Source organism: Rhinichthys klamathensis, unplaced genomic scaffold (assembly GCF_029890125.1).
Source record: "Rhinichthys klamathensis goyatoka isolate OS25496 unplaced genomic scaffold, OSU_Roscu_1.1 h1tg000079l_1, whole genome shotgun sequence".
In the NCBI taxonomy this organism is placed as follows: Eukaryota; Metazoa; Chordata; class Actinopteri; order Cypriniformes; family Leuciscidae; genus Rhinichthys; species Rhinichthys klamathensis.
Genome location: NW_026606621.1, coordinates 1964617 through 2036705, shown reverse-complemented (window position 1 = coordinate 2036705; position 72089 = coordinate 1964617).

The window sequence follows — 72089 nt, the reverse complement described above, 5'->3', positions numbered from 1 at the left end:
TTGAATCTGATTCAGCTACCATTTAGTTAAATTGTTTAGCACTTAATGGAGGCTCATGTGTAAAAAGTTAAGGATTCAAGAAAAACATAGGGCTGTTTATTGATTAAACCTTTTAATTGAATTAATTGCATGGCATGTGGATGCATTTTTTGTATTCTGTCAGCAATATAATAGCTGGCTTACGTATTTGGTTATTGTGTTTGTTGATGCAACTGTAAACGTGTCAAAGTTTGAAGGTGTTCCTTTTCGCTTGAATCGCTCTGATGTTATTACAGTTCCTTATTACGGAAACTTTCCAAAACTTTCAGACACCAAAGCATGCAAAGTAAATGTGAAATGTAAAAGTAATCTACTGATGCATGGAAAGCATTGAGGTTTGTTCTCTTTCGCCTCTTTCATGAGCCTCCGTGTTAATCATATTTGATGTGTTTTATGTATGGGTGTTGATCAATGTTTATATGTGAATAAAAGCCTAAATTAAATCAGCTCGTCATGTAAAGCAATCTCTTCAGAAGACTTGGATTAAACCACTTGTTCAATATGGTTACTTTTACTATGTCTTCATGAGCTTTGTGTGAGCGTTTTGGTTATGTAGACTTTCAATAGATGTAAAACAATGAGTCAGGTTTAATAGGTCTACATGAGGGTGAGTAAATAATTACCAAATTTAAATTTGTGGGTAAAGTAATAATTTTAACAATGTATTGTTGAAAAGTGCTGTAATATGGCCCGGTTTCACAGACGTGGATAATGCCAGGATAGGCCTTAGTTCAATTAGGACATTTAAATAGCTTTTATAAATGTGCTTTAGAAAGAAAAAAAAATACATTACTGGTGTGCATCTTGAGACCAAACAATGGCACTGACATATAAGATATGTCAGTGCAAGTTGCTTTAAGTTAAAACAGATCAAACATACATTTTAGTCTGGGGCTATAGCCTTGTCTGTGAAACCGAGCATAAAAGAGTTAAAGAGCCCACCACACACACACACACACACACACACACACACACACAGTAACCTAAAATGGTAACATTTAAGTTAACTCATTTTATTCGTCAAACATATTATTTAACATCACTGAACCAACATACAGTATATCCGTTAATTTATGCCACGAAAACACATTTGATTGGCTAAATCAGGAGAAACTAGCTTTTTAAATGAACAATTTCAGATTACTTATTGATTACGTATGTTGACTCCATTCTTGTTGGCTTGTGAAAATCCATCTGGGGTGTTAAAATAAAACAAACAGTCTCTGTTTCAAAGTGGCTATTCATAGGCTTTGTACTTTGTCTCATTTCAAAAGGGTCCTTACAGGTAATTCATCTGTCCTCATCTATAGAAGTGTAAACTATGTCCAAACCTGCGACAGAATAATCTAAATGAAAGGGACATAAAATCAATAAGGGCAAAATTAAGTGGATCAGTTCAGGCAGTGTAGGCCCAATTTAGCAAAGCTGCGATATTCACTCTGAAAACACATTGAAACAATTAAAAGGAAGGAAGATGCTGATTAAACGTAAAGAATATTGACAAGGCCACTCCAAAGACCCATCTACTCAACAACCTCCAGTAAAAAGACAACTAGAAGATTATCTAAAAGTGTAGACAATTGTATGCCTCTTTTTTTAGCGAGGACAATGGCTCCCACATAAACTTCTGCAAAGTTGTTTGCCTGCTTGGAAACTGTTTGAGCGACAATTTACTTCAGGAATGATGCCTCAGCCTAGGCTGTGGGTGTTTGTGCGAGGAAGACAATAAGCTGACAATAAGCCAAACAGATTTTATAAATGTGGAAATTGAGAAGAGGCTTAACTTGATGACAGGAAGCTGGGAATGGAAACGCAAAACAACTGCATATTCAACTGTGTAAAGAGCCATTTATTGTATGAAATCCCTTATTTGAAGTTTAGCTTTATATATGTTTTGCTGACTGAAAAAAAAAAATCTTATTACCTGTGCACTCTGCTTTGTGATGATAGCATACAGACATTGTATTGTGAAAGGCTAATTTACTTAGTCTCATGAAATTGCGTGAAGTGGTCACATGACATGCAAGTAGACAAATCTTTTTTTTTTTTTTTAGGGATTATTTTGTTTTATTATTACAGGAAGGAAATAAGGTAAATTTGTTAGGTATTCTGCTGCTGTAGGCCATCTGCTTCAAGGTTCGACATGTTGTGCATTCAGAGATGCTCCTCTGCAGATCTCAGTTGTAACCAGTGGTTATTTGAGTTACTATTGCCTCTCTATCAGTTCTAACCAGTCTGGCCATGATTCACCTCTGACCAAAGCATTGACAATGCATTTTTGCCCATAGAACTGACACTCACTGGATATTTTCTCTTTATCGGGCCGGTTCTCTGTAAGCCTTAGAGTTGGTTGTGCGTGGAAATCCCAGTAGATCAGCAGTTTCTGAAATACTTAGCCCGTCAACAAACAACCAACAACCATGCCACGTTCAAAGTGACTGAAATCACCGGTAACACTATTTTTATTGGACAGAAACCGGTAATAACTACTTGAGCAAGTTTTTAAGCCCCGCATGACCCATATGTAAACAATATACTGATGTGGCATTTCACGTTTTCGCTCGTAACACATTATTTCTGTCAAATAAGTGAATATATTGTTATTAATAGCCATGTTGTGTTCTTGTAAATACTTATTGTGAGTGATAATACAGTTACTAGCCTCTATAAATGCATCATTGATGGCTTTAAGTAAAGTGAAACATAGGATACAATTTTCCTAAAGCAAATGTTAAAAAAATCACGAAGATGTGCTCATTATACATTAAGTTGTTTACTTGTAAATGTAACTAATGAACAATAATTCCTGTAATAAAATAATGAAAAAATAAAACAATTTTTTTGTCTTTCAGCGGAATTTCTTTTGTCTTTTTTAATGTTATACTAGCAAAACACTGCAACAATATTTTTTAAAGTATAATTCCAAACTCTTATAAGCAATACCATGCATATGGCTGAGGAGAAATAGATTTTAACAAATCAAAATGACTATTCAAACATTAATAACTAATTGGTGCAGCAAACAATAATGTAAATGTAACTATAACTGGTCTTATAATGCAGTCTATTATAGCCCCATTTATATTTTTATTTTTATTTACTTTTATTTTATTTATAAGCATGGACTTCATAGAAAGTGTTACCACTTTTCTTCCCCATTCTGATTCTCAGTTTGAACTTCAGCAGATCATCTTGATCATGTCTCCATGCCTAAATGCATTTAATTGCTGCATTGTGATTGGCTGATTAGATATTTGCGTTAACGGACAGGTGTGCCTAATAAATTGGGGAGTTATTTATGCACATTCAGATATTTTTAAGCATTTAACTGCATGGCACTTTACCAATTAACATACAAGCTGAGAATGCATCCATGCATGTTTGTATTGATCACACACAAAAAAGACCTTAAACATGGCTCTAAATTTTAATAGATATATTTATCTTCCCAAACAGTCGTTGTTTGCTTCATCTCCCGTGGGACATGCCACATGGAGGTCAGCGGAAATATGCAGAGGTCAGAAAAATGCAACCTCCATCCTCTTTCACAGAGCAAACACAGACAGAACAACTCCATACCACCAGCAAAATTATACTGACCTTTAGCCCTCCTGCTGTTATCCCTCTTCTCTCCATATCTGCTGCCATTTCCCGGGAAGGCTGAACGTCGTACAATTACTGTCACTCACAGCATAATATAGCAAGAGTTGCTGGCTTACTGTGCTCTGGATGTGGGATGATAGTGGAAGCTCTCTGCGACGCAGTGTGCATATCTTAATAACTATTGGGATTTTCATACACAGACCGGGTAGACAATTAGTTGTCTACCAAGCAAGCAAGACAGTTTCCCAAAAAAAGAAGTGTCAGAGTGGTTTGTAACAAGCTATCCGGTTTTATTATCTTGGTGAAACTTGCAGACTTGTGGTTTGTCAGTGTCCTTAAAAAAATAAAAGTGCTGTGACAGTACCGTGGGACAGTGATGGTATCAGACAGTAATACCAGGCACTTTGTTATTGTCAGGACTCAGATAGGGAAGACCCAGACAGAATGAGCAGGGGAGTGATATTTATTAACAGAAGACAAGTACAAGTTAAGGTGAAGCAGGAACAGTTCAAACAGAAACAATGACAGGACAGCTGGGGTGACTGCTGGAACCAACTCTAGAGGACAACGGGTCGAAAAACTGCTGGTGAAGACAGGGCAGGGAACAGTGAAGCAGAGATCTGATACTTGCTGCACACAGACTCTGAACCAGGCAGAAGGAACCAGCAGACGGGGGATCTCAGGGAGCAGGCAGGAACCAACACACAAGACAAGACAACAAGAGATAACAAAAAACAAGAGCAAAATAAAAACTGGCCAAACTAGAACACCAGACAACTAAATAAGAAACTAAATATAACTGGAGCTATAGCAAAGGAAACATTAAATTAATTACATTCTAGAAATGAAAAACTGGAACTGGCAAACAAAGAAATAAAACAAGACTGCAACCTTGAAGGGAAGCTAAAGAGAAAATAAATAGATTATTAGTTAACGAAAGCAAAAACAAGAGATAAACCAAAACTAAAGCTTGGGAGAACTCGAGCAAAATAAAGACTAGGACTAGACTAAAAATAAGGAACAAAGAAAAAACTGAAAAAAAAGAAAGAAATGAAAATATATATACAAAGCTAGAACTGACAGAGACACTAAATGTAGCACTGACTAAAGAGATGAGCGAACACTCACACACTCACACACTTTGGCCATGTAATTAAACCAGGGGCCCTATTTTAACGAACTAAGTGCATGGTTTAAAGCGCCCGACGCAAGTGCACTTAGGGCATGTCCGAATCCATGTTTGCTAGTTTAACGACGGGTAACGTGCATAACGTGCAATAAACCAGAGTCTCATCTCCCATTCCCTTTAAAAGCCAGTTCTCTAGCGAGGAAACGGATCTGCTCGTGTGCGAGGTTAAAGCGCAAGCAGATCATCTCCGGGACATCTATTGGACAGGACCCTGACAGTTACAGTACTGAATGATCATCATATTCACACACAATTGTGTTTATCTGGCACTCTAAGGTACTTAAAAGGTACTTGGTACTCATATGACTATAGCGTGTCCAAAAAAACATGGCAAAGGGTCATGAGTAATTTTGAATGAATGAATGAATGAATTAACGAACAAACAAATAAATACATAAATAAATAAAACACGCACGCACGCACGCACGCACGCACGCACGCACACACACACACACACACACACACACACACACACACACACACACAGCGCCTTACTTATCTAGGACTGTCATTCACAATTCATTCAAACCATGAGTCATGCATTTCTCTTCATAATTTCCTTTTAATGGATTCGTCTGAAGTTCTCCAGTCTTATTTTTCTGGGGGAGTTTTACCTCACAGCTGTATACCCATGGCGTATGATTTATGAATTGTGGACATAAGTAATGTGGTTATCACGAGGAATATGTGAAGGAAATTATAGCACATCTTACAAGCTTTCTGAGTCTGTAAAGAAATCAAAATATTTAAAGCACATTTAAAAAAAAAGCATCTAATTAACAAAGATTAATTCGAACTCAGGAAGGCAGGGCACAATTAGTAAAATCAGTATGTTTGAGCAATATCAACTTATTTATTGGCCATAAGGGGGAAATGAAGGAAAGGGGGGAAAATGAATATAAGATGTTGTATTATTATTTCATATTATATCATATTGATTATATGTTGCAAGCTATCTAGCCAAACCCTGACTTGCTGAGATGTATGATGGAAAATACAGCTGAAAGGGGTTGTGTTTAATTCCGCTTTTATTGATATAATATTTGTAGTTATTTTGACATTTAACCACATAATACTTGTAGCTACCTAAGCTGACTGTTATAGTTTATTGTATTGTTATCATTTTGTTGTGTATTTTTATTTTATTTTCTCCGACAGTCCAAGCATACATACAGGTCTATAGAATGGTGTGTAAAAAAAACAAAACAAAAAACCCTGCAATTAATAAATCAGCTGCATTGAGGATTCATCAGGGGCTTGGGCCGTTCCATTTAAACACATTGTAAGGGTTCCGCCAGTAGTGGGCGCTTGTGCAATGTAAGCAATGTTGAGTGAATGAAACCAAAATAAGGGCAAAATTGGACTTAAAGGGATAGTTCACCCAAAAATGAAAATTAGCCCATGATTTACTCATCCTCAAGTCATAGGTGTATATGACATTCTTCTTTCAGACGAATACAATCGGAGTTGTATTAAATAATGTCCGGGCTCTTCCAAGCTTTATAATGGCAGTCAATGGATGTATATTTTTTGAAGTCCATCAAAGTGCATCTAAAAAACGACATCCACTTCATTCTTGGTTTCTCCCAAGAGATCCGAGAACTGGGTTAAGTTAGACCGTGTAGCACCAATGTCAAACTTTTAACTCCTGGTGTACCATCTATTTTGCTCTAATCTAAGAATGCTGGAAGGAAGCCACTTTATTCTCTGTTTCTCTATCTATGTCTTTTCACTCACTCCCTTCCGTTCACCCTAATGTTGATGGACAACACAAACAGCTCTTTCCCCCTGCAGCAGCGACGTGGCTATTAGCATTCCATCCTGTGATGGTCATTAATTTCGCTTGCTTTGGCACAGACAAACTCCTCTCCTTCATCATGTGGAGGACAGTTCCCTGATATATCAGCCCAAATTGAGTGATAAAGGAAGAACTTTGCTATCAGCACACACTGATGTCATTCATCGTTATAAAATGAACATATGAGGTCAGACGTTCAAATCGAATTCTGCGAAAGTTAAAAAGAAAGCGACAGTAGACTACAAACAGTTGACTGGAAGCCATTTCACAGTTCATTTCTCATTCTGGTGTACTTTAACTTCTGCTTCTCAGATGATGGGTCGCAAGGTCTGTTCTGGTAGCAGACAGCAGGGACAAAAGTACGCTAAATGCAACTAATGAAATGCGATTAAATATATAATCATACAGTAGTTTGAATCACAAAATATATAGGCTCAATGTATTTAATCAATGGTATTTATTTAACATATACAGTGCCATGACATTTATTGGTAACACTTTACTTGAAGGGGTGTGCATAAGACTGACATTACACCTTCATAATCATGACATGACACATGTCATGAATAGGAAAGAAGGTTTCATGCATGTTTGTCATTCGCTCAATTATGACATTTTTAATGCAAATATGACATTGTTTGAGATGTCTTTGTTATGACATATTGACATAAACCAATACATCCTAACCTGTCAGTGTCTTTGTCATAACAACTTGACACTACTAAGACAACACAACCTGTCATAAATATGTCATAAACATGACATAGCAGATTAATTATCAAACTTAAGAAACCACTTAGCTTTATGGGTTAACATTACATTAAACTGTCAGGTGGTTGGTTTTGACATTGGCTGTCATGAGGCCATTATAACTGTTTAATGACCAATTCAATTTGTACCACTGTAGTTGAGGTCAAGAAAAATATTCATGACACAGTTATAATGGCCTCATGACAGCCAATGTCAAAACCAACTACATGACAGTTTAATGTAATGTTAACCCAAAAAGCTAAGTGGTTTCTTAAGTTTGATAATTAATCTGCTATGTCATGTTTATGACATATTTATGACAATTTATGTTGTCTTGGTAATGTCAAGTTGTCATTACCAAGACACTGACAGGTTATGATGTATTGTATGTCAAGTTGTCAAAACAAAGACATCTCAAACAATTACATATTTGCATTCAAAATGTCATAATTGAGCGAATGACACTTAATGACAGTTGTCATAAACATGGATAAAACCTCCTTCATATTCATGACATGTGTCATGTCATGATTATGAAGGTGTCATGTCATATGCACACCCCTTCAAGTAAAGTGTTACCCATTTATTTAATGCATTTACCTAATTCAACATTACCAATTTCAGGTGCCGTATTCAACCTATTTTGAAGGATTGCACCCCGTTTACCCAAGCCTAAACTCTAAAATGATAAAATTAATGAAAATTCTGCCATCATTTATTCATGACTTAATTCATTTTTAATTATTTTTTTGTTTGTTTTGCTATAAGACATTGGTAGCTAAATGATTTGATAAACACTATATAAAATAATCATAACCATAATCCATTCAATTTGTGTGGTATAGGACAATATGATAGTATATTTCAACTGTATTCACTCTTTCAACTCTTCACAATTATTGATATCTATCTGCCTGCTACATTTATATATATATATTCTTTTTTTTTTTTAAGTGGTTAGTTGTAGGGTTTTAAAATGCTCATATATTTATAATGTAATGTAATATATATATATATATATATATATATATATATATATATATATATATATATATATATATATATATATATACATTTTTGTGTTTCTAAATCTCTGCATATGCAAATATCTTTGTTTTCGATGCGGTCAAAATGTCTAAAGTATTGTACATTTCAGTATGTGTCCAAACGTACAAAAGTGTACGAGTAAAAGTTATGAAAAAATACCAACAAATACTAATGAGATTTGTCATTTGTTGTTGATTTCAAAGGTTGTGTTTAAAAAAAGTAGTTATTTTGGTGTAAATTGAAATTTGTGGAAGAGTCTAGAATTGAAGAAGATGGGCATAAGTAACACCTTTAAAAACATAAAAAAAACATTGCAAGGTAATGCCAATGTCTATGAAATAAACGTTCAATTGCAACAGTGACAAATATGGTTTAAGCCAAATACAATGTATTCTTTGCTGTTGATTATTGGGTGCAGAGAGGATTTAAACCACTGAAATACAAAAATACATTTAGAAACCAACAATTAAACTATTGTGATTTTTTCCTATTCATCTTACTGTATACCACATTAATAGGCTACTTTAGTTTAATCTTTGGCCTTGCAGGTCATGAAATATTAAAAAAATACTACGGATTGATTCTTGTTTACTATTGTGCATAAACAAATTTGGTTGTGTCACTACTTGATGTCAAAACATTAATTTCGAAGCAAAACTAGTTGAGAAGCACCCGTTTAACCGATCTATTCTGATCAAGTAATGCATTTCTATTTATATGTGCATTATAAGATCAACTGCATGTGGAGGTGGGTTGCATGTAGTAAAAGTAAAGGCTTCAGATGGAATCACAGAGCCCATGTTCCCCTTTCAGCAATAAAACTGATACAGCGTGAATAAACGGTGGGGGGAATCATGACTGGAGAGTTGGATACGTGGCTGCAGTTGTCAAAGAGCTGCAGTGAAAACACATTATGATGTCCCATGGGACCAAACCCTCCACTGCCTCGACTTTCATAATAGCGAGAAGCTTGTTATTGCCTCTCTGGAGCCAGCCAAATATTTTCTTTTTTTTTCTTTTTCCACCAGCGTGGCTCTGCCGTGAGCATTATATAGGCTTCAGCTCTATTAGATCTCTTTGGTATTGCTTTGTGATGTTGTTTAAGAGTCCCGTCTTTAGGAAACAGCGGCATGTTTTTTTTTTTGGTGGGGGGGTATTGTGGTTGGCAGGAAGATAATATGTCACAATCATTTGAAATGCTTCCCTTTGCCACATCTTGAGAAGATCAAAATGAAAGTACAGTAACTGAGCTGCAGTTTAAATGACAAAACGCATTCACTTACACATTATTGACAATCTGAATATTTTAGATAGTGTGTGAACACGTTTGTGAATATTTTTAATTAAAACGAAAACGAAAAAATGAAATAAAAGCAATACATGTGTCATACAGCACTATTGTCACGTGACAAGCATGACACGTCGCCATGACAATAATAAGGTGATACCTTCTAAAATATTGGTCGCCTTAACCCCTAAAGTGTCACCCCCCTTTTTTTGAATATACATGAAAATGCACGATTCGAACTTAAATGGTTGTAATTCAAGAATGCTTTGGAATATAGACGTAAGATTGGTTTTGTTTTAAAGAAGACATTTAGCAGATTTTTGTAGAAGATTTTTGTATAAATTGAGAAAGTGAAACAGAAAAAAAGTTATAGAAGTTTGAGTTTATGAAAATGTACAATGTAAAAAATTTAATTATTCATATTTTATATAAAATATATATTTTCAAAACCTGGGCAACTCTAAAACTGCAAAAAATCAAAGCCAAAAATCGGAACAAGTTGTGTTTTAAATTTTAGGTTGATATCTCAAAAAATGAGCTTTCAGTAAAATTTTGTTTGTGCGCAGTACCAAACGTTTTCACTAGATGACAACCAGACTCCATTACTGCCCATGTTTTTTTTTTCTAGCCATCATGTGCCTAGTATAACATCTTGCCAATGGACTACAGTTGAAAATTAGCCGGCTCAAGATCTCAAGATTTAATCTCAAGATTAGTTTAGGTTTAGTATAGGATATTACTGTTTTAAAAATGTAATGGATTTGGGCCCACCGGTGGGCCGGTGACACTTAAAGGGTGAAAAACTCACACTGGGAGCTCAGCTCGATTATTTTAAACTTGCGCATGAAATGGTTAAAGAAATGGTTAATACCCTCTCTGGACGGGATGTTCTTTTACATCCTATTGTGTATACATGTATCTAATATATTTATTATTATTTTACATTTCTTTACATTAATTTCTTTACACAAGAGAATGCCTGTACACTTTCTGAACTGGGTCATACTGAAAGCCGCTGAACCTTTTTCTGCCAATGTCCACAACACTGATCATTTCTCTCTCATCCTCTTGTACAATCTGTGCAGGATTATGTTCCCAAACATGGTGAGTCTTGTGGTCCAACTAGCATAAGATCCTCAGCTCCATTTGTCCATGATCTCCGCAACAAGCACAGTATGGATTCTCAGATAACAGATTGGAGGGGCTCACATGCACCAGAGCGGAGATGATAGACAGAGTTTAACTCACTTATGTTGATGGGATTTACAGTTCAATCAAAACAGTCCTTGTGTTTGTCTGCCACAATTCTGCAAAGACCTCTATCAAGGACGCCACATGCAAGGTTTGATACAGAAAGTTTGCATTGTAATTTGTATTAAAATGGGATACTGTATGCTTTAACTGTTGTTGCTATATGAATGATCATTTTTATTTTTGCCCACAAACCTCATCCGTCTGAAATCCTTATCTTAATCCTTACCTTAAATCCTTAGATGGACTTTTTATTATTTTATGTATACAGTTGATGCGAGCGAAAAGTGAGTGGCATTTATTTATTCATTTATTTGTATTCAACTTACTTTTAAAACTGGGTTATTGGCTGTAGGACTGTTATATAATAAACACAAATAAAATATATAGCTGGCAAGGACCTCTATTTATGACAGGGAACCTTATTACAATGTTACTTATTGCAATTTTGCATCAGGGCCATGTTAGGTAAAAACATGACGCTCTGATTTTTCAACATTTGAGAATCTATTTTGAATGAAATCTGTTTCCTGTCCTGCAGGGCAACATACTGAACTGGTTTTATATTAAACCAGCGTCTGCAGATTTGGCAAAAGGAAATAACATCTGCAATCTTGCTCAAGGCTTTCTGCAGTACTCATTTGTTTTCATCATTCTTCATCAAACTAATATTGCCACCAAACAATCCAAAGGGCTCGGAAAAGAACTGTTCACACAGTAGGAAATTAAAAAGTTTTTTATACATAAATATTGAGCTTCACACTGTTCTAAAACAGAGCTGAATGAGACAAATGTAGGACGATGAAAACATGCCTTTTTAAGCTTGGACGAACAAATAGGTTTTCAATATCTCTGCAATAATCTTTATTTTTATTTTTATAAAAGCAAAATGGGACATAATCAAACGACTGGTTTATATCTGAGTTAGGCCTGTGTCACATTACATGCATAAGAGACAATGCAGCTTTCACACTGGCAGCTTTTCTGTTGCATAAAGGATTTCTGGGTTAGTACATGAAGTATTGATCTAGACTAGGGTCCAATTATTACTATTAACTACGACCTTTGGCTCGATAAACTCCTAATTACAGATTATTAATAGTTAGTAAGGTAGTTAAGTTTAGGTATTGGGTGGATTAAGGGTTGTAGAATATGGTCGTGCAGAATAAGGCATTAATATGTGCTTTATAAGTACTGATAAACAGCAAAAATCCTAGTAATATGCAAGCTAATAAGCAACCAGATAATTGTGAGAATTAGACCCTAAACTAAAGTGTTACCAGAGTATTTATATAAAAATGGTCAAAATTATTATTGGGAGTCGACCATTCACCAATTTGATCATTGTATAATCTAAATCATGTGCCCCCCCCCCCCCCCCCCCCCCCCCAAAAAAAAAAGAAGCTATAAACTACTAAAAATGTCCAGATTCAGTGGGATTTACTGAATAGAAAGTGTTTTTATGCGTCACTGTTGAACTTGCAATAAGCCTGACAGGCCTTTTTTTCAAACAATGCATGAGTATTACTCGCAATTTTTTTTTTATTGCCTCATAAAATTCTGTATCACATAGATTTACAGAGCATTTACTTGATTTTCAGCCATGTTCAGCATTATAAATATGGAATGAAAAAAAGATCCGTGCTGAAAGGTCTCGCAATACCCATGCTACAGAGGACAGTGTAAATGCTGTAACCTGTTAATATGGAAGCTGAAATAAATGTGTGCCGCTGTGAAACATGCCTTAGGCTGATACCTTTTGCTCAAAGAGAAGTTATGGGAGCCGACTGTAACGGACTAGATCTTCACAGTAAAAGGGACCTGCAAAGTCGACCATGTCCAATTGTAGCTTTGATAGACTTTGTGACGGGAGAATTTCAATTGTGTAATTTCCTCAGAAGCAGTTTTTTTTTTTGTGCAACTTTCTGATTTTCCAGGGAGTGGGAACAAGCTGGTATGAAATGGGATTAGTATTAGAGACAATTTCTCTGACAAAGCCATTCACTTTCTTGTTCTGTTGGAGTTGGCGCTAGCTCAGGGATGAGGCTCATATAGACCGATGTGATAAAGAGCTCTCCATCTTGTCTCCTTTTGTCCTGCATTCCACAGGCAAATGCAAGGAGCTTTCTAAAGGTCATTTTATCCACTGAACACAACTCCATTTTGAGTAGTGAGAAGACACTACACAGCCTTCAGCTCCTTGGTTTTGTAGGGGGAAAAAAATCTCATGGTTTCACAGTGAAAGTTGTTGTGTCTTAAATGAATAATTGAAAGAGGTAATCATACTTACGTTTGGCACCTCCCAAAGGCTTGACTTATAGCCATATGTATGTATATGCCTAAAATACTAATTCATTAAGTAGCAGTCCAATATCACGCTAAGTTAGATGAATGAAAAGGTTAAGCAGTGTTTTACACATTCACACATTATATATTTTGAGGATTTGAGTGTTTAACACATTCTCATATGTATAATATCAAATGCACTCATATATTATGTCATTTAAATAAATAAAACCAGAATATATATATATATATATATATATATATATATATATATATATATATATATATATACTGTATATATATATATATATATATTCATGTGCACATAGCTATGGTTAGATTTATTTCATTCAACTCATGCTTGATTCGGGAAATTTTACAAATAGGTATATTTAGGCAAGGTAAGTTTATTTATATAGCACATTTCATACACAATGGTAATTCAAAGTGCTTTACAAAGAAAGGGAATTAAAATAATCATAAAATAATCACAACACATGCATAAGAAGTGTCTCTTTACTCACTTCTGAGTGTGAACCCTTATTGCTCTTCCATCTCTCAACCTCATCCACCCAGTCAGGCCTAACAAAATATAATATTCCTACCAAAAATAAAAACAAGGATAATTAACTTGGTATTTCTAAGTGACTTGATCCTGATGATCTTAGTGATCTGTTAGGTTTATTTTCAATGAGCATATCTGAAATGTATTGATATCCTTGGCCATTATGTGATTTATAAACAAGTAACAGTATTTTATAATCTATTCTAAATGCAACTGGAAGCCAGTAAAAAGACCTGAGGACTGGTGTGATATGTTCATATCCTGGCAGCAGCATTCTACTTTTGAGATGATTTAGTCATTGCTTTTACATGACTACTGAAACTAAGGTCCGACTCCAGAATCACACCAAGATTCCTGACTTGATTTTGTTTTTTGACCCCTAGCCTCAAGGCATGCGTTCACCTTGAGAATTTCATCTTTGTTTCCAAATGCATTGACTTCAGTTTTGTCTTTGTTTAACTGAAGAACGTGTTGACACATCAAATTGTTAATTTCATCAATGCATTTGGACAGGGAGTAAATGGGGCTGTAGTCATTAGGCAATAGTAGATATTGGTGTCATCTGCATAACTGTGGTATGATATTTGGTTCTTTCTCATTATTTGGCTCAGTGGGAGCATATGAAGATTGAATAGGAGTGGCGCAATAACTGAGCCTTGTGGGACTCCCCATGTCCATTCAGACTTATGGTCACTATACTCACATTATAACCTGAACCATTTGAGGACCATCATAAAGCCCGAACCAGTTTTCCAGCCTGTCAAGAAGTATGTTGTGATCGACAGTGTCAAATGCAGCACTGAGATCAAATAGAACCCAGCAATGATGATTTGCCTGTATCTGTGTTGAGGCGAATATCATTTTTAAGCTTTATGAGCCCTGTCTCTGTACTACGATGGGGTCAAAAACCAGATTGAAAATTGTCCCAATTAAGAATTTGTTCAGCTGATTGATAACAACTTTTCAATTATCCTGCCAATGAAGGGAAGATCCAGATTTCACTTTTTTAGGAGGGGCTTAACAATTGCAGTTTTAAAGGAGCATTTCACCCGTTGGAACATTCATCTTTATTGAAAGTGGGTCATATATGTAGTCGAAATATAATAAAATTTTCGAATTTGGTGCCTTCTTGACCGAGTAAAGACAGAAAGTAACTTTAGGGCGCATTTGTACTGAAAACCACAACTCCCACAATGCACAGCTCCGCAAGCCACTCCCACTAATCCAGAACAATGCTGAGGAGGTATCCGCCTATCAGATTCAGAGAAAGCACTCTACCGTCTACAAGGCTGGGTGCCGCCAGAGTTTGAAATTCATTTCACAGAAAAAAATATCTAGTTTGTTGCCTAAATCATTATTGAATTACTCCTCGTTTCTATTTATGTTGAATGTTCAGTCCGAACATTGTAATGCAATTTGGATTTGCAAAATAAGAATACAAATATGTAGGCATGACCATTATTTTGTTATCTATTATCATGTAAGGTAACAGTAGTAACATTAATTCCACTGATGGAATGATGGAATGTTGGTCGTCCAAATTTATCTAACATACACGTGGAATAAAACACTAATAAGGAAAACAACGTAAATGTGAACCATTTATTTCAATAATGGTATCAACAAAAATAATTATGATAACAATAAAAGTTCAACAATACAATAGTAACAACAATAGTTCCTCCTGAGCTTCCTCAACTTACTGGTGCTCGCAGTACTGGCAATCTGGAGCTGGATATTTCAGTCGGTTTGCCGACACGAGCAGGTAGAACGCGAGACCGTGACCTGCCTGTCACGGACGAGGAGCCCGCACTGGCTCGAGTTGAGGCGGACTGGTCATGTCGTTCTACCCGCTCGTGTTGGCAATCTGACGCGAGCGGGTAGAACGACAGGACCAGTTCGCCTCAACTCGAGCCAGTCCGGGCTCCTCGTCCGCGACAGGCAGGTCTTCTGATTTGGCTGATGGAGGAACAGGGCGCGGCTACTGCCGCTTCTGCAGCCGATGCAGAAGACCTGCCTGTCGCGGACGAGGAGCCCGGACTGGCTCGAGTTGAGGCGGAGTGGTCCTGTCGTTCTACCCACTCGTGTCGGCAATCCGACACTTCGCTGTATTGCGGCTCGTAAAGATAGCCACGAACATCGGATTTGAGCAGAAGACTTTCAAAATCATCTTTTCTTGGTTATCATGTTTATTTCCTTTCATCATTGTCGTAACTTCCCATCTGGCTCCACAGCGCTTGTTAGCTTAGCTTCCAAACAAGATGGTGGATATTGCTATTAGTTTCGGCAAGTTAAGTCCCACCCACTGATCTGTAATAGGTCTGTAGCGTGAGTGGGCCCCTCCCCCTGAATAAATGATGAGCTACTGTTTGTAGTCTCTACACTTTTCAATGAAATGTGACTTCCTGCTTATTATGACGCAAAATTATGATTTTTACGTCATAATAAGCAGGAAGTAAAACACTTAAATCCTTATTTCTCCCATCTCAGGGAAAAATAAAGGAAAAATCCACGATCATTATAATATATGACTTGGTTTCTAACAATACAAAGCTTAATGCAAATGGGTGAAGTGTCCCTTTAAGGGACTTTGGAAAAGTTCCAGATAGAAGTGAGTTTTTTTTTTCACTTCTAGGAGATCAGCTTCTAAAACGTTAAACACTCTTTTTTGAAAAAAGAAATATGGAGTGTGTCAAGGTTGCAGGTTGATGTTTTAAGATGCTGTACAGTTTCTTCCAAGATTTTACCACCAACTACCTCGAAATCAGAATTTTGCCCAGATTTACTAAACAGGGCTAATTAGCGTGAAAGCGCAATTCCAAAAAAGCTCAGATGGGAGTCAAAAGTTCTGCACGTGATCGACTGACGACGCACAATTAAAGGGATAGTTCACTTTGAAATAAATGTTTGGTATGTTTTAGCTGCGAAACTACTGCGGAAACAAAGACACCTACATCTTGGATGCCCTTGAGGTGAGCTAAAACATACCAAAAATTAATTTCAAAGTGAACTATCCCTTTAAAGAACACAGACGCAGCCCGATCATTTCCATAATGACCAACGCAATCTAACCAGTTAGCGTCTGGTTTAAGACGTACTTTTTTGGGAGGTAAATAATGGCGCAAACACCAGTAAATTGACGACTGCAAACCTTAGTACAGTCACCTTGCGTGATTCATTTAAATATTCTCCTCCCATAAATTTTGCATCAGAAGGGGAAACTACAACAAATGCATATTCAAGAAGGTCAGCCGCAAAAATAACCCTGTCCACGCCATTTCAGCGCAAATTTTCACTGCATGTCTTTAGTAAATCCTGACAGTAGTTTTTTAATGCCAAAAGAGGGTTTGTGCTGGCACAAGCTGTTAGTAAATCTGGCTCATAGTGACTCATTTCTGAAATTGTGGACAAGTCTGTCTGACCTCAGCACAATAGGAGGATATGCTGATCGCCTTTCTGATATTATTGATCTTCTCAGAAAGAAAGGAAGCAAATTCACTGGGAAAGTGACTTGAGGTTAGTCTTCTACAGTAGCAAAAAAAGTGCGGGTGTTGTTTAAGTTTCTGTTTATAATGTTTGAAAAGAATGTCTATAGATGTGCCAAGTTACACATTGAAAGCATGAAGGCTGTGTTAATAGATGTTATAATGGACTACAAGTGTCATCCTCCACCACATGCACTCAGCATTTATGCATTTTCTTTTCATACTTTGAACTGCAGTAGTGTTTCTCCAAGGTGCTTTAGGTCTCCCAGTCTTTTTCCTAAATTTCACAGGAGCAATGTCATCAATGACATTCTTGACTTTTGAGTTAAAGGAATCAAGGAGAAAAACCAACAGAGTCTGAATATATGCTCGGTGTCAAATATATAACCTTCATAAAAAGCACTCTAGTGTTTTAATTTAAGCATCTCTTTTTGCCCAACCCGATCACACTAAATGCGTCTCTATAGCACGCAGTGTGTTTATCGTGTAATTTATACGCGAAAATGAGTTTTTACGTGCATAGGATACACATGGGTTGGTTAGGGTAGGTTTAGTAGTGGTGTGGGGTGCGTGTGTATTATACGTTTGGGTAGAATTAGTGGTGTGGGGTGCGTGTGTATTACACGCAAATGAACCGCGTATCAAATGCACGCGAAAACTGCGTATCATATGCACGTAAAAACTCATTTTCGCGTATAAATTGCACGATAATACACAATGCGTGCTATAGAGACGCATTTACGTCAAAACAGGCTGTTTTGCCAGACACAGATCTAGCTTCAATGGCAGGAGAGATCAATATATCAAAGAAAATACAGAAATGATCAGACATTGCTACACCCTTAATAACAGTGGATGAAATGTTTAGACCCTTAATGATAAGTAAATCTAGAGAGTGTCCACGATTGTGTGTGGGTCCATGTACATGCTGAGTCAGATCAAAAGTGTTAAAAACAATCATGAGTTATTTTCCAGAACTAGATTCAGCATTGTCAATGTAAATGTTAAAATCCCTAGCAATAACAAAACAGTCATTTAGAAAGTCCAGGTTGTTTGTGTTGATGATATCATTGACTAGAAGTGATTTATTTTTAAGTGAGCGGATGTTAAAAAGTCCTAACTTTTTAGCCCCCCTGAAGTGTAAATCAAGCTTTCAATGTTGTTTATATGGCTATGTGGTGTTTTTTTTAATATGCTTTAAGACAAACCATGTTTAAATTCATAAGTCAACACCATTGTTGAGTCTTTTTTCCTTAAAACTGCAGTGAACCAAAGACAGTCTCAAAAACGTGGTTTGAAATCACTGGTGTTTGAAGTCACAAACTACCTTGTAACCAATCATATCAACGTGTGATCGTCAACGAGTGGATCTCTGAGCTGGTGCGAGTGAGTGGAGGCAGGGCTAATTTGCATATTCATTGAACTGAGTAACATTCAAGCTATTTATTATATACATAGGCATGAAGAATTCTTTCAAGGAAAAAACATTTAAATATGTCATTTTTGTTGATAAAAGATGAGTTTTAAGTTTCAATTATTGACTTCAGTGTCAGTTTTTGGCCCCACATTAAATAGGCAGCAGATTAGATTAGAAACATCATAATGCAATCGGATTGATCAACTGATTGCATGGATAATGACATTTATAAAACAACAGTACAACAACATAAATAAATGAATGTCACGTACAGTATTATATATTTTTTGACGGCTTTACAAATTGTGATGCCAACCAAAAATGTTGTGGTCTCAAAGCAACATTTTAACTGTAGATCAAGTCTAATAAATTTGTTTTACAGAAATATTGCAAACATTATCTTAAATGTAAAGTGTGGGATTAATAATGAGGTCAAGGGTTCATTTCCCAGGTATAATAAATAGTGGTCAAATGTCATAAATTGCTAAATAAAGTTAAAAATATTGAAAGATTCAGAAATAACATGCTTAAACCTACGTACACAGTCATGTCAAAATTGCGTACAAATTATTTTAAGAATTTTTTTCCCTTTATTAGTTCTCCCACTTGTTTTAAGCATTAACCTCGTGAAATGTATTATTTCTTGGTTTGTAATTGTTTTTTGTTTTTTTTGTGTGGCAGTACTCTTATCAGCTGTCTTGTTGCTCATTTGTCGGTGTTGCTGTTAGAGGTCTATCTTTACAAGATACACAGCTGTTGGCCTTTATCTGTGCACCTGATGATAAGCCAATCGGATCGATGGTTGAAAAAGCATGTGAATGAAGCTGAAATCCGATTTAAGGCTTCGACCTGATTGCTGATATAAATGATACGTCTAATGAGGTGTCGGAGCAGCGCCTGGTTATTTCAAAGGTGTTATGTGTCCTCCACAGTCATGCTCTGAAATAATTTGCAAGAGCATATGAAATATAAATGCATGATGGTGGCGTAGAGATTCAGTAGCCACCAATAAATACATGATGAATGTTGTGTTTAGAGCCTTCATTACTTACAGCACACACCAGGTCTAGCTGTCGTGCAGCACTCCGAGGATGTTTGATGCCTTTTCAAGAGTCCTTAAAGAGAACTTCAGTTTCTTGTGTACAAGAATGAATGCAGAGATAATGCCAAAACTCTGAGGTTAAACAAGTTCATATTAGCGATTGTTTTTGTGACATTGTGTTTTTTTTTTTTTTTTAAGGTTTTTACACCTAAATGATTTGTCTGCTTTGAGAAAAACATAAATGAACTAGTTCTTCTGAAGAAATATTTGCCAATCCAAAACTCAAAGAAGGTTAGGATGTGAGGTGTTACCAGGCCATTGTTGTGTGGTTGCTAATGTTTAGTACATTGCAAATATACTAACACAAAATTGTACTATCTTTAAATATATTAAAAGAATATTAGCATCATACTTTAACTAATTTAACAATACATATTTTAACACACTTTAATATAATTGTACGTTAGTACTGTACTTTTAAAAAATGTATTTATTTACATTTTACTTAAAATACATATTTTAGGTATATTTTTAACTGTGTGCTGGAAATGATCATTATAACAATGCATTGAAAGTATACTTCCAAAATACATTATAGTACCCAATAGGGTAACACTTTATAATAACTGCATGCTATTAATCATTTGTTAAGCATGAATAAACAGTTAATTCATCATTTATAAAGCATTAATAGACATTAATAAGCAGTTTATAAATACAGCTATAAACACTTTTTTTCTTGATTTATAAGCATATCTATAATGCGTTTAATAATTGTATTTTCATACTTTGTTAATGATCAATTAATAATTTCTAAATGAAGTATAGCATCATTTATAAACCAGTTATTTAAGAGTTGTCAGTTATTCATAAGATCACTTAGAAAGTGTAAGTAAATGTAGTAAATACAGGTAGTTATAAAGCATTTAGTAGTGGTCAGTTAACTATTTTGTGAGCTAATCTAAAGTGAGGACTATTCATGCCTTGCAAAGCATTTATAAAGGAGATTTAAAGGCGCATCAATCTTCTAAACAGTAAAATGTAACAAACACAACACAGTGATACAGAACATAGAAATATTTAACAGCCTTTAAATCTCCTTTATAAATGCTTTACAAGGCATGAATAGTCCTCACTTTAGATGAGCTCACAAACATAGTTAACTGACCACTACTAAATGCTTTATAACTACCTGAATTAACCCTGAATTACAGCTTAAATACATGTTAATAAAGCTATTATTAACACACTAAGTAACCATCACTATATGTCTGAATAATAAGATGTATGAATGTACATTTAAATAGTTTATTAATCATTTACTTACACGTTCTAAGTAATCTTGTGAACCACTGAAAACTCTTAAATAACTGGTTTATAAAAAATGCAATTAATCATTTAGAAATAATAAATTGATCATTAATAAAGGATGGAAATACAATTATTAAATAAATTATAGATATGCTTGTAAATCAAGAAGAAAGCATTTATAGCTGTATTTACAAACTGCTTATTAATGTCCATTAATGCTTTATGAATGATGAATTAACTGTTTACTCATGCTTAACTAATGATTATTAGCGTGTGGTTATTATAAAGTGTTACCGGTATATTCTACATAAGTAATATTTGTTTCTTAATGTGAATTTGTTATTGAAGACAAAGTGTGCAATTTGTAGTATTTGGAATAAGCCAAATGTAGGTACTAGTCCAGTCATTTTATGAGAAAAGGTTGAACAAATTGCAACAGAAGCAAACTCAACTGATTTTGTATCCTCAATATGTCCTGAGTAAGGAGAAAAAAAAAAAAAGCCCAGAAGAATCCCATTAGGGGAAAGTTTCGAAAAAGACCCAAATATAGCCTATTCATACGCCTATTCATTCTTTTTCTCACTTGAATAGGCTAAACATTTTAACCTTTAGATATCACCATGAAAATTACTGAGTTGATTACTTACATCAAGACAAACAAAAAATGTATTACAAGTTTTTTGAAAATGTTTGTTAACATGGGCAAACGGTGCATAATCTAATTACGTATGTGCTAATTTGCATAAATACCACAACAGGTCTAAACATTGGGTATAGCAGGTGAAAATGTCTTGTAGAATCTTGTTGACATCTTACAGTAAAATACTTAATGTTAAGGTCTGAATGGAACCCATTTATACATAGAGGCAGGAAAGAAGTACTTTAGAAACCAGTCTTTATTAATTATTATTGCAGAGATGGGGTTTGGGGCTGGGGCCGTGGGACTGTTTCTGGGGGATGAGTCTGAGGGAAGAACAGGAGACACGGGAAAGGAGAAATCAGAAAGCAAAAGGTAGGTAAAATAAAAAGTGTCTGGATCAAACAATCAAATTAATCCATTTAGGAGAAACAAAAGGACAGCTTGTGACAGTTGAGTAGACCTTGAATGAATGACTGAATCTCTGCCCCTTATGGTGACATTTGTTTGCCTCTATAGTCTTTTACTGTAAGATGTCAACAAGATTCAACAAGACATCTTCACCTGGCTATACCCAATATTTAGATCTGTTGTGGTATTTATGCAAATTAGCACATAAGTAATTTGAGTATGCACCATTTGCCCATGTTAACAAACAATAAAAAAAAAAAAACTTGTAATACATTTTTGGTTTGTCTTGATGTAAGTAATCAACTCAGTAATTTTCATTTCACAAATACAGTACACTTTGATATCACTAATCAAGCATGTAATTAGTCCCTACACAGGCAAATACTTAAAGTAGGCCTATACTAAGTATACTTGAAGTTGGTCCAATTTAGTACACAAGAGTACACTAAATACACTTAAAGCTATGCTTTACTACAATTTAATTACAACTAAAATATATTTAGTACAAAGTGTGTTGTTTCAAAATAGCACACTTCAAGTTAACTAATCATTCATACACTTGAAGTATACTGAATTAGCCTGGCTGCAAGTATATTTAGCATTTTTTGATAAACTGTTGCCAGGGCATCACTTAGCAGTTGCTATGGTGTTCTGGGTAGTTGCTAGGGCTTTGCTAGACTGTTGCAAGGGTACTGAAAGGTGGTTGTTACGGAATTGTTACGTGGTTGCTCTGGTGGTTGATCATAGTTATGGAAGTGAGTACTTGAGTACTTGGAGGTGACAGCAGTGATCGATCATGCAATTGATAAGTCTGATTGGTTAGAGTTGGGAGAACTGTAAAAATAAACAATACGTGAATGATGAGTTACAACGTTTGGGTGAAAAACTATGAGCAACAATAATAGCAATGTTTTTTTTTTTTTCTTAAACTCATGAAATTCTCCTGTTTCCAATTAGGTGAGAGAAACATAGGTCTAGTATAATTTAGAGAAGTTAGCTTTGACCTTCTTGATCTCTTCCAAAGCTAATTACAGCTCGAGCTTCACCTCACACATCCATGCACAGTTATTTTAAACTAGAAACGTATTGGTCTTCCCTGTGTCATTTCCAGGACCTGTCTGAGAGCATCCCCTGACCGTGGTCATGTTGTGAGCTTGTGGTTAATGTGTGCTGGTGTTCAGAACACCCCTGAGAGAACAGCCCAGAATTCGTCCATCTGTGTGTGCAATGGCATTTCGACCACAGGCACGTTTAGTCCCGATGTCTGTCTCTTTCTGCACTGATAATATCTATGCATAAGGGTTATCATTAAGTTTAGGATGACAGTAATGACGCTTCATCTGCATCAGTATCACAAGAGAACATTTTGAACAAGCATAGCGCTGTGTTTTGACGTTCCGTTCCTCTGGACATACAACGGTGAGATGTTTTGACGTATTTCGAACTTTGCATTCAGTCTGTAATTTATTGCTATGAATTATATGGACTCCTTACATCATTTGGTTATTTGTTGTCCTTTAGGAGTCTTCAAGTGTCCTTTTTTTTTTTTTTGTAAAGACACCTACATTTACCTTGAAAAAAGCTTGCAGAAAATATGGTTTTGTGAGAATCACCCTTGAATCTGATGGTTTACTTTGTTGGATATAGCAAATGATGACACAAATTAACGTGTTTAACAAGACAAATTATGAATGCTTAATTTCACAAAAAAGGGTGTGAATAATTGTGCTTAAAAATGTAAATCTATATACACTCACACAGACACACACACACACACACACACATATACACTCACCGGCCACTTTATTAGGTACACCTGTCCAACTGCTCGTTAACACTTAATTTCTAAGCAGCCAATCACATGGCGGCAACTCAGTGCATTTAGGCATGTAGACATGGTCAAGACAATCTCCTGCAGTTCAAACCGAGCATCAGTATGGGGAAGAAAGTTGATTTGAGTGACTTTGAACGTGGCATGATTGTTGGTGCCAGAAGGGCTGGTCTGAGTATTTCAGAAACTGCTAATCTACTGGGATTTTCACGCACAACCATCTCTAGGGTTTACAGAGAATGGTCCGAAAAAGAAAAAACATCCAGTGAGCGGCAGTTCTGTGGGCGGAAATGCCTTGTTGATGCCAGAGGTCAGAGGAGAATGGCCAGACTGGTTCGAGCTGATAGAAGGGCAACAGTGACTGAAATAACCACTCGTTACAACCGAGGTATGCAGCAAAGCATTTGTGAAGCCACAACACGCACAACCTTGAGGCGGATGGGCTACAACAGCAGAAGACTCCACCGGGTACCACTCATCTCCACTACAAATAGGAAAAAGAGGCTACAATTTGCAAGAGCTCACCAAAATTGAACAGTTGAAGACTGGAAAAATGTTGCCTGGTCTGATGAGTCTCGATTTCTGTTGAGACATTCAGATGTTAGAGTCAGAATTTGGCGTAAACAGAATGAGAACATGGAACCTTCATGCCTTGTTACCACTGTGCAGGCTGGTGGTGGTGGTGTAATGGTGTGGGGGATGTTTTCCTGGCACACTTTAGGCCCCTTAGTGCCTATTGGGCATCGTTTAAATGCCACGGCCTACCTGAGCATTGTTTCTGACCATGTCCATCCCTTTATGGCCACCATGTACCCATCCTCTGATGGCTACTTCCACCATGTCACAAAGCTCTAATCATTTCAAATTGGTTTCTTGAACATGACAATGAGTTCACTGTACTAAAATGGCCTCCACAGTCACCAGATCTCAACCCAATAGAGCATCTTTGGGATGTGGTGGAACGGGAGATTCGCATCATGGATGTGCAGCCGACAAATCTGCGGCAACTGTGTGATGCCATCATGTCAATATGGACCAAACTCCCTGAGGAATGCTTCCAGCACCTTGTTGAATCTATGCCACGAAGAATTGAGGCAGTTCTGAAGGCAAAAGGGGGTCCAACCCGTTACTAGCATGGGGTACCTAATAAAGTGGCCGGTGAGTGTATATATACAATGTACATCCAGCCGGTTGTTCTCCCAAAATAAACCTCCGACAGGGCGATGAGGTTGTTTTGAGAGAACAACCGGCTGGATGTACATTATCCCGCTTAATACACGGCTGCTTGCAAAATAATTACTTGTATTATTATGTAATTAATTACAATAATTAACTACTTGGGCCCTATTTTAACGATCTGAAACGCAAGTGTCAAAGCGCAAAGCGCAAGTAACTTTGTGGGCGGATCCCGGCGCTGTTGCTATTTTCCCGGCGGGATAAATGCCTCTTGCGCCAGGCGCAAATCTAAAAGGGGTTGGTCTGAAGTAGCTTCATTATTCATAGGTGTGGTTTGGGCGTAACGTGAAATAAACCAATCAGAGCGTCATCTCACATTCCCTTTAAGAGCAGGCGCGCTTGTTCTAAAGCGGATTCCTATTATAACGGCGGATTTGCCAGGCGCGCGACAGGAGCGGTTCACAGCCGATGAGAGCAACGTTCTCGTCAGGGCCGTAAAACACAGAGAAGTGACATTGGGGATGGAGAAACCCACCCAAATTAACTTCTGTAAAACTGCTGCTTAGATGAGAGAATCGTATGCGCGTTGTGCACACGCTACATTGATTGTGGTCAAGCATGCGCCCTTAAAATAGCATAATGAACAACGCGCAACGCGCCACTGACTTTAGACTAGGTTTTTTCTGGTCAGTGGCGCAATTGTTTTATAGAACAGCAAAATAGCATGAGGGAAAGTTTGCGCCGGAACACGCCTCCTCTTTGCGCTGAACCGCCCCGGGGAGCGCAAGTGTATTTCTTAGTTAACCAACGTGCGTCTGTGGAGGGAAAAGTCCGCTTTGCGCGGGTGCAAAATAGGAATGATACATGCGTCAGTGTACAAAGTCATTTGCGTCGGGTGCAAGATAGGGCCCTATGTCTGTAAATAATTAGACATGAAATATTGATCTGAGTTGAAATATTTTATTAGAAACTTTAAACGCAAAGCTTCCGCGGAGAGAGCAGTTGCAGCGCGGTAAGTTCAAACTAGACGGACATTTAGACACGGTATACTGTCATTATTACAGATTATTTTGCCACATAAATTATTATGTAGATAAGAGATATTGATTTCAGATTAAACTATTTTAAAATCGTAGCCTACCTGTTTGTATCTTATAATCCAACAGTGTACAAAACACTCTGGGCCTCATTAATGAAGCACGAGCAGAACAAATTGATGTACATTTTCGGATTCACGAAAATGTTCGTATTTTCAAAATGTTTGTTGGTACGACAGAAATGTACACCTGCTCCCTACCACCTGTAAATGGTGCGTAAAACATTTGAACGTTCTGTGTTCTAATTTAGGCAAACTGATGACATTGCATTTTGATGTACTATGTATCATAATAATATTTCACGAGTTGATTTGCCCTGTCTTTTTTTTATTGTTCAACTTTGTGCAATAGGCAGCACTCATCACCCTCACTTTTTACCCAGACATCTAATCACAGTGGAGGAGGAGCGGGACAAATACTACACCAACCAATCATCCTACTTGTACAACGACTGAATAACAAGTTAATATTGCTGGTTACTGCATTTCAGTAATATTCTTCAAAATTAGATACTAGTAACACATTACTGCCATGGATATTTTGTATCATAGAAGCCAAAGTATCTTAGCTGGAAAAACGCTGCGTCACCAGCTGGCTGTTTTCAGAAGAGCACTAGGCATTTTTTAGCTGGCTAAAAGTGCTTTGGTGGACACATGCTAATTCAATATTTAGTGCTAGGCATATGGCCAATTAGTCTCTTTAGCATTTATGCAATATACTGGAGCCAAACCTGACAAGGAAGTCCAGAAGATTCCACAGCGTTCCTGGACACATAATGTGTGTAGTTGTAACTCTGAGCGGTTGCTATGGTGTTGCTAGACGGTTGCTAAGGTATTCTGGGTGGTTTCTAGGCAGTTGCTAAGGTATTCTGGGTGGTTTCTAGGGTGTTGCTAGGGGGTTCTGGGTGGTTTCTAGGCAGTTGCTAAGGTGTTCTGGGTGGTTGCTAAGGTATTTGGGGTGTTTGCTAGGGCGTTTCTAGGCGGTTGCTAGGGTTTTCAGGGGGGTTGCTAAGGTATTTTTGGTATTTTTGCTATGGTGTTACTAGGTGGTTGGTAGTTGTCACAGATGGTTTCTATGGAGTTTTTATAGAGTTCTTAAAATCTTTAGTAACAAGTGCTTTTATTACTCATTATGCTAATTATGAATGAGCGTGCAAAGATTTTTACGAAAGTTTCATGAATGAGACCCACTCTATATATTAGGGCTGCCAATAAATTAAAGTTTTTAATCGCTTTTAATTGAATCATTTATAATTGTTTATTATATATATATATATATATATATACAGTATAATGTATATAACCTTCAGTCTCATATTTTCTCATCCAGGGGCATCAAGTGAGCCAAGATTGCCACTAGGGCCGCCTTAAAAAAAGAATAAAAAATTAGGGTGCATAGCTGGATTGTTAATTCAAGGGCATTACTAATGGGGTTGGTTGTGGGTAATGACCCAAACCATATTCGAGTTTGGGTCACCCACACACAAGCACTTCTGTGCAACGTGTTGGAACATGTGCGCTACCCACCAGGCTCAGACGCAATTTTGACTTGTTAAACAGGCAAGCGGCTACACTTCAGGGTTCATTAGCTTTTTGAAAATGATCCTACATCCTTTGAAATGGCAAAAGTGTCAGAAAAAGGTTTCAGAGCAGCGAATGGTGTTAATAGAAAGGTAAATACTGTAAAATGAACAGCATGAATAATTCGCAAGTGTGAGAAGGTCTTTAAGTGCTCATATTTTTTTCTGTTTCAATGACACGTCTAACACCAAAGGTCTATTAGGCCGGATTAATGGTGAAACCCAGCTGTGAGTGTGGTGGACAGATTGAGGGTGGGGCGTCTGGTGAAGGCCAGCAGTGAGCTAATTGTTATAACGGGCCATGGAGCTCTCAGTGGTACATTACTCACCAGGGTAAGACTGCTGCACCTGGCCGGAGTGGATCAAGCCATGATGTGGGGGATAGTTGAGTTGGGAATATTACAGTATTACAGTCCCGGCCTCAGATGGCTCATCCACTGACACACATGTCACAGATTTCCATGGACTGTCTGATCCATGTTGCACTTTTCTTTTTTTTTTTTTGCTGAAAGGCTGAAATTGGCTGTTCAAATTTGATTGGCTGGCTTCTTCACAATTTTTGGGTGTCAGAGAGCACAGGATGTTATCAGTGGGTTTGCATGTTTGCAGGGCTGCTAGTGAATGCTTTCAAGGCTAAAATATTCACAGCATCAAATGTTATGGATGGTTGTTAGGGCTTAACTGGACGGTTGCTAGGTTGTTGATAGGGGCTACTGGGAGGTTGCTAGGGCATTGAAAATTTGCTTGGAATGTTCTGTTGTTTCTGGATTGTCGATGGTTGCTAGGGTGGTTGCTAGGGTATTGCTAAACAGTTGCTCTAGTGGTTTTTTTTATGGGTGTTTCGAGGGCTTTGATCTGGTTTCTAGGGTGTACTGGGCAGTTTCCAGGGTATTGTTAAACAGTTGCTCTGGTTGGGTTTCTTTTCTTTCTGGGGGGTTTCTAGGGCTTTTATCTGGTTCCTAGGTTTTGCCGGTGTGTACTGTTGTCACAGTCACCGTCTGCACCTTCTGTCTTTGTCATCACTACACTTCCCAGGATCCCGCTTGTCTCCTCACCTGAACTCACTTCCTCATTAGCCACCTGTTTCTCGTCATGATCATCTGTGTCACCTGTCTTCACTTCGTTAGTGTTCATTTGTGCTTGTATTTAGTTCCTTCCTGTTCAGTCTGTCCTTGTCGATTGTTAGTCATATTTAGAGTGTTGTGTTTACCATTTTGCCTGCCTGTTCCTGGTTTGTGAATTTATATTTAGTAAATGTTTTGCATTGGAGCCTTCTTGCCTCAGACTCTTCTTCAACCCGCACCACAACCGTGACAGAACAATCGACCGCCCTAAATGGACGACGGGGTGAAAATTATCGTCCTGGCCCAGGAGAGCCAAGATCTCCGTTCATTTGTTGCAGGCTTCATCCGCATTGCCGTCATCAGCGAGGAGGACGATGAGCGGTTGTGCACCTTGTTCCGAATCGGGGCCACCTTTCACCACCGGATCGACCTCCCAGACACCACCGGTCTGAACTGGAGGGAAACCGTTCTCCGGTGTCTGGAGAGTGTCGAGCCCCGATCCGGAACACTACCTCCCCGCCCCAAGCCTTCACCGCTGGTTCCGCCCAGCTCAAAGCCCTCTTCACAGCTGGTCCTGCCCAGCTCAAAGCCCTCTTCACAGCTGGTCCTGCCCAGCTCAAAGCCCTCTTCACAGCTGGTCCTGCCCAGCTCAAAGCCCTTTTCGCCGCTGGTTCCGTCCAGCTCAGAGCTTCCTTCATCGCTGGTTCCATCCAGTTCAGAGCTTTCTTCGCCGCTGGTCCTGTCCAGCTCAGAGCCCTCTTCGCCGCTGGTTCCGTCCAGCTCAGAGCCCTCTTCGTCGCTGGTCCTATCCAGCCCTGACACGCCTGCCGAGCCAGAGCTTCACGTCACGCCTGCCGAGCCAGAGCTGCACGTCACGCCTGCCCAGCCAGAGACTGTTCACGTCCCGTCTGCCCAGCCAGAGACTGTTCACGTCCCGTCTGCCCAGCCAGAGACTGTTCACGTCCCGTCTGCCCAGCCAGAGACTGTTCACGTTCCGTCTGCCCAGCCAGAGACTGTTCACGTCCCGTCTGCCCAGCCAGAGACTGTTCACGTCACATCTGCTCAACCAGAGACTGTTCACGCCATGTATACGCCGCCTGAGCCCTCAGTGACCGCGACACTGGCCATTATGGCCACAGCCATGTGGTGTGTGTGGGCTGCGCACACACTGGAGCCGGGGTCTGTTCCGGTTCCTGAGCCGGTATCTGTTCCTGAGCCGGTTCCGAATCCTGTCACTCTCCCCAAGTATTTTTTTGGGGGGGGCTATAGGCCTCCGCCTGGACCACCCGAAGGAAGGTCTCCGCCGTGGGCACTCGAAGTGTCTTCTCCGCCGTGGCCGCCCGAAGGGTCTTCACCGCCATGGCCACACGAAAGGGGTTCTCCGCCATGGCCACCCGAAGGGGCTTCACCGCCATGGCCACCTGAAGGGGCGTCTCCGCCGTGGCCACCCGAAGGGGCGTCTTCGCCGTGGTGCCCGAAGGGTCTTCACCGCCGTGGCCACCCGAAGGGGCTTCACCGCTGTGGCCACCCGAAGGGGCTTCACCGCCGTGGCCACCCGAAGGGGCTTCACCGCCGTGGCCACCCGAAGGGGCTTCACCGCCGTTGCCACCCGAAGGGGCGTCTCCGCCGTGGCCACCTGAAGGGGCGTCTCCGCCGTGGCCACCCGAAGGGGCGTCTCCGCTACGCCCTTGCCGTCTGCTCTGCCAGCTCCGCCCTGGCTGCCAGCAAGGCATGCTCCGTCCTGGAGGCTTCCTGTTCCCCCTTGACCTCGCCCATGTCAGCCTTCAGGACGCCCACCCTCCCAGCCCTACGGTTGTTCCTTGGCGCGAGGTCGCGCCTTCCGGAGGGGGGGGGGGGGTGTAATGTCACAGTCACCGTCTGCACCTTCTGTCTTTGTCATCACTACACTTCCCAGGATCCCGCTTGTCTCCTCACCTGAACTCACTTCCTCATTAGCCACCTGTTTCTCGTCATGATCATCTGTGTCACCTGTCTTCACTTCGTTAGTGTTCATTTGTGCTTGTATTTAGTTCCTTCCTGTTCAGTCTGTTCTTGTCGATTGTTAGTCATATTTAGAGTGTTGTGTTTACCATTTTGCCTGCCTGTTCCTGGTTTGTGAATTTATATTTAGTAAATGTTTTGCATTGGAGCCTTCTTGTCTCAGACTCTTCTTCAACCCGCACCACAACCGTGATAACTGTGTGGTTGCTAGGGCTAGGGCACGGGTTTTCAAACTGTGGGTCGCAACTAAATTTACGTTACGGTGAATGAAACAAAAAAATAATCGTCTGTTAAGAGGCTCTTTTGCTCATTGATCGGACTGGTTTTAAGGAATCATTTTAAAAAACCCAAGAATCAAAAGGTTGAAATCAAACCATTCATTGAATGACTCGTCTGATTTATTAATTTGAGTTGAACTGTAGCGTGTCTGCATCAGTAATGTGCAATAGCATTTAATGAAAGTCAGTTCAAATGGAAGAAAAGTTAACACTAAAAGCATCCCAGAACTGTGAGAAGTCTTCAGATCAATTCGAAATAACAACATCTAAAAAGGAGCCTCGTAAAATATGACCAGTCCTACCTTGACCTTGGGTTTATTGCCTGCGGAGATCCAGATAGTGAGGATGTTCCTCGGTTTCATTTATGCTTAGAAAAGTTGGCCAGTTCTACCATGAAACCCTCAAAACTTAAACGGCACCTCACAATAAAACATTCTGCATATGCCAACAAAGGGCGATAGTATTTTCTTAAAAAAAAAAAAAAAAAAAGACAAGTATCTTCATCAGCAACAACTGATCAAATGCATCCCAGAAAAAGCACTGTGAGCCTCATTTTTAGCTGCATATTGAAATGCAAAATCCAAAAGGCCACACACCGTAGGAGCTTCTGTCCACTAGTATTTTCCTGATATCGGAGGTAAGATATGATTTTTTTTGTTTGTTTTATTAACATTTACATTTATTTGAGTTACTCTATTATTGACTTTATTGTAATAGTAATCTATTTCTATCAATTCAAACATCTGTAGGTATGTCAAAATGGGACTGGATACTGGATCCCTTTTACTAGTGAGGCAAGAGAGCACTGTGTATTAACAGGAAGAGCAGAGGAGGAGCTGATAGATGTGGCTTTAGATAGGAGCCTTCAACTGCTTTTCAGAGAGTCAAAGAGTCTTGGACAGTTCTGGGTGTTTGTTGCCAAGGGAGCTGCTGCACTCAAAGTTTTAATACCCTTTTCTACCACTTACTGTACCAATGTAAGAGTGGATTCTCTGCTCTGACTCCATTGAAAACAAAAGACAGATCTCGCCCACAGCCATCACAAGACATGCTTGTTAGTCTGTCCAAAATAATTCCTAGATGTGTTGTGTTCAAAGAGGCAGGCACACCCTTCTCACTGATAAATTTCCCTTGCTAACCCTAAAGCTTGAAGTAGATTTTGAACACATTCTTTTTTTTTAGTTCTTGACATTTGTATTGCATGTCTTTGTAAATCAGTAGTATTTGGTTCACAGCTATTGCTCTTATTTCCTTGGCTCAACAGAACAATTACGCTGCAGTTTTGACATTTGAAAGATTATCATACATTTCTATATTTCTTAAGAATTTTGGTATTGGAATCAAATGTATATTTCATTCATATGAAAAGGAAAACAAAAACGTCTGTTATAACTTTTGTTGAGTAATTATTTAATATTTCCTAAATAGAACCATGATGTTTATGACGTGATGCTAAGTGTAAACAATGAGAAAAAAAACACTTTATTACTTTTATTATGTTTTGTGTTTATTTTATTGAACAATATGCATCCCACCCTGGTATACTTCAAGTACAGTCGTTGTTTTTCCTTTTTTTCCTGAAGTAAACGAAATGGAAATATGACATCCGTGTAAGCATCAAAATTTTCTAGGACTTTCACTAATAGGCTCTCTAATAAAACAGGATGTGTTTTCTCTGGTTACTTGGGTGTACTGGGTTGCTAGGGTATTGCAAAATGGTTGTTCTAGTGTTGTGTTGTTCTGGGTGTTTGCTAGGGCTTTTTTTCTTTGGTTGCTAGGGTGTACTGAGTGGTTGTCAGGTTATTGCTAAATGGTTGCTCTGATGTTTTGTTGTTCTGAGTGGTTCTATGAGTTTATTTGATGGTCGCTAGGGTGCACTAGGTGGTTTCTAGGGCTTCTCTCTGGTTACCAGGGTATACTGAGTGGATGATAGGGCTTTGCTCTGGTTACTAGGGTGTACTGAGTGGTTGTTAGGTTATTGCTAAATGGTTGGTCTGGAGTTGTTTATATGGTTGTTTATATGGTTTTTCTTTGGTTACTAGGGTGTACTGAGTGTTCACTAGGGCTTTTCTCTGGTTACTAGGGTGTACTGAGTGGTTGCTAGGGCTTTTCCCTGGTTACTGGGGTGTACTGGCTGGTTGCCAGAGCTTGAATCTGGTTACTAGGGTGTAAGTGGTTGCTAGGTTGTTGCTAAACTGTTGCTCTGGTGTTTTGTTGTTTTGCCAGGGCTTTGCCCGCTGGTCGCTAGAGTGTACTGGGTGGTTGCTAGGGCTTTGCTCTTGTTACTAGGGCATACTGGGAGGTTGCTAGGGTATTGCTAAATGGTTGCTCTGGTGTTCTGTTGTTATGGGTGTTGCTAGGGCTTTGCTTGATGATTGCTAAGGTGTACTGGTTGTTTGCTAGGGCACTTTTTTAAATTGAAACTTTGGAAACCACAGCTGCGTTTTTTTTCCTGTGAATTTAACAGGATTTGTTTTTTTACAATGAAGTTTAGAAAATGATCAGCGGAGGTACTTGGAAAGAATAAACTTAAAAAGGTCAACCAGGCTTACTATAGTATATACTCTCTCTCTCTCTCTCTCTCTCTCTCTCTCTCTCTCTCTATATATATATATATATATATATATATATATATTAGAGGTGGGCATAGATACATTTTTTTAATCTAGATTAATCTAGATTAATATTGAAATTAATCTAGATTAATCTAGATTAAAATGGCTCATTTGAATTCTCCCGAAGGCATTCAGAATATGTGTGCTACCCAAATAATGACTAAAAGTAAGTCTTTGAGAATAGTTTGCCTCGCGTAGGGATGTGCATTTCTGCCAAAAATGCCATTCGACAATCGAGGAGCAAAAGTCGAATATCGTAAAAAAAAAACAACAAAAAAAAAACGCAATGACAGAAAGGGAGGCCAATTTCATCTTTAGCGATTTGTCATCAAACAAACTGTTTATTAATTGAACAAGTAACATGTTTTCGTCCTTTTTTTTTAACATAGTAGGCTAATTGGAAGAAGAAAAAAAAACAATACGCACGACAGTCCGTTTTTGCATCGCCAATGCTCGTTAGATCAAAAAATTATGTCATCATATGTCATAAGAATTTTATGTGAACCTGCCTTGTTACTGCAATAGCCTCATTTTTAAACAAATTAGTTTCAATCAATGTAAACTATTCGTGTGATTATGCCACTGCGCAATACACGCGCAATTTGTGACATTTGTGACATAACCCTCTAAACTTTCCATTCAGAATCTTATTGGCATCCATTTCGGCGCCTCGCGCTCGTCATCCACTCAAAACGTGACGTTAACCTACTATTTGGCCGGCTCGCTAGCCCAAACAAGTGTGTGCGGCGTGCCTGTTGTTTTGTTTCCGGTCTAGCTAGATCTGCTTGCGCTTTGGTCGACGAAGCAACAAAATGTCCTCGCGCGGCACAAGACATTGAAATGAATGGGTTTCATAGCGCAGCGCCGCACATGCCGCGTCCTGTTGCAAAAGCATGTGAAAAAAAACTACAAAGTTTGCTAGGCCAAAAAGACCGTTAATCGCGCGATAAAAAAATGTACGCCGTTAAAATGGGTTTGCGTTAACGCTGTTACTAACACGTTTAACTGACAGCCCTAATATATATATAGTATATACTTATATATAGTGTATAAAGTATGCCCATATGGGTCTAGTTATATGATGGGAAAAAGACAGGGAAAAAAACATAATGTGACCTTGTATTGTGTCTTTTTTACCAAGTCATAGTGTACTTGGCACAAACAGTGCTGCAGCTCTCTTGCTGTTTACTCAAGACACTGTGTGTGTGTGTGTGTGTGTGTGTGTGTGTGTGTGTGTGTGTGTGTGTGTGTGTGTGTGTGCGCATGTGTGTGAAATGAAACAGGAACGCCGGGTATGGCTGAGATTATGATGTGTCTGCCGGGAAGGGGAATGGAGGCAGCAGGATATAACAGGACAGGCTTGGGCTGGAAAATGGCATGTGTGACAGAGATGGATGAGCTCAGGCCCAACATCAGAGGCCCGTTTAAAGGGCTCGTCCTGCAGAGCGGCGGGAAGCAGTGTTTAACTGTCTCCCACCTGCAGGACACGGGCAACCACCAGACTAAAAAACACTTTACCCTTTAACTGAGACACTCATCCATTCTGTCATACGCTTCAGTATCAATCTGCAGATCTGTGAGTGCTCAAAACATGACTCTGGAAACATGCTGATAAAATAGACAAAGCAAGAACAGTTACCGTATATGTATATATTGCAAAATATTAAATGTTGAATTCATATTAACGGTATGTATTCATACCGAAAGTCTGTCAGTTTGCCACGTATGTGTACCGTACAAATATGGTGTTGTTTCAACTACTGCAGGTGAGGTAATTTTCTGTGTACGGATCATAATTTCAAACTCAAGAGTTTCCCCTCTAGGATGAAACATTATAGTTTATATCATATATTTTGAGGTTGTGAACACATCTGAAAATAACGAAGGACGCAGAGTGAGCTTCTGCCGGATAAGTGCAGTCTCATAAGTGCGTCAACTCTTTCCCCGCCAGGGTTTTTTAAAAAAGTTGCCAGCCACCACCAGCATTTTTGACTATTTTCACAAAAATGTCAAGGCCCCCAGCATATTTTCTTAAATGCATATCTGAACATGTATTATATCAAAAGAAAGAACAGAGCCTCTGCTTTTAAACAAAAAAAAAAATACCCAATTTTATTCTATCTTCATGTATTATTTTTTCCAACATTTGAATGTGAGTAATTTTCGTAAAGAAAGCAACATTTTGAACAAAAAGCTGCACAAAATCTTCTTTTTTTTCAAAGACTACAGCGTGCATAATCAATGCTTTTTCGCTTGTTTCTGCTCCTTTTTTGCTTGTGTTTTGACTTGAGGATTCCCTACTCTTTCAGAAGATGCGCAATAGCGTCCCCTACCGTAAAACGCGGAAAGCCTGAAATTTCCGTCATTGGTGGGGAAAGAGTTAAACATGAGACAATGCAAGTGCTTCAAACGAAATCAACATGCCCTACTAGATGCGTGTGTTTAATGCATTTGAGATTCACAGGTTACAGTTGTATACTTATCTGTAAATTTTACAAATGCACGCAAGAATTTCCATTTCGCATTAAGATTATTCTCGCAGCAAGTGAATCGACATTTAACTTCACAGACTTTAATGAACGAGTGTTGCATGACACTAAAGACCGGAGTAATGATGCTGAAAATTCAGTTTGGCCATCTCTGGAATATATATGGCTACACTTTAAATTATATCAAAACAGTTATTTTAAACAATTTACAATAACAGTATTACAATATTATTGTAATAATATTTCAAATAAATGCAGCCTTGGTGAGCATAAGAGACTTCTTTAAAAAACATAAAACATGTAAACTTTCGAACGGAAATATATATACATATCAATAAACTACGGATCTGTTGAGTGTACAGTGGCTCAAAGCATTTGGACACTTATGTCATTCAGAGTATGAATGTCATTACATTAGATGCCACACAGAAAGACAAACACACTTCTAAAGTAAAATATTCCACAAAAAAATGGGTTTGTGTCACGATACAAAAGGGGAGGGAGAACTCAAATGCAGCATAAGGATTTATTTCACAAAAGAAAACAAAACACAAAGCAAAACCCACAAAGGGGAAAAACATAATCGAAGAAACATGAACAAAAACTGAATACTCAAAACAAACACCGACTAAACACGCAGACCAAACCAGGAAACATCTGACAATGAACCGACAAAGACTGCAACCAAGAGGAGACTTAAAAAGGGAACAAATCAAGAGGGGACAGGTGGAACAACTCAAACACTAATCAGATAACAAGGGGGAGGGATCAACAATCAAAACAGCACATGGCACAACATAACAAACACCCATGTGCAACACAAGACAGGACAGGCATGTGACAGTTTGTTAGGCTTAAAATTACAAAACAATAGATATACTATCCAAAACTATATATATATATATATATATATATATATATATATATATATATATATATATATATATATATATATATATATATATATAATATATATTTGGACACTTTCAAATCATCAACTCACGTGCATCATGTTAGCCGTGATGTTAGTTTATTATCTGCATAAAGCCATACAATTCAAAACTTCTTAAATATGGTTTTCTGAGCGCACACATCCAAAGCACGAGCACAAAAAGCTGGATGTCAGACGCCGCATCCCATGAGTATTAAACTAAGTCCTCTTTCACGTCTTATTGCGCTTGAACTGTCAAATACACACAAAGTTATGTGACACACAGAGTTGTTTGTGAACATAAAGAAAGCAAGTAAAGAAATTGACATCACATTGCATAGAAACTGCAAACGTCTTATGATTTATATAGATAAAAAAAAGAAATAGGTGGGTTTTTACTATTATAGGGTGGTTGTGTACCCACACTGCCAACACACAATTATGTTCAAACACCATGTAAAAGTGAGCATTTAAAGGAGCAGTATGTAATATTGACAGCCAGCGGTTTAAATGGATACTGCAGTCCAAATTCAAAATGTTGGGGAGAGTCATGTGAACTTTCCTAAATACCTGCAAACATATTATGGTATTTTTTATGCAGTCAAATAATTACATAGTACCTTTAATACCAGGTCTAAACAGGGCCTAAAAACACCAGTTGATTAAAAGTCTCTCCAACAATGGCTCAGAAAAGCAGTGAAGTTTTGAGAATAGTTAGCTTGTATTTGATTTTATTCTGCAATGAAATTCATACATTTTTAAGTGTAACTTCTGTGTTCAAATACATCTCACTATCTTTACTGCAAATATTCAAAAATATAAGATTAGTTTTGTACTTTTTCTGTGTGAAAAAGTTTCCTCTCTGAAATATTTTGAATGCCAGCATATTTAATAGCATACAAAATCAGAAGCTCCACTGTGACTCTTGAATAACCTTGCTGGATCTTTTTCATATCATGAGTCACACACACAGGTCTTACTTCCCTCTAAATTCACATCTGATGTTCATATGAATATAATAGCACATTATCTGGAGATGTAGTGTTTCAAAACGTCCCCCCAGCAGCTACAAGAAAGAACCATGCCTAATGGCGAAGCTAGCAATGGGCATTCTGCGTGAATGCATATCAGTAAATCTGAGTCCAGTGTGGCGAGAGCAGCTGTGAGGATGTCTCGACAGAGCCACGCTGTCTGCCTCGCTGTTTATTTCTGTTTACTCAGGTTTGCTTCCTCAGATTAATCTCCAATAACAGCTGTGTCATATTGTCTGCTGAGCTATTAATGGCGCTTGTGTAATTACTTTACGCCCAATCATATGACTTCACCAAGAACGCAAATGAACCTCCCTTTGGGTGCTCATTAAGGCTGCTTTCAATGGGTACACATATCAAAACAACTTAACCACACTTGTCTGGTTTCCTCACGAAGTCAAGCTGTTGATATTCAGCTGTTCTATAATGTTTGAGAATGTGAGATTTCAGTACTTTAGACAGAGAGTGGGCATCTGGAGGAAGATGATAGCATTAATAAAGCTAATTATAACATATTTTTTAACATCAACGTTCAGAGTCTATATAAAGTACATTCCTGCTGCAGTTTTTAACCGAGACTAGCCTCTGTGTTGATGATGAATTGCATCAGCCGATATCAGACCTGGACTATGTTCAGATTGGATGCTAGTGTAGATACTGCAGAGTACGCACTGTATACTGCCAGCTAACAAAAATAGTAGGCCTACTGTTTCAAACAGTATGCCTATAATATCTGGAGAATGCTATCCATTAGCATGCTCCATTAAAATGGTATCATGGACACTGATTGACTCATGGAACTATAAGAACCAAAACCCTTCAATAGCGGCTCATGAAATATTTATTATTTATAGCTCAGTCATAAAAGCATATGTGACTTTATTGTTGGGGGTTTGCGGGGTTAAGGCTTAGGGGTCAGAGGCCTGAGGTGGAGACAAAGGATTCTCTCGCTTCGGGACAGCTGGAGAGTGCACGACCTGAGGCTTTACAGGAGAAGGGCTGCAGGCATACAGCTGAGGCGGGGCTGGAGGACTGGCTGAGCTGTGGTAAAGGTGAGAGGAAATCTGGATGAGATCAATGGCGGTAATGTTAAAGAGTTCAACAACACAGTTTTTAGGCTGGACAGAACCAGCGGCGAAGGAGACTCAAACTCTGCTGCGATGGTTTGCGCTGTCGTCACAGGCTCTCTCCTTGTGCTGGGCGGAAGCTCTCTGTATGCGGGGGGCTCGGGCAAATTCTCCGCAGTCAAGGGTGGAGGTGGGCTGGGCTCTGGGTCTGGATCGGGGGTAGACACTCTCCAGACATTGAAAAATAGCTCTTTTTATTAAGAACATGACATGTACTTTAATGTGCACAATATACCACACTACAAAAACAGTATGAGGATAGTTTGTCATTCTGAATCTATTCCTGTTTTACTTGTAGTTTTATAAAAGGTGCAATCTATAATTTTCTTGTGTTGCTTTTTTAACATTTTGTTGAAGAAATGGTTGTAGTCAAATATATATATATATATATATATATATATATATATTTGTATTTGGCCGTCGGCCATTATAACACAAACATATGCATTTTTGACCATTCAAGCTTTGAGTTGATTAATGGGTAACATGAGTTTTGTGTATTGATGTGAATTGATCGCACCAGATGCCTAATCTTGACAAAGTGGAACAGCACTAATATCTCTACACATAACAGATTCATAGAGCACATCTATCGTCCTAATGTGTTTTCGGTGAATGCAGAACTCACTAACTTAATTACGTGAAAGGCTGTGCACCTGCATGTGACACATACACACACATGCTAATATGTATAAATGATTATGCAAATGCTGAGGCATTCACAAAAATGAAGTCTGACTTTTAATCATCCCATTTGAAGCACAAATGCAATCACTACTGCATTCCGGTGCAGTTGTAACATACAACCTTAAAATACTTTGCTTGTCTGCTTTTGACAGTGATAGGCTGTCTAAGCTGTTGAGCATTGTGTTTTAATGTGTCCTCATAACATTAAACCAGCTCTTTGTGACCATTTGCTTTATGGCACTTCTCAATATATGAAATGCTACTACAAAACCTACCATATTATTTCCTTTGATTACTGTGATTTCAAACTACTTTGCCTGGATGTCAAATATCAAGTATATTTGTACTGTCAGTCCCGTTTTAGTGTGAGTGATCATATTTACTCTATGATATGGAAAGTTACTCTACTTAGCATTTGCCTTTCAAGTGCATAAACAAATTTGGCAGGAAATGTTAATGGCACTGAACAGTGCCGACAGCCCACCGCAGAGTAGAGGGAGGGAGGAGCCATGGTGGTGCAGAGTACAACTGGGGGTTGACCGACGGAGACGAGGTTGATGGATCCATATGCGCAGACGGAGAGCCGATGGAAACGAGCAACATGGCTGGCACTGGAAACCTAGGGGATCCCACAGCGACAAGCATTGGAGGCGGAGCCAGAGTATGAACCGGTGTGACGGAGGACAGAGGCGACACCGGAGGGAAGGAGGAACCTTCTGAAGCCGTAGGGATGGAGCACAGCGGACGGCTCGTAAGAGTGACGACTGACCAAGGGGGAGCCGGCAGGACGAGGGAACCTGGTGTAGTCGAAGGTGGGAGGAGCCCATGCGGACCTGACAGGTCGACAGGCCGAGATGGAGCGAAGAGATCAGAGGTCGGAGGCTCGACGTCACAGGGACTCCCCGGAGATGGCACGATGGTGTAGACATCCCGCAGCAGTAGGGCTGGAGGACTGGCTGAGCTTCACGGTGCCATAAAACTTAACAGAACAACGGTAAGGATAACAGTCCATGCTGATCGATGAAGTGAAGAAATCATAGTTCATACAGTCATTTGTGATGTTCAGAAACATTGATAAAGGTACCGGGTGGAATTAGTGATGTAGTACTCGAGTCCGGTCTCGAGACCGATTTCTGCTTCCTCGGACTCGTCTCGGACTTGTTCCTTCAAAGACTCGGTCTCGACTCGGACTCGACCCTTCAAAGACTCGGTCTTGACTCGGACTCGGCATAGGCGGTCTCGTCCCCATCACTAGTTAAGACTGCTCCTCTAAACAATTCCCAATCTAGCTTAGTCTGTAGGCGTAAATGTTGATGATTAACTGGGGTGATATTAAATCATGAATATCAAAACTGACATGTCGAGACAAAATCTCGACTCGGACTTGCTTCCTCAAAGACTCGGTCTTGACTCGGACTTGGCTGTATTTGTAAACCAACGGACTCGGTCTCGACTCGGACTCGACCCTTCAAAGACTCGGTCTTGACTCGGACTCGACCCTTCAAAGACTCGGTCTTGACTCGGACTCGACTGTATTTAAAAACCAATGGACTCAGTCTCGACCCTTCAAAGACTCGGCCTTGACTCGGACTCGGCATAGGCGGTCTCGTCCCCATCACTAGGTGGAATAGAGTGAGAGTTAAAGGGGTGATGAACTGATAAATCATATTTTCCTTGAGCTTTTGACATCTAAGAGGTCATCATATTATAAGAATATCCTGTAAGTTTCAGAACTGAAAACGTCCTTGTTAGTCCAATAAAAGCTTTTATTGACACCAGGCTCAGCAAACGACTCATTTTTCAAAGTGGGGAACTATGACGACAAAGAGGATAAAACACCACCCCCGCAGAAGAAGATCAACGCCTACTTCAACACGGCCGGTTTAGCCCCGCCCACCGATTCGCGCATTACACGAAACTCATTATAATATGCAAACCTGTTATCCACTCACAGCAGTGGGCGTTTACTTCCAAGTCTTCAATGCGAGACGCCCATAAAAACCGACCGTTTTTGAGCTAGGCTCAAAACTAGGGTAGAAAATAGCTTATTACTTATTCATTTTGATGTTTTGGAATGTAAAAACCAAGCGAACGTCATAAGTTGACCTCAGACAACAATATAAAACAATTTAAAAAGCCAGTTCATGACCCATTTAATACTAACTCGTCCGCTGATGTGAGAGAGAGAGAGTTTTTTATTCACATACATATACATATATTCATATGCACTTAAATTGAAACCAAAAAACAAAGAAGATGATCATGTATGTGAACTGGTCCCCAAAGAAGCTATCTAAAGCTTATACTTGGGGGCCATGACAATAAAAAAAAAAAAAAAAAAAAAAATGTGTGGCCATGCATATAAACATTACATACAACATTCGTACAACTAATGATAGGGGATCCCATTTCACACGTACAATTTTGTTTGACAGTTTACCTTGAGATTATAAGATTAATACTGACATACATGCACAATGAAAAATAGTACATACTTCAAGAAGATGAATACAGACTCAATAATTGATTCTTGAGATTTTGCTTAAAATAGAGAAAAGAGCTTGAATTTTTCAAATTTCCATCTAGCTTGTTCCAAATCCGCGGTCCCCGGCACACTACACTCATACCAGTGCTTTTTAGTCTCCGTTTTTTCCCAATAATAATGTGCTTGTTTCTAGTGAGGAAAGTGTGCCGGGGGTAGCGGATAGGAACAAGTTCACACAATCTGTCATTTTGTCCAAAAACCACCTGATACATAATACATGCATTGTGAAATATATTATATTCAGTTAGTCTTAGAATACCATACCTAAAAAACATGGAACAGGTTGGAGCATTGAAATCAGACCATGATATGGCACGAATAATTTTTTTTGTGCAAAATTTCTAACTTTCTTAGATAAGTATGATAAGTGTTGCACCATATACTATTGCAGTAATTTAAATGGGGTTCAAAGAGAGTTTTATAAAGAGTAATTAATGTTGCATGAGGAAGCAGATATCTAAGCTTAAAGAACAGACCAACATATTTTGAAAACTTTTTAACAAGGTATTCAATATGGTGTTTAAAATTTAGGTGATCATCTATAAAGACGCCCAAAAATTTAGTCGTCTTCACTCTCTGTAGTTTCTCTCCCATTTTAATCTGGAAATTAAGTTGTTTTTTGTTTGGACAAAATATTATGTAGTTAGTTTTGCTAGTATTTATATATAATTTATTTACTTTAAACCAGTTATCCACATTTTGAAGCTCTTTGTTAAGTAGTTGTTGAAGTTCAAATTCATTGTTATGTGATAAAAACAAGTTAGTGTCATCTGCAAAAATTACTTTATGCAGAGTCTTTGAAGAATTTTCCAGATCATTAATGTAAATAATAAAGAGGAGAGGACCTAATATGGATCCTTGTGGAACACCACATTGAATATATTTGTTTCCTGATGTCTGTTCGCGAATAGTTACGTATTGTTGCCTCTGATATAAATAGCTCAATCTTAAGTTTACCAAGCGACGAGAATACTTTTTGTGCGCAAAAAAACAAACAAAAATAACGACTTTATTCAACTATTCATTTCCTTCCCTGTGGGCATCGAGTGAGTTCACGTAGTGATATTGCACAAAGCTTCTGTGTTGCACGTCACACGTAAGCTCACTATTGGCCGACGCTGGTCATGTGTCATGCGTGTGACGTACAACACAGAAGCTTTGCGCAATATCACTACGTGAACGTCTCGGTTACATATGGTAACCCTCGTTCCCTGAGGGAGGGAACGGAGACGTAGGTCAGACTGACCAATAGGAATCTCGCTAGAGAGGCCAATCTACTTCGAGTGAAACTAAAACAAGCCAATGCACATTGGCATGCAATCATTTGCATCAGCTGCGCGTCCTCGTCAGCGCGGGTATTTAACAGCAGCTGTTATGATTGCACACTAGTTTTTTGCTGAGGAGCCAAACCTGAAAAAGCTGGCCGCCCCAGCGGGCGGCAGCAGATGTGGCGACGGGACCTACGTCTCCGTTCCCTCCCTCAGGGAACGAGGGTTACCATATGTAACCGACACGTTCCCTATCGGTCAGTCACTACAACGTAGGTCAGACTGACCAATAGGAATCCCTACCAAAGCGCCACAGCTGCTGCACCCCATCCAGCGCCCCATGCAAGCCTCTACACCTTCTTGCCTAGAAGGACGATAGGAGGAGGCTACACACAGAGTGTATCTGTCACTGTTGTTCCGTAATAACCCATACAGTGAGATTATTGGATAACACTGGGAAAGCGTGCCCTTCAGTTAGGAAGGAGGACGCTGCGGAACCCACTTACTTCAAGGTGTTATGTGGGGAATACATACGGACTAGCCCGAAGGCTGTACCAGATAGTGGGTGACTTAGCCCAAGGGAAAGACACGGGCTTCCGTTAGGAGCAGCCGTGGAAAATATACACATATGGGATCCCCGTAGGGTCACACATATGGAACCCAGCCCAGATCCGGTTCTCAAGGATTCAGCGGATAAAGGCCTGGCACCTGGACGCTCCGCCATGTCCGGGCCGAGGGGTTTTTGGAGGACTCAACAGGTTTTTCACTCTGGAGCAATAAGGGTGCACAGTAGGGTGCAGCAAGCCGACAGAGCCGGGCCTCTCGGTGCTTCTACCCGTTTAGGGTGAGAACACGGGAGGAGACCGGCTCTACACGTAGGCTATAATATCTAGCGAACGTGTTAGGTGTCGCCCAGCCCGCAGCTCTACAGATATCTGTTAGCGAGGAGCCAAGTGCCAGCGCCCAGGAGGATGCAACGCCTCTCGTGGAGTGTGCATGCAACCTGAGCGGGCAGGGCAAGCCTTGAGCTTGGTAAGCCAAGGCGATGGCATCCACTATCCAGTGGGCCATCCTCTGCTTGGAGACAGCCTTTCCCCTCTGCTGGCCTCCGTAACAGACAAAGAGCTGGTCTGAGGTCCTGATGCTTTGAGTTTTGTCCACGTACATACGCAGAGCGCGAACGGGACAGAGCAAAGCCAGGGCTGGGTCTGCCTCCTCCAAGGCAGCGCTTGCAGGTTCACTACCTGGTCTTTGAAGGGAGTGGTAGGAACCTTGGGCACATAGCCAGGCCGGGGTCTTAGTACCACATGGTTGTCACCCGGCCCGAACTCTAGGCACGATTCGTCGACCGAAAATTTGTGCAGGTCTCCTACCCTCTTGACAGAGGCCAGTGCAACCAGCAGCAAAGTCTTCATGGAAAGAAGCTTTAAGTCTACTGACTGCAGAGGCTCAAAGGGAACATCCTGAAGTGCTCGAAGCACCAGGGAAAGATCCCAAGAGGGTATGGAGGGGGGTCGAGGAGGATTTAATCGTCTCGCCCCCCTAAGAAACCTGACGACCAGGTCGTGCTTCCCCACTGTTTTGCCATCTATGTGGTCGTGATAAGCTGAAATAGCGGCAGCATGTACTTTGAGGGTGGAGGGAGACAGCCTTCGCTCCAACCCTTGCTGCAAGAAGGAAAGCACAGACCCTATCGAACATCTCCGGGGGTCTTCTCGGTGAGAAGAACACCACTCGACGAACAGGTTCCACTTCAGGGCGTAAACACGTCTCGTGGACGGCGCCCGTGCTGAAGTGATGGTGTTAAGTACCTCAGGGGGTAAGTCACCTAGAACCTCCGCGTCCCGTCCAGGGACCAGACATGGAGTTTCCAGAGGTCTGGACGCGTTTGCCATAGGGTGCCCCGTCTCTGAGTCAGAAGATCCTTCCTCAGAGGAATGGGCCAGGGAGGGACTGTCCCAAGGAGCATGAGTTCTGGGAACCAAGTCCGGGTGGGCCAATAGGGAGCCACCAGAAGGACCTGCTCCTCGTCCTCCCTGACTTTGCACAGTGTCTGTGCAAGTAGGCTCACTGGGGGAAACGCATATTTGCGGAGGCCCCGGGGCCAGCTGTGTGCCAGTGCGTCCATGCCGAGTGTTCCCTCGGTCAGGGATTAAAACAGCTGGCAGTGGGAGGTCTCTGAAGAGGCAAACAGGTCTACCTGAGCCTCTCCGAACTCTCTCCAGATCAGCTGAACCACCTGGGGGTGGAGTCACCATTCTCCCGGAAGCACAGCTCGTGATAGCTCGTCGGCCACACGGTTGAGCACGCCAGGGACATACATGGCACGAAGCGACCTCAGACGCTTCTGACTCCAGAGGAGGAGATGGCGGGCGAGTTGCGACATGCGACGGGAGCGTAGACCACCTTGTCGGTTGATGTACGCCACGGTCGCAGTGTTGTCCGTACGGACCAGCACGTCCCTGCCCCGTAGCGGCCTTTTCAGGCGGCTCAGAGCGAGATGTACTGCTAGCAACTCGAGGCAATTGATGTGCCAATGCAGTTGGGGAGCCGTCCACACCCCTGACACTGCATGCCCGTTGTACGTGGCACCCCAGCCGGTGGCGGAGGCATCTGTGAAAACCACAGCATGCCTGGAGACCTGTTCCAAGGGGACTCCTGCCCGAAGGAACGAGAGGTCTGACCACGGGCTGAAGGTCTGGCGGCAGGCCGGTGTGATTGCCACCCGGTGAGTGCCATGACGCCACGCCCATCTCGGGACTCGGCCGTGAAGCCAGTGCTGAAGCGGTCTCATATGAAGCAAGCCGAGCGGAGTTACCGCTGCTGCCGCTGCCATATGCCCCAGGAGCCTCTGAAAAAATTCAGTGGGACCGCTGTCCTGCCTTTGAACGTGTTCAAGCAGTTCAGCACCGACTGAGCGCGCTGCTCTGTGAGGCGCGCTGTCTGTGCGACCGAATCCAACTCCATACCGAGAAAAGAGATCCTCTGCACAGGGGCGAGTTTGCTCTTTTCCCAGTTGACCTGAAGGCCCAACTGGCTGAGGTGCGTGAGCACGAGGTCCCTGTGTTCGCATAACTGATCTCGAGAGTGTGCTAGTATAAGCCAGTCGTCGAGATAGTTGAGGAGGCGAACGCCCTGTTCTCTCATGGGAACAAGGGCCCCCTCCGTGACTTTCGTGAAGACACGGGGAGACAGGGACAGCCCGAAGGGCAGGACCTTGTACTGATATGCTCGACCCTCGAACGCAAAGCGCAGAAACGGCCTGTGTCGAGGAAGAATTGAGACATGAAAGTACGCGTCCTTCAGGTCGATCGCTGCAAACCAATCTTGGGGACGGATGCATCCGAAAATGCGTCTCTGCGTGAGCATTTTGAACGGTAGCTTGTGGAGGCTCCGATTCAAAACTCGCAGATCCAAGATCGGTCGTAACCCACCACCTTTCTTGGGTACAATGAAGTAGGGACTGTAGTGCCCTGACCTCATATCGGCTGGAGGGACCGGCTCTATCGCGTCCTTCGCCAGTAGGACTGCGATCTCCGCACGCAAGACATGGGCATCGGCTGCTCTCACTGTAGTGGAGTGGATGGCCCGAAACTTGGGGGGACGCCGGGCGAACTGAATCGCATAGCCGAGCCTGATGGTCCGAATGAGCCAGCGAGACGGACTGGGGAGCACTAACCAGGCTCTCAGAGAGCGGGGCGGGACCAAAGGGACTGTAGGCGTACCCGGAGTGGGGCAGCGAGGTGGAACACAGGGACGCGGCTCGGGAGGCTCTCTCTGGGAGGCGGCCCGTAGCAGGGTCTGTGTGTGCTGTGCAGCACTTACCTGGTTCCACGGGGCAGGAGGTGGCTCGGTGGCGTTCTCGAACTGCACACTGCTGCTCACTGGCGACAGAGGAGGCGGATGAGAGTGGTGAGGATTCTGTCCCCCCACTGCTCTCCGGGTCCTCTTCGGACCCAGAGATGGTAGAAACTGCTCTTTTATTGAAAATTTGGGTACTGCTGGTTTTAAGGCCAGCGGCGGAACATAAACAAAACGAAACAAAGGATTTTCCACCCGGCCCTCTTCCGGGGGAGGGAGCGATGCGGTCATCGTCTCCTGGAGAGCAGTCCCCTCCATCTCTGGGTCGCCCGTCCTGGGGCCGCTTACCTCTGGCTTTGCCACCCTTCTTGGCGGGGGCCTGGACGGGCGGGGCGGCCTGCCTGCGACTGGCTCCACGGCGCCGTTTAGGTGGAGGCTGCTGCTGCAGCGCGGGAGCAGGGGCAGACGCAGGAGGACGCCCCCGGCGACGAGCAGACTGAGGAGCCGCAGGCGGTGGGTTGAAGGCAGCAGCTGACCGCCGCGGCAGGATATGCTTGATGGCCTCAGTCTGCTTTTGTACAGCCGAGAACTGCTGGGCGAAGTTCTCGACCGCGTCGCCGAAGAGGCCGGTCTGGGACACGGGGGAGTTGAGGAACCGGAGCTTCTCAGCCTCCCTCATGTCTGCCAGACACAGCCAGAGATGGCGCTCCTGGACCACCAAGGTGGACATCGCACGACCCACTGACCGCGCGGTGACCTTCGTCGCACGAAGCGTGAGGTCCGTTGCGGCACGAAGCTCCTGGAGAACTTGTGGATCATGACCACCCTCGTGCAGGTCCTTCAGTGCCTTGGCCTGATGGACCTGCAGCAACGCCATGGCGTGCATGGCAGAGGCAGCTTCCCCGCAGGCCTTGTAAGCCTCGTCGAATAGGTCCGACGAGTACCGACAGGCCCGGGAAGGAAGACACGGTTCTCCGCGCCGAGTGGAGTTAGGGCACAGCTGCATTGCAGCGGCCCGCTCCACTGGCAGGATGCGCGTGTATCCCTTAGCTGCCCCGCCATCAAGGGTGGTGAGGGAGGAGGAGCCACCGGAACGGTTTCTGGCAGTAAAAGGTGCCGTCCACGTTCCCGTAAGCTCCTCATGCACTTCCGGGAAGAAAGGCACTGGAGTGGGTTGCTGAGAACCAGCGCGCGCCACCCCGAGATACCAATCATCCAACCTCGAGGGTTCGGGACACGGTGGAGGATTCCACACGAGCCCGACCCCGTTGGCGGCCCGGGAGAGCATGGCCATCATCTCCGGGTCCGTCTCAGGCACCGCTGGCACCCCCGAAGGAGGCAGCGGTGCCGAGTCGTCGTCCGCAGCGAAGTCTGACCCACCCTCCGATGCAGCGATCGACATCTGGTCACTGGGAGCCCCAAAGGAGACAACCGGTACACACCTCGAGGATGGTCCAGCTTTCTCCAATGGAAGCTCAACTGGCTGCGGAGCATGAGAGGGGTGAGGGCTCCTAGGGGGTTGGTTCCCCGAAGGAGACGCGCTCACCGTGATCCTCAGGTCACCCGTAGCTCGTCACCCGTCACCAGGTCTCGACCGTAGCTCCGCGATGGTCATCTTCCCACAATGGGTGCATGACTCATCCACAAACGCTGCCTCAGCGTGTTCAATGCCCAGACACACAAGGCAGCGTTTGTGACCATCCTGTGAGCCGAGGTAACGACCGCATCCAGAAACACACAAATAGAAAGTCATCTTTTTCTTTTTAAAAGACGCTCTCTATTTGTGTAAGCTCTTTTAGGGACTGCTCTCACTGGTGCTGAAACACGCAGGGGAACAGTCACTGCGAACACAGACAGGAATGTGCACCTGTCTGTGCGCGATCTCTCTCTCTCTCTCGCTGTCTTACCAGCTGTGAAAACAGCTTTTGAGCGCTCGTACGGCGCACCTTACCAGCTGTTACAACAGCTTTTGGTTTTGCTCAACACACCACAGACAGGAGAGAGAAAAAGAAGACTGCTCGCGCTGCCGTGCTGTAACGCCCGCACCGGGAAGGAGAGGTCCAAAGAAGAGGCTCGTAGTCACACTCTGTAGATTTAAACATGAAGCGTTTGGCTCCGAAGCAAAAAGCTAGTGTGCAATCATAACAGCTGCTGTTAAATACCCGCGCTGACGAGGACGCGCAGCTGATGCAAATGATTGCATGCCAATGTGCATTGGCTTGTTTTAGTTTCACTCGAAGTAGATTGGCCTCTCTAGCGAGGTTCCTATTGGTCAGTCTGACCTACGTTGTAGTGACTGACCGATAGGGAACTCACTCGATGCCCACAGGGAAGGAAATGAATAGTTGAATAAAGTCGTTCTTTTTGTTTGTTTTTTGAGCACAAAAAGTATTCTCGTCGCTTGATAAACTTAAGATTGAGCCACTGTAGTCACTCGGACTATTTTAACGATGTCTTTCATAACTTTTGGGCCGGCCAGTTTCGATCCCTTAAGAAGCCGGAGGAGTGATCCAGCTCTCAGATTTAATCAAAAATATCTTAATTTGTGTTCCGAAGATGAACGAAAGTCTTACGGGGTTGGAACAACATGAGGGTGAGTAATTACTGACAGAATTTTCATTTTTGGGTGAACTAACCCTTTAAAGATGGCCATCTTTAAATATCTATACGTCATAGCATTGAAATTAGACATATGTATATTGTATGTATAGCTTATTGCATTGCAGAATGCATTTCTTATTTGTTTATATGTTTCTCTCGGCTGAATGACGATGCATTTTGCTTTCTCATGTCACTAGCTTTAAATGCAACTTCGCTGGATAACAAATCCATAAAAGCAAACATATGGATGTAAACTAATGCAAATAGATGGTAACGATCGTGACATTAATCATTTGGGTTGACTTGCATGTATAATTTTTGTCACATTATTTTTAACTGTCTGAGGTATTAATGTTAGCATCCTCTCAGCCTCGAGGGCAAACACACTGCTGTTCTACACTAATACAGCATCTAGGCAACAAACTACTTACTTTATAAAGATATGAAAACATGTACTGTAGTGTACTGTATACATACGGTTTTGTTGTCTGTTTTAAATCAGCATCTGAAGTGTCCCGCTCTGTGCAGCGCCTAGCCTCACGTGTCAAAACAAACTCCATGAGGCGTCAGTGAAAGTTTTTATTTCGCCTCTAGAGGTCGCTATCATACTGTATAATGACAGCCAGGGGCGGATCTACAGGGGGGCAAGGGGGGGCAGGTGCCCCCCCACTCTAGAGCCTTGCCCCCCCAGCTGCCCCCCTAACTTTGATGATCCAAAAACTGTACTTGTAAAAACAACCTGCCACTATGTCCACAAGCTTCGCAAAACAATGAACTAAACAATACATTTACCAAAAGTGAACAATTTAATTTTTAATTTTAAATATATTATTAGCCCCTCCCCCCTGCGTCCCTGATTCAAACGTGCAGAGCGTTGGCGGCGTTGGCGGCTCACACACACACAGCGAGTCTGCTGCGGTAAGGTGGCCCTGCAACCCGACTGGAGAGAGTGAGCTTCCCCAGAGCCTCTGAAGGTGAAGTGAGTTTCCCCAGGTGTAGTGTAAACACACACGTTTAACTTAAAGTTACATTTGTAATGAATGTATTGTATACTAAAGACGATTCAGCATCAGCAAAAACAGCGCGTCTATTACATTAGCCAAAATCAGCGGTCAATTCGCTCCCTCGTGATTTGTAAGAGCACTCTTCCCTTTGATTAGCCTAATTTTGATTTTAGTAAAGACAAGAACAGCTTAAGGCGAGACACAAAAACATCGGGGTTTTTTTCACTGGTTAATTTTAAGATTTTGGGCTATTTGTCTTCAATAACATGTCTTCTTTCAGACTTGTGGTGAAAAAAAATTCCAAAAAAACACATTAAGGACTTTATTTTACTACACTTTGTCTATTTGCGTCAGTAGATTTCTCCTAAATTCAACAAAAGTTGTCGTTCTAAATCAACATGCTGCTCCGCGATCGCTGCATGTCAATGTCATCACATACATCTCCGTTGGAAAGCTCTCTCTCCTGTACATTGTTGTCGTATCCAAATATGGTAATTTCCTTTTAATCAGCAACCAATCGTGAAAGTACAATGGGCATTTAACTCTAAAACCAAAATCTCATTGGCTGATGTCAATTTCTGACAACGTGATTCGTTCAGATGCATCACGTGACGTGCTCTGACATTTAGATATGCGTTTTTGACTGTTTTTCTGTTCAGTTGAAGGCCATAAATGCTGTGATTTAGGTAGTTTGTATTGTTGTTGCTAATGATTTGATAAGATATTGTGTCTGTAAATAGTTGTTTCCACTAAAAAAAGTATGATTTTTTACATTACAAATCTTTAAATGCTGTTTTCTCAAAATTAGTTTTTTTTGTCATTCTCCAGTACAAACATCTCAGCCTGTGTAGCACCTATGTACACCAAACTTTCCAGTTATACACTTAGCAGTATTCTGAAGATATTTTCAGAGGGATTTGTTAATAAATCATTCCTAAAAACCTTTGTAGTGTGTAAGGGCATGATTAAACAATAACATTAATCATTTAATAATGATTAAAAGTGTTTTTGTGTTTGTTTTGTTAAAGCAATTCACATATAGGGATTCCCATGTACCGTCTACCCCTGCCACCCTGCCAAGACCTCTTGCCACCCCTTTGCCCCCCCATGTAAAATTTTCTAGATCCGCCACTGATGACAGCGGACCCTTCTCAGCCACTCCAGCAATGGACGCAACCCGGAAAATGAAATCAACCACTGTTTTGCGAGCACTTGTTTGCACATTTAACCAATGATCTACCTTGCACCAGACCACTGATTCATCAAACCTGCTTGCTTTCAGTAAGTAACGAGTATGCTTCGGGAAAATGTATTGGAGATAGCAGATAGTCTACTAATACTCTAATTAGAGTTGACACAGTTGCAAAATTACTTATAGTTAGTATATGTCTAAAGTGGTTTATCGAAATAAAGTGTTACCGCTAATTTTCTTAATTTCATTTTTTTCTTTGTTTTATTTTCATGGAAACTTCCAGAATTACATTTTATTTTTGTATTTCTGCTAGTATACATAACATTACACATTAATACAAATATTATTAAACAAATATTTATTATTATTGTATATTTTTTAAATCTTTGGAATAACATGCATAATATAATCATTCAATAAAAGCAGGAATGTGTATTATCAAAAATAATAATTTTATTAATTTAATAATAATAATAATACATTTATTTATTTTTTAAATGTGATCTTTATATGTTATCAAGGTGGACAAGACAACATAAAATAAAATAGTGATCTATATTAGGTTGCAGAGAGTTTAACACATATCCTCTTGAGGTTAAATACATAAAAGCTTGTATGCATTTGTGATGCATGCTTGCATGTGTGTGTGTGTGTGCGTGTATATGTTATTGCTTAATGGTGAATAAATAATAAAAAAAAACAATCCAGAGAGAGAAAGAGAGAGAGAGAGAGAGATAGAGAGAGAGAGAGAGAGAGTGAGAGAGCAGCTATTCCTTAACTATATTTTCCATGTGAATAGGCACACCAGTGACCTGACTCGCACTGAAATCTGCTGAATGCACATCATGCAGGAAATAAGCTTACAAAACCTGCACAATTTTATGGGCCAAACATGTCACACATTCATATCAGGCTTGTGCTTGCAATTCAGTTCTCACTCTCTCAGTGGGCTGAAATGTAGATCAAAGTCCTACACCGATACAACTTTCTGGCAACAGAAGGAATATTTTTCTGAGGAAAAATTACATTGGTTCTTTGTTCTGCTGAAACAAACAAAAAAACAGGACTCTGGATTCTGGATGCGATTTATTATTGTGAGTGGTCATACCAATAAAGGTCTCTCTGCTTTGAATTCACAAGCTTCTACAATTTGCAAATAGTTTAAACTTTTTCATTTCATTTTATTTTATTTTCTTCTCGTCTTTTTTTGACAGCTATTTGACTAGTGATTTAACTGTCAAAATATTCAGCATGCAAACAAATGTAATGTTTAATAAAGGTTTGTGTACTTTGAGCTAAACCTGCAGGACTTTCAGGAAAGAGCACAGATTTTGGAACTTTAAATTTTATTTAGGTATCAGTTAGTATTGCATAACCGGACTTTTGCCTTGCAGGATTAGTTCAGTTTGCTGTTCATTCTTGCTAAGAACTGCACACTTATACAGGAAAAGCAATCTAACAGTCAAGTAAAGCAACCAATTTGTGTTTGTATGTGCTATATAGGGGCGGGCTTCTCTAAAATAGTTGTACTGTCAAAAATAAAATGAATTCAAATAATTTTAGTGTCTCTGAAAATGGCCCTACAGAGGCACAGATAAAATGTATTATATGTAGAATTGTTTGTGGCATTTTTCATTTGGTCAGGCTGGGAAACCAGCTAGCTGCCCAGCTAAAGACCAGTTTGGCCAAGCTAAAAGACCATGTTAAACCAGTTAAGGCTAGAGTAAACTAGGTTGTCTTAGTTTGGCACAGACACAATTAGTTTGATGACGACATATGTAAAATCGACAACAGGTAAGTTTACTGTGGGAACAGCAGAAACAGACACAATAGCAGGTGAGTAGAGACTTTGGCAGATGATTTCAGAATAATGTGATGGATAGTGATAATCTTATCTCTTGCAGGTCGGACAAAGATGACAACTACACACTGGGAAGCAGACGAGACAAGCATATAACTGACTTGTCAGGACGATGACTGGGAAGACTTAGAAGATGAATTGGAGGTCTTTGGTCAGGTAGTGAAAGGAATCCTTTGGTGAGTTAACTTTGAGTGAGTAAGGTCGTTGTTGTAGTAGTAGTTATGTTTAGGTATCGGGTAGGGTTAAGGGATTTAGAACATGGTTATGCAGAATAAGGCATTATTATGCACTTTATAGGTACTAATAAACAGCCAATATGCTAAGTAATATGCATGCTAATAAGCAACTAGTTAATAGTGAATATGTGTACCCAATCTTAAATGTTACCAAAAGACAGCTGTTCATTATTGTTAGTTCATCTCAGTACCTTCAATAATATTAACAGATTCAACTTTGAATTTTAATAATGTATTAGTACATTTTGAAATTAACATTAACTAAGACAAATAAATGCTTTAGAAGTATTTTATTATTTAGCTAACAAATTTAATCTTCTTGTAAAATGTTGCCTATTTAACTATACATTTTAGTTAATACATAACATACATACATAACATACATGCAAAGTTTTGGTAACACTTTATTTTGATTGTCACCTTTAGACATTCTGTTGACTATAAGTAGCATTTCATATACATGTCAACTAACTCTTATTAGAGTATTAGTAGACTGTATGCTTAATATCTGCTAACTCTTTATTATGATGCTCCCCCCATAGACATTCTACTGACTATAAGCAACTTTGCAAGTGCATGTCAAATTATTTTACTAACCCTATCCCTAACTGTCTACTAATACTCATTAATACTCTAATGGGAGTTTCACGAGTTCACACTTACATATAATTAGAGTGGATAAGATTTAATGTGAATGTGGCCTTACATAACTACGCCACTCCCACTTATCTGAAAGGTGTGGGCAGGGGCGTTGCTAGGGTCTTGATACATTGGGGGCTTAGCCCAGACCCCACCACCCACCCACCCCCGCTTTTGGTAACTACTACTTCTACTCAGAGGCACATAATAATAAGCAATAATAATAGAAATGGGGGGTCTGGGGCACCTCCCCCAGGAAACATTGGGCATTAAACACTTAATTTCCTGCATTCAGGTGCATTTTTTGTAGCTAATTTAATTGATAGGTAAAAAGATAGAATGCTTTATTTGTAGAACTGCAACAGCTATTCACAGAAACACAAATAAATAATACATGAATATTAAATATATAAAAAAATGAATATAAAACTATATATATATATATATATATATATATATATATATATATATATATATATATAGGCTATTCTGTGTAGATATTTATCTATATCTATTTAACTATCTATACACACACACACACATAAATCACTCCAACAGTGTGCTTGTATAAGTCTGGAAAAGGAACTATAGCAGGCATGAAAAGGGGTCAGGGGTGAAAAAGTTGAGAAGGATATTACCCCTCTAGGGGGGTCCGGGGGCATGCTCCCCCGTAAGAAAATTTTAAATATTCCATATTTTAAAGCATCAATCTGATGCATTTTGAGATGCATTTTTTGCCAACCTGGAGAGCTGGAGAAACTTAACTTCAGCCATGAGTCAAAAATATTATGGCCTCCGTAGCGTTAGCTAATAATTTTCCACCGGAGCTTTAGCTAGCTGGCTAACGTTGCGTTCTCTCCTGCTGTGTTCAACGACTCAATTCATCAAGCTAAGCCTATGTCAACAGAGCTCCTGGGTAACTTAGATATAGCCTACCAGAAAATATTAGGGATGTCCCGATATCATTTTTTCTGAACCGATCCAATCCGATACCAAAAATTCGGAGTATCAACCCATACCGGTCCAATACCAGCGCAGTTTTTTTTAAATCAAGTAGAATTTCTATAACTCTGTGTGTTGAACTGATAATCACTCTTTTGTGTGTTAAACTGATAATCACTCTTTTGTGTGTTAAACACAATCTACTTAATACAGACAACTTCATTATAAATAAAAACAACAAATCAAAAAAAAATATGATCATAACCTATGACAAAAATTATATTATAAACTAGATTAGTGGATAACTCAGTAAAATTTAGTCTAGAAAAACAATAATTGTATTAAATCTGAACATTTAGTGAAAAAAACATTATTTAGTGGGGAACAAAGAGACAATAAGTGTACAGTAGGTACTCAACCAGAATGCCTATTACCGCCGCGACTCGTGCCGCGGCAAATCCACCGCGGCAAAAATAAACTAGTCGCATTTCAAAGTCCTTTGTGAAATGACCGCCAGGTGGCGCAAAGGGGCATTTAGCAAAACAGCCGCAATTGCTGCATTTTGAAACGGGCTAATGTCAATTAACAGTAAGGATGAAATAGTTGAGACTGATTGAATATGTAAAAAATTAAATAAAAATAAACAAACGAAAGAGAATAGAACAAACCTTTAGAACAAAAAAAAAATATATATATATAAATAAATAGTTTAACCTATAGGCTAACAGATTCAGTTAAATTAAACGAAAGCAAAACGTAAAGTAAAAGTAGGCTACATTTAAACAGAATATAACAAACTTTTAGAGCAGAACATTTTATGAATCAAAAGTTAAAATAGGCCTCTCTCGCAATTAGGTGCAATGACGCTAAACGTCTCAGGTTACGACTGTAACCGTAGTTCCCTGAGAAAGGGAACGAGACGATGCGTCACTTGACGCCTTGGGAACGCCCCCAGCGTGAATGCGTCTGAGCATCAATGTCAACTAGTCCAATGGAAAGAATGAGCGTCACGGGCGGGTGACGTCATGACCAGGAAGGGATAAAGGCTCACCCGGTGAAACGCGGCATTAGCTTCAAAAAGTCGAAGCAAGCCGATCACAGGGAAGCAGGAAGTATGGCAGGGTGACGCATCGTCTCGTTCCCTTTCTCAGGGAACTACGGTTACAGTCGTAACCTGAGACGTTCCCTTTCGAGGGAACTCTCGATGCGTCACTTGACGCCTTGGGAACGAGAATACCCAAAACGCCAGAATTCCAAGTACCTGAGTGTCAGTCTGTTGGAACTAAGCACTAAGCACCTGAGAACCTGGGGCAGCATCCAGGTCCAAACTGTAAAACCTGACGAACGTGAGCGGTGAGGACCAGCCTGCCGCATCACATACGTCTTGAAGAGAAACTCCAAATAATAAGGCTTTAGAGGCCGCCATACCCCTCGTAGAGTGAGCTCTGACCACCAAAGGACACGGCTGGTCAGAGTACTCGTATGCAAGTGAAATAGCCTCAACTATCCACTTACTAACCGTCTGTTTAGAAGCAGGAAGACCCTTCTTAGGTGATCCAAAGCAAATAAATAACTGGTCGGACTTCCTCATAGACGATGTCCGATGAACATAAGTATCCAGTGCTCGCACTGGACACAAGAGGTTCAGCCTTTCCTGGTCCGCAGATGTAAAAGGAGGACAGAAACCTGCAGCACAATAGGCCTCGGAATAATGGTAGGCACCTTTGGAACATATCCATGTTTCGGGTAAGAATGCCTTGGCCATCCCCGGTGCACTCAAGGCAGGAGGGGACCGAAAGGGCCTGAAGGTCTGACTCTAATAGGGACGAAATAGCTAGCAGAAAATAGTCTTAAAAGAAAGGAACTTCTCTGAGACCAAATCTAAGGGCTCGAAGGGAGCCCCAGATAGGCCTTCTAGAACTATTGCAAGGTCCCAAGCCAGCACCCTAGTGCAAGTTGCAGGCCTCAGCCTCAAAGTGCCACGAAGGAAACGAGTGATCAGGGGGTCTCGACCCAAAAATGTACTACCCACCAGGGCGTGGAAAGCCGCAATGGCCGCCACGTATACCTTAAGCGTGGAAGGACACAGACCTGATACAAAGCGTTCTTGCAGAAACTCGAATACTGTGTTTACTGAACAGTTAACCGGATCCCACTGACGCTGGTAACACCAAGAAGTGAAAAACTCTCGAAATAGTGAATATAGTTTCCTCGTAGCGGGAGCTCTGGAGCTTAGAATGGTCTCAACAACCTCGGTTGAGAGACCACTCTCTATGAGTTGGGCCCCCTCAGAGGCCAAACCCACAGTTTCCAAATCCCCTGCCGGGGGTGCAATATTGCATCCCCTGCCTGAGACGGAAGGTCTCTCCTGATCGGGACCTCCAAGGGAGGTCCGTCGAGGAGAAAAATTAGGTCCGCAAACCAAATTCAGCTCGGCCAGGGTGGTGCTACTAAATAGGCTTATTCCATCCTGGCGGAATCACTCCAGAACTCCTGGGAGCAGAGCAACAGGGGGAAATGCGTACAGACGTAGCCTCAGCCACGTCTGCACCATAGCAACCAGCCCCGTGGGGAATGGTTGAGTGAGGGATAACCAGAGTGGACAGTGCGTCGTACTTTTGCTGAGACGAGAACAAATCCACTTCTGCCTGGCCATAAAACTCCCATATTTGCTCCACCGCCTCGGGGTGGAGTCCCCTGGCCTCAGCCCCTGCCTCGACAGGGTGTCTGCTCCAATATTCTGCCCCCCCTGGAATATACACTGCCCTCAGACAGCGTAATTTCCTGAGGGACCAAAATAATAGGCCACCAACGTGTTGTCTGTGGGTCAAGAACCAGAGTTTCCTCCATATAACCAAGGCGCGGGGATACTGCCGCGTGATCTTGATCGTACGGAGTGGGTTTCCCCTCAGGGAGAACCCTCTGGTCCTGAGCCACCACTGTAAAGGTCTCACGTACAGCAGGTCAAAGGGTATCACATTGAACGCTGCTGCCCGTATAATGAGGTGTACACCATTCCACCCCGGTTGGGGCTGCCCTCACCGGTCTGACGCCGTGGCGCCAGACCTTTTCTTTTGAGCCGCAGCCTTCTCAGCATGAAGAACGGTCCTCGGATCCGGCTTCTGCTTTGAAGGCTTTGGCTGCTGTGTTGTGTATGAGAAACTAGCCGGCTGGAGCTGCTCACGCCCGGCAGCCCCAGTGGGTTGGACATAGCGAGGGAGAGATTATCTTGTATCTTTCTCCATGATTCCCATCAAATTGAGCCAGAGGTGTCTCTCAGGGACCACATTTCTTTGGCTGCCATCCCTGAGAGATAAATCTGAGGCCCGACGGAGTTCTCAAACCCCATCGGGCCAACTCCCTCACTTCTGTCCAAATACCACAGCAGGTCAGCCTGATATGCTTGCAGCACTGCTATAGTGTGCAAGCAGGCTCGTGCTAGACCCACTGTCATATATGCTTTTCCCACTAGATTAAAAAATAGTTTTCTTTAATGGTTCAGTGAGAGAAGCCGACGCCTTCAGGGACGATACTGAACCGGGAGATATAGCTCGCAAGTGTCTGTTCTACCCGGGGTATTGCCCCATAGCCATACTCTCTTAACCCCCAAATATCTGAATATACATGAATGTGGGGCTAAAAAATGAGTAAGGCTTTTTCCATGATCTAGACAGCTCGCTGTGCAGATCGGGAAAAATGGAAGGCCCCGTGATGGAGGTGGAAAAATAGAGGGAAGGAAACTCGTTCAATTTATTTTAAGGACGAGTGCCCCCTTATTTCTGCTGGCCATTAAATATTTAATTCATCTACAGCCTCAGTAAACACCTCCACCAGCTTATTATTATATATATATATTTTTTATATACATTCTTTATATATATACACTTTATTTTATATATAATATATAAACTATCATATATATATATATATACACTCACCGGCCACTTTATTAGGTACCCCATGCTAGTAACGGGTTGGACCCCCTTTTGCCTTCAGAACTGCCTCAATTCTTCGTGGCATAGATTCAACAAGGTGCTGGAAGCATTCCTCAGGGAGTTTGGTCCATATTGACATGATGGCATCACACAGTTGCCGCAGATTTGTCGGCTGCACATCCATGATGCGAATCTCCCGTTCCACCACATCCCAAAGATTCTCTATTGGGTTGAGATCTGGTGACTGTGGAGGCCATTTTAGTACAGTGAACTCATTGTCATGTTCAAGAAACCAATTTGAAATGATTAGAGCTTTGTGACATGGTGGAAGTAGCCATCAGAGGATGGGTACATGGTGGCCATAAAGGGATGGACATGGTCAGAAACAATGCTCAGGTAGGCCGTGGCATTTAAACGATGCCCAATTGGCACTAAGGGGCCTAAAGTGTGCCAGGAAAACATCCCCCACACCATTACACCACCACCACCAGCCTGCACAGTGGTAACAAGGCATGATGGTTCCATGTTCTCATTCTGTTTACGCCAAATTCTGACTCTAACATCTGAATGTCTCAACAGAAATCGAGACTCATCAGACCAGGCAACATTTTTCCAGTCTTCAACTGTTCAATTTTGGTGAGCTCTTGCAAATTGTAGCCTCTTTTTCCTATTTGTAGTGGAGATGAGTGGTACCCGGTGGAGTCTTCTGCTGTTGTAGCCCATCCGCCTCAAGGTTGTGCGTGTTGTGGCTTCACAAATGCTTTGCTGCATACCTCGGTTGTAACGAGTGGTTATTTCAGTCACTGTTGCCCTTCTATCAGCTCGAACCAGTCTGGCCATTCTCCTCTGACCTCTGGCATCAACAAGGCATTTCCGCCCACAGAACTGCCGCTCACTGGATGTTTTTTCTTTTTCGGACCATTCTCTGTAAACCCTAGAGATGGTTGTGCGTGAAAATCCCAGTAGATTAGCAGTTTCTGAAATACTCAGACCAGCCCTTCTGGCACCAACAATCATGCCACGTTCAAAGTCACTCAAATCAACTTTCTTCCCCATACTGATGCTCGGTTTGAACTGCAGGAGATTGTCTTGACCATGTCTACATGCCTAAATGCACTGAGTTGCCGCCATGTGATTGGCTGCTTAGAAATTAAGTGTTAACGAGCAGTTGGACAGGTGTACCTAATAAAGTGGCCGGTGAGTGTATATAGGCTATATATAATTCTCATACGCTGGGGAAGAGATGGCAAATCCACTTCCCCCATGATTGTGTACACTTTCAATGCCCAGCACATCTACCTCCTCGGAGGTAGAGCACTGAAGCATTGATTTCTCTCCCCGGGCGGAAGAGACCGCAGCGCGGGCTTCCGAGACCGGAGAGAGAGCACTGGATCCCTCGTGGAAAGGGAGGAGATAAGATCCGCGGACCCGTCTCCAACCCCGTAACGAGATCCTATTCGCGATCCACAGGAATGCATTCTCCGCGCTGCCTCGGCAGACGCGTGTCCTGCACCCCGAGGATCGCGAGCCTGGCCACTTTCCTCGAAAAGTGACAGGCGGGCGTGGAGCATGCGAAGCGAAAGCTTCTCACAATGTTGCAATCAGCCCCCTCGGAGGCTGATACCGCATGCTCCACTCCCAAACAAACTACACAAAGCTCGTGTGTGTCCCCACCCGTTAAATAACGCGGGCAGGGAGAAGCACAGAGCTTGTAAAGTTGTTTCGCCATAACTCTTCCCAATAATATCGAACAGACAACAATCAATAGACAGAGACAGAGTAACACAGATCGCTTGCTGAGACACAGAAGCTAATGCCGCGTTTCACCGGGTGAGCCTTTATCCCTTCCTGGTCATGACGTCACCCGCCCGTGACGCTCATTCTTTCCATTGGACTAGTTGACATTGATGCTCAGACGCATTCACGCTGGGGGCGTTCCCAAGGCGTCAAGTGACGCATCGAGAGTTCCCTCGAAAGGGAACTGAATGAGAGGATTGAAGAAGAGCGCTTCTCTCGTGTGCGCGCACTGACTGCTGAACTACCGAACTTCTGGGAAATTCTCAGTGAGAAAAGTTGTGGTCGAGTGGTAGAACTTAGGTTTCAATAATTTAGATGACACGGGTTCAAATCCTGTCCAAACACAGTAGCCTACTTATAAAATACAATTCCATGCATTTTTCCATTTTACACAAAGGAACAAATATTATCCACAAGATTGACTGAATTTATATCAATCTGTATAATAATTCCAATCGTAATTTCAAAAGCAGTTCTGTTAAAAAAAACAGAGAAAAAAAAAAAACTTCATGGGGTTCCATAGGCTACGTTTTTAAAAACATTGTGTAACAAGGTGCGATATGCTGGTGGGGGATTTCCCCCCAGTAATCAATGCTTTGCCTAATTCACCAATAGACTATATCAAATATATATATATTATATATATATAAAATATGCAACACGCACGTTTAAACAACAAACAATAAAATCTGAACCGGCGCTTCTGCTCCTGTATTGAGAGATATCATGCAGCGCGTTTCAGTTACGATCCTGGTTCCAGTGGCCTTAATACATTCATGGCTTTTCAAAATGTCACAAAGCGTTTTGAGATGTTTTTGAATGAAATATTGAAGTTTATAATTAAGTGTTTTGGCACATCACGCCGAGTGGCGCTACGCATTATTCTAAAGTCTGGCATGTTGAAATAGAGTTCAACAAACACGGCGGCGCTTTCACTTGAAATTATTTTTTCTCATAACAGCTAAAAGAACTTTCTAGGATAGAAGCTATCCTACTCCGTAATTTTTGGTCATACAGATAAGATATCATCTTTTAAAACAGTAAAAGGTGTTTTATGCTAACGATAAAATGTTTTCTCGCTCATGTGAGCGAACACACTGGAGAAACAAACGTTTGGGCATTTCACAGTGAGTAAATTCATGGCCGAGTGGAAGAATTTACGATTCAATCATTTAGATAACACGGGTTCAAATCCCGCACAAACAAGGACTTTTGTCAATTTTATATTACCCTATTAATGCATTTTATATCCTATTATTAATGCAGAGAGATTTGTCTAGTTCTAAAACTCTGTTATGCACCATATAGGCCTAGTTTTTGCTTATATTATAAAAGAAAATTGCCATGCATTTCCATTTTACACTGGAACAAATAGTATCCAACAGAATGACTTAACATCTACCAATCGTAATTTCAAAAGCAGTTCTGTAAAAAAAAAAAAAAAAAAAAAAAAAAAAAAAAATTATATATATATATATATATATAGCCTAGGCCTATAAAGCCTATTTTTTGGATTCCCTACATTGAGTTTTTAAAAACATGGTTTTAAGCAAGGTGTGATTTGCCAGGGGGGACGGGGATTTCCTTCTGGTCTAATCATCCCTGCTTCTGCTGAATTATTTTAACCCCCCACCCCCTTCCTCCGCAGTAATCAGTGCTAATAGGCTTAGGCTACTTCACCAATAGACCATATAAAATATATAAAATAAAGATATGCAACAGGCACGTTTAAACGACAAACAATAAAATCAAAACCAGCGTTTCAGTTACAGTAGCCTACGTTCGTGGTTCCAGTGGCCTTAATGTAGGCCCACGGCTTTTCAAAATGTCACAAAGCGTTTTGAGATTATTTTGAATGAAATATTGAAGTTTATAGTTTTGGCACATCACGTCGGGTGTCGCTATTGTTCTAAAGTCGGGTTTTATTCTGGCATGTTGAATTAGTGTTCGACAAACGCGGCGGCGCGTTCACTTGGATTTATTTTTCTCATAACAGCTAAAATAACTTAATAGGCTTCTAGTAAACTTTTATTCATATTAGGCTAACAACATTTTAGCAGTCGTCTCTGTCTCCGGGAACTGCTCGTCACAAAACTGAACCGAAAGCCACTTGCCTCAGCTCATGTCTAAAGCCTTTAAATGTCTAAATATTTAATAAATGTTATCTGATTATGTAGCCTAATCCATCTGAAACTGAGAGGTACAGAGGTACAGAGGATCTACTTAAACATGTTTAACTATGTGAGCGCTTAAAAATGAGAGGAAAATCTCGCTCTAATTAAATAGGCTAAATCGCCCTGAATTAAAATGTAAAAACAAATCAAATAATTTATTTGTCGAAATGTTGCGCTATTGTTTCATTTAAGTTCATAATTATTCTATAAATGTTATTTAGTTTAACAGCAGCACAACGAAGCACTGTGGTTCGAGATTTATTTGAATAAAAAAGAAAAACTTATTGAAATTGAATGAATTATTGAAATTAAATATTTAGTAATAAAGTTTCATGACAGAAATATCACTACATGTAGCTCACATTATTTAATTCCTTCATTATCAACACTTTAATAGCCTAATGCTAATGTCTAATAGCGGTTTAAGTGTGAATTGCGACTTCTTGTTTTAAGTCAGTCTCAGATTCAGAGAGCCTGTGGGGGTTTGGAGGGACAGTGGCTTTATCGTGCGTGCACAATAGGTGTTAATGTTCGTCTTTCATATGGAGATGTCGGATAGCCAGCCCAATGAGCAGGCAAAGGCTAAATTCTTTTAAGGATAAACCTCTCGATGTGTCCAAATGTAGGCCCTATATCTTATTTAATTATAAATATAGTGTATTTTTTGTATTTAAAGTTTTTCACACAAAATTTAAATTAAAGTGTTCAATCCAGTTGTTTCAACTGTTTTTATAGAGTTTTAGAATGTTTGAAGCAGTGTGTATGATTGTCAACAATCTGGCATTATCTAAACATTAACTGTTGACGAAACGAAGCAGATAAAAAGCTCTTTAATTCAACCTCGTTTTATTGTAAGTGAATTCAACAAGGCATGCTGTGTCTTTGAAGCAACAAAGGCAAAATCATTTGTTAGTTTTTTTTTTTTTTTTTTGGAGGGAGACAAAATAAACTTTGCTAAAAAGAGATCCAGCGCAAGAGAGAGGCAAAGAAAAACGCATGTTCTTAATTTATGTCGTTTTGTTCGTTTTGTACTGTTTTAATTGTTTAATTAAGCTGCAATTTATTTGGCAATACAAATTTAAAATGTTGCAAGAATAAGATTCTGTGTTTCTTATTTTGCATCGCAAAGGAAATAAACTCTAAACTGCAACCAGCTGTTTTAAACAAATAAACTGTCCCACTTTATTTAAACCTTAAAAATGTGCGATGGGGTTTCAAACTTAATTAATTTTAGTGTTCTTTTACATTTTCATTTGTTTTTATATTGAAAGCAATACTATTTAGTTAGTCTGTTATTTTGTGTAGCCAAGTCAACAAAATCAGTCTTTTCTGATTTGTTCAATTTATGGATCTGGTTTGAAAAATGTATTCCGTTGCTATGGCACTGTCTATCACCTCAATTTCGTGAATGATTCACAAAACAATAATTTAGCAGATTAAAGACAAGCTTCATTATTTTCATTTTCTGACGCGATCAGCTAATCTTCCCTCATCAGTTTTGTCGTGCAGCGGCTCTACTGGAATGTAGCAAATTTATGTTAATGTGCCATTGATAATTTAAACAAAACTCTTGACTTTACATAAGTAAACAGTTAATGAACTCGCTAATAAACAGTTACCTATTGAAGCATCAAGAACGGTAAAACATAAACGAATTCGGCCAACAGCAAATTGGCTCCATTGATATTCGATCTCAGATCGTTTGAAGCGTAGTGCGGCTCATGTTGTTACGTTAACCGCTGAGCTATCGTCTGAACGCTGTTAAATTTTGTCTTATGCTCTTCCAAACCCTCATTGATAGCCTAATATGTTTCGGTTGCAATGTTTTATGTTGAAATGTTTTCACTTTATTCAATTTAATTTCAGTAGGCCTATTGTGATTATGAATTCGTTTAACTACAAGTTTCACTTGAAATCATCTGTTACCAGCTTTCAATGGCTCTGAATGAGCAGCGGCACTGCGGCAGATTACGCAATAGAGAGAATAAACTGACACTTTTCAAAGTCTGTAATTGTAGCGCCTCTTAGCGGTAAAAGGCAACAAATACACACCAGAATTTTACCGCCGCGGGAGCGGCGGCGGTAAAAGTATTATTCTGGTTGAGTACCCACGTAGCACTAAATCAGGTAAAACGTTACACATTGCTCTTTGTATTGTTGTAAAATACATTCATAAAAAACAAGATAAAAATCAGAAAGATCAATTATTATAGGCTATATATATATAGTCTACTATAAAATTAAGACATTTTTAAATGTATAGCACAGCTGTTTAATGAGGCAGCAACATATGATAGATAGGACAGAACAGAACAAAAAAAAGCTATTAATAATCTTTCATTGCGCAAAAGTATTATGATATAATTATGAAAGACTCATGTGCGGCACACAGCGCTTATGCGCATCTCGAGCGCAGAATGATGCGCTTGAAGCAACACAGAGTCACAGCGCGCAGAAAAGTTCAAAGCACAAAGCAAAGGAAAGGCATATCGATGCATAGTGTATTATACAGTAACAGTATCTATCTATGCAATAGTTTATTGAGCCTTTTCTTTTAACAGTTTTAAATTTCAGTTAATGTGCGCGTGAAGAACAATTATAGTGCTCTCCAGTGTGATCACGGTAGAAACGAATATTAAGCAATACAGTCCAGCAAGATATAGTCATTTTATGCGAAACCATATAGCTTTATCTACCGTCCGATAAAGTATAATAATAGTAACATTGAATCATCTTGGAGAGAGTTTCATCGTTGACTGTCGTAACCAAACGCAACGCGCTGTTTGATGCTGAATGGAGAATGACTGACAGCCGCAGCGGAGGGAAACGTTTACGTGATCTTGAATTTAACGACTTAAATTTGTATTTAAATTTGTATAGTCTTCATATAGTATATAGTATACCTTCCCCCTCTAATGTCCATAATAGCTACCACCAGAAGCCACAAACAACTGATGGCTCTTTCAGGCTCTCTCTCTCTCTCCTCTAGTGCGCACTCTAAATGCAAGCGTGCTGTAACTATAACCATAGTAACTTTGATCTGCTTGAACACATTTTAATCGTCTTTAATACATGATTCCGAAGGATAGATTAAAAGACCCGGTCATTTTTTTTATATAAATACAAAATTATTAAAAAATAATAATAATAATCAATAAATTAATTTTTTTGAGATCCGGGGCTAAAAAAAAAACATCCGGGGCTGAAGCCCCGAATGCCCATGTCTAACGACGCGCCTGGGTGTGGGAGAACCTATTTACCCACCAGACTAAGACTTTCCCCACGCTAGTGTCAATCAAAATGAGACGAGCTGGAGGCGGATGTGCAAAAGCGATACAAAAAGAGTTTATTGATAGTCACATTAAAATTGTATTTATTACCAATATTACTAGGTCAAAAACTATGACCATCACATATAGCGACTTATAGGAAGCAAATGGGCAGCACACAGATCCTGGTGGAAAACGTGGAACCACTTTTTTTTTCTTTTAGAACAACCAATTTATTCTATAAGGCTATTATGCTACAACTTCCACAGCAACCGTGACAGCAAAGCATCAACATGGGTGTCTCCCCCTAGTTACCACAGCATTCCCAATCAGAATCACAGCAACAAAGTGGTCCCCTTATCACATCCAAGAAGCGCCCGCTGCTCACCTCGAATCCTGGGTCAAAGCATAGGCTGGAACTTGCCCATATACATAAATTAATAATGCACATGAATAACAACCCAGAGTGGGTACTTTTGTAGTTAATTATCCCACCATATTGCACCATGCCCAATCCCAAAAGGGAAGAAAAACCCTTTACAACTGCCCTCTTAGAAAGAGGAAGTGCACTCCTGTCTTTACACTGATACTTCTATGACTACGTTTACATGCAGCCAAATTTCGGGTTATGGTCGGGTTAAGGTCACTATTCAGGTTTCTGAAACATTAGGGATAACCCGTTTACATGCGTGAGCAGAGAGAGTTACTCCTGTATACATGGAATTGCAATATCCCGATGTAAACGCGACGCGCGGTTAGCGTCTGGACGTACGGACAACCTTAAGACGCAATATGCGTCATTTCCGATTCTTCTTCCTGTATCCAAAGACAACAACAACAGCAGCACGCGGATAATGAATAGTTCGGGGCAGATAGCGATCGCCTTTGTTTGCGCTTTGGTGCTGGTAACGTTACTGACCTCGCTCCAAAAGTATGCTGTGCTGCGTCTCGCCATGTTTACTTCCGGTATACTGCACGCGGGGTTTTGTATGCGCCGAGAAGTTTCTCTACTCAAAAGACCAAGATTCCTTGCGAATAGAACATGCGCAGAACACACATCACTATGGGGATATGCCGATGCGCGTTTACATGACCAAAAATTCGGGTTAGAAAAGGGGTACCCCAGGTATAATATCCCAGTTTTTAAAATCCGGGATATGAGCATATTCGGGTTTTTGCCGGTGTTTACATGGCCGTTCGCGACCGGGTTATTGCTAATATCCCGGTTTTGAACGGGTTATTGGCTGCATGTAAACGTAGTCATTGACAGGACATGATACAAAAGCTAAAACACATAATAATTCACAGTATGGGAAAACAGTGGCTGCAACGTCCTACAAAATCCACAATCCTACAAGAGAAATTAAAACACATTTATTCAATCGTACAGTCATAACTCATTCACTCCTATTATACAATATTATACTATCAATCACACATAAGACTAACTCTCAACACATGCAGACAATAGACCAAACACTCACAATCAACGGGCCTCGAGGCCAAAGGGCTTCTAATGTGCGCGACTCCGTCACTGAAGCCAAATCCCGGGAGTTCACGGGCTACACATAATAAACGCGCACAAGTCATTGCCAAACTGAAATATAGCAACAGCTTAGTAAACCAACAGGTACCTACTTTTGTGAGGAGATCCGCCCAAGCACACACTACCAGTTCAGCATTTGCGATGCAGCTCCCAAAGCTTATCTGTTAAAGGACAATAAAACACAAGTTTCCCAATCACGCCGATCAGGACTACCATTTCAAACACTTAAGTTATTCTACGCACCCTGATGGGGAGACAGTATCCACAAGAACGGTTAGTAATGCTTCTGTTCGGTCGCCAGTTACATTCTACAAAATAGCTGATAGTCAAATCACATAGTCCCATTTTACGGGGCTCACATCACATCACATCACAACACTTTGCAAGGTGATACATACCAGTGATACAACCGATGTTGTGTTTGTATGTTGCTGCTAATTCGGGCCACTCCCCAAACTCACTGCACACCCGTGCACTAATCCCACATGTACTCGCTGAAAATCTATAAAAACCAAATTTCAAATAAAAACCATATACTGTGACAAAATATACAACTAGCCACGTCCATCAGCAACACCAAACAATTCGAGCTTACCGCGTTTCCACTCCTGTCCACTCCCCCTGCCTGACAGCTGATTCCAATGCGCTATTCTACCTCAATGGACGTCATCATTTATACTGCGTGACTCTGGGTAATGAAGTCCCACTGGCTACATGTATTTGGCGTGCTGTCCGGGGGAGGGCTCCGAGCTCGGAGTTTGGCCCGAACCCAGAGTACCCCCCATCCAATCCCATCCCATCCCATGTAAGTGTTTAGGACTGGAAGTGTGGAGAAGGGGTGGTGGAGGGATGCTGCTAAACTATCAATGGAGTGAGGTGAGATTGCTGAATCTATATATACACCTCTTATCATTGATTGCTGAGTGCACTCCACTCGTGTTAATTAACTGAACGTGCTCCTCCCGAACTTTGTTAATAAAACATCATTAATTGACATGTATGTGCAACATTACCTATAGGTAATTTGAATGTCGAAATGTCGAAAGGAGACCATCAAAATAAAGTGTAACCAAATTTGGTTCTAGGCTTTTGTCAAACACAACAATCTGACAATATTTGAATACTCAGAGTACACAAACCTTGAGAAATCACAAGTGTCTGTTCCAATGTAATCAAGAGTGGATTTCAGTGTTATTGAATGCAAATTAACCCATCTTAAAAGAAATGTAAAAAGCATAAATATATTAGACTGCAGGCCTCTGCTTTTAACTAGGATTAGAATAGAGTGTGTTCTCTGCATGATCAAATACATATTAAATTGAAACTCTTGTTAATAGAATTACATATCTCAAGAGGCCTCAGTCTGAGGTAACGCTGCTGATTTTTTCACTTCGCAAAGAAACATTAAGAGAAAATTGGCTCTGCCATTCTTGTGAAGCTGTAACATACATGTGTGGTGTAGAATCTGTGGATAGTAAAATATCATGAAGTTTCCCTATCATGAATGTTACATCAGTTCAGAATACAGCATACCAGTTTCCTTTGAGCTATGATGGGGGATGGATGCTTGTTTGCTTTCTTGGGGGCACAGTGCACAGCCTAATGTGAATGTGGGTGATAAGTGGGCCACTTGACCACAGGTGAGCCTGGACTGATGTTGGTTTCCAGAAAGCACAGATATGTATTCATTGAAAATGTCATCAGCAGGAGAATGTATGGCCCTCCAGAAGCCCACCAGGAATATCTCCTCTCAAAACCACACTCAGCAAAAGTATGAAATCACTGTTTCCTGAATGTAAGGAGTGACAGATTATTTGTGCCATTACTGGTTGGTCAGATGGTGACTGTTGCACAATTTTGCTAGGTTTATTTATAGAGGACCAATTTAACTTTTTTACATTTTCAAATGTCTTTAGTGTGTAATGCTGCTGTTTGAGCATGAAAAAGAACAACGAAGTGACAATGTACAAATTCACTCCAACGGGAGTTATTTTCTATATCAGTGCGCACTGTTCCTGAACTCCCTGAAACGACTCGGTTGTAGTCTTGAGTTTTCTTCTGGGAACCTACACGCCATTATATTCTTCATTTATAATAATCCCAAGGCATACACAGAAAAAAATGGCAGAGGCCTGGCTGAGATAGTTGGTAATGTGTTGAAAGTTTGACATTTCCTAAACATGCTCGAAACGGTTTACCAATCATAACACACTGGTCCAGCTGACCAATTTGACGTCTATGGGGGAATGCCTTAGCATGACTGCATCTGAAGCAAGTGTGCAACAATTCCAATCCTGATTGGTGCAACGTCCCCCCAGTGACGCGTGACGGCACACCACAGAAGCTATAAAGGATAACCGGAAAAATTCTGTGTCTTTAGCAAGCTTTGTGTTTCTGTCCGTTTTTTATTGTCTGTTTGTCCCGTAGGCCAAATAACAATAGTGATATGGCAAATAGGCAGTTTAGATTGATACAATCTTTTGTATAAGCTGCATGGTTCTCTCAAGGGGGCTGACTGCACTCACTGTGAACACCTGACACTCAGGATGCTCTGCTTCCACCTGGCCCTCTTTGATGAGAGCAGCCAGGTTTGGGTCATGGGGGTCGCAAACGGAGCTCGTGGAGGAGCTTGAGACGGGCCCAGCCCTTTCTCAGCTCTTACCTGCGGGCTCCAGTCCTGTTACGCAGGATCCGGAAGCCCGCTCTACAGCTTCTTCTACCCTGAGTGAGAACCCTATGTTAGCATTATCCAGCTTTTAGGAGGTGGGTATCGTAAGCATTGAGGCAGGGGAGTTAGAGGATTCACCACCTGTATCCCCTCCTTATGAGGAGCTGGTGGAGGTTGTTACCCATGCTGTGGCCAAGTTAAACGTCTATTGGCCGGCCGAGAAGCAGGAAGTGCATCGTGAGAGCAAGCTGGATGAGTACTCCCTGCCCAGTAAAGCTCAACCTCTATGTCCGGTCCTACCTTTCTTTCCAGACCTCCACACTGAGGTGTCAAGATCCTGAAATAAGCCTTTCTCCTCTAGTATTTCCAGCCCCACAATCTCCAACTACGCTTCGATCGTGGGGATGAAGGATCACGGATATGGGATGATGCCTATGGTTAAAGAGACCCTCAAGGCCCCGACCCTCCCCACCAACCCCTGTAGAACTATACTTATTATTTGGTAGGCAAGTCTTACATGGCAGCGGGTCAGGCTGGTGCATGCGTGCACACAATGGCTATTCTGCAGACATACCAGGCTTACCTG